This window comes from Henckelia pumila, chromosome 3 (assembly GCF_033568475.1).
Source record: "Henckelia pumila isolate YLH828 chromosome 3, ASM3356847v2, whole genome shotgun sequence".
Lineage (NCBI taxonomy): Eukaryota > Viridiplantae > Streptophyta > Magnoliopsida > Lamiales > Gesneriaceae > Henckelia > Henckelia pumila.
Genome location: NC_133122.1, coordinates 74,586,922 through 74,659,010, shown reverse-complemented (window position 1 = coordinate 74,659,010; position 72,089 = coordinate 74,586,922). Strand labels below are relative to the sequence as shown.

General features: G+C 35.1%; 2 protein-coding genes and 1 long non-coding RNA gene across 3 annotated transcripts; 1 reads left to right on the top strand and 2 right to left on the bottom strand.

The window, feature by feature from the left end:
• Positions 1 to 37,704: 37,704 nt before the first annotated feature.
• Positions 37,705 to 40,253, top strand: LOC140889039 (uncharacterized). Its single transcript, XM_073296740.1, has 3 exons — positions 37,705 to 38,027; positions 38,126 to 38,550; positions 39,130 to 40,253. The coding sequence occupies exons 1-3, from the start codon at positions 37,705 to 37,707 to the stop codon at positions 40,251 to 40,253; spliced, it is 1,872 nt and encodes a 623-aa protein (XP_073152841.1).
• Positions 40,254 to 57,182: 16,929 nt separating this feature from the next.
• LOC140886829 (uncharacterized) lies at positions 57,183 to 58,858 on the bottom strand. The gene is made up of 3 exons (XR_012151705.1): positions 58,750 to 58,858; positions 58,015 to 58,191; positions 57,183 to 57,249 (listed from the first exon to the last, which is right to left on the bottom strand). It is a non-coding gene; the product is annotated as an uncharacterized lncRNA (long non-coding RNA).
• Positions 58,859 to 68,536: 9,678 nt separating this feature from the next.
• Positions 68,537 to 69,703, bottom strand: LOC140889038 (uncharacterized). Its single transcript, XM_073296739.1, has one exon. The coding sequence runs from the start codon at positions 69,701 to 69,703 to the stop codon at positions 68,537 to 68,539; it is 1,167 nt and encodes a 388-aa protein (XP_073152840.1).
• Between the last annotated feature and the right edge of the window lie 2,386 nt (positions 69,704 to 72,089).

Below are 72,089 nucleotides of genomic sequence, written 5' to 3'. Positions count from 1 at the left end.
AACGATCGGAGCTTCCGATCTCACCTGCTTCCGAACGCAACATATCTTCCAAACTCAATACAGTTCGGACCCTCCGAACTATGGTTTGGTGCTTTCGAACTATCCTTAAACTAGGGACTCTCCGGGCTATTTCAAACGTTCTGGATCCATTTTTCAACTCTATTAATCCAATAGAAATTTTATTAATCATGTTTTTAACCTTTTTAATCTCTTAATATTTTAAAATAGAACTAGACTACAACATAATATGTACAACTCATATCAAGAAGGTGAATCTTTTTTTCAGGAGCTCATCACATAAGAACTCCAAAGTTAAGCGTGCTTGACTTGGGGCAATTTTAAGATGGGTGACCCCCTGAGAAATTTCCCATCGTGCGTGTGAATGAGGACATAAGCATGCTGACAAATTGTATCAGAGCATGGCCTTTCCTAGTACGGTATGGTTCAAGGACGAACCAGACAAAAGTTGGTGGGCATGTGAAATCCGGAGACAAAATGTCCTAGGGCGGTACATGATCCGCAATATGGGTGGTTAATACCTGAATGATGGAAACAACACCAAAAAGAATGGGCGACAGGTGACATAAATGAACTGATCCCATACCGGAATGAGAGGTACAAATTAAAGAGTTGATATGTACAACTCATATCAAGAAGGTGCATCTTCTTTTCAGGAGCTCATCACATAAAAACTCCAAAGTTAAGCATCCTTGACTTAGGGAAATTTTAGGATGAGTGACATCCTGGGAAGTTTCCCAAGGTGTGTGTGAGTGAGAAAATAAGTACGCTGAAAAGACTCGTCTTGATACAGAGGGAAGTTACAAATTGTATCACAGCTTGACCTCTCCTAGTACTGTGTGGTTCGAGGATGAACCAGGCGAAAGCTATTGGGAATGTGACATCCGGAGCCAAAAAGTTCTAGGGTGGTACATGGTCATTAATATGGGTGGTTAATACTTGAAAGATGGAAACCACACCAAAAAGAATGGGCGACGAGTGACATGAATGAACCGATCCCACACCGAAATGAGAGGTACAAAAGATTTGATATGTAAAACTCATATCAAGAAGGTGCATCTTCTTTTCGGGAGTTCATCACATAATAACTCTAAAGTTAAGCGTTCTTGACTTGGGAAAATTTGAGACTTTGCAAATTGTATCAGAGCTTGGCCTCTCCTAGTACGTTGTGGTTCGGGAACGAACCAGACGAAAGCTGGTGGGCATGTGACATTCGGAGCCAAAAAGTCCTAGGGCGTTACATGGTCCGCATATGGGTGGTTAATATCTAAAAGATAGAAACCCCACCAAAAAGAATGGGCAACTGGTGACATGAATGAACCGATCCCACACCGGAATTATAGGTACAAAAGAGTTGATATGTACAACTCATATCAAGAAGGTGCATCTTCTTTTCGAGGGGTCAACATATAAAAACTCCAAAGTTAAGCGTGGTTGATTTGGGACAATTTTAGGATGGGTGACCCCCTGGGAAGTTTCTCAGAGTGCATGTGAGTGAGGACATAATCTCTCTGAAAAGACTCGTCTTGATACAGTGGAATGTTACACTGTAATAAGTTGAACTTGAACCTCAATTTGTTTTGTAACAACCATTGATTCAGGAATCACAACCTCAGTTTGTTATCCAACTAGATAAACCAAATCTTATATAATCTTAAGCAATCAACTGTTCTTTTGTAACAAACATTCCATAGACCCCAACTGATTGAGTGGTGGCTGCCTCAGTCACAACATTTTCAATTTCTGCTAATATATCTTCATCCATAAAATCTTTTGAGATCTCATGCAATTCAACTTATTCAATATCTTCATCCATAAAATCTTTTGAGATCTCAAGCAATTCAACTTATTCAATCTCTGGTTGGACTATCTCTTCTTCATGTTCCTTTCTGATGTTTTGAGCAAAGTTCTGTATAATAAAAATGTGGAAAAAATTTTGGCTAACCAACTCCAACCCACAAACCCAAACATTTGGCACATCTAGACCTCACCTTCGAACAAACCATAAATATAACAAGGGTAAATTTGCTTTAAATCCCCAAACATAAAATTAAATTTCTCTCAGTCACTGTCATATATAATATGTGTTTGCACTTCCTGATCTACAAAAATGTTAGTGCACTCACTGGGTCCATATATTTTTACGAATGAAAATAGGTACAAAAATTGAAAATATGATACTAATATATGATATTTGAGCACTAATTAGCTTAGATTGTGTACAAAGATATAAATTTAAAGAATGTTATTAATATCAACACTTATAACACGAGCCCATTTTGGCACAGTAGATAGTTTAGGAAAAACATTTATTTTTTAAAAAATGTGTTTTTCTTAAAAAAATTTGTGTTTGGTTACAATAGTCGTTTTTAAAAAAGTACTTATTTAAGATCAAATAAGTGATTTTTTAGAAGCCAAAAATTTTGGATTTTTTGGCTTCTGCTTATGTTTTAATTTAAAAAATCACCTTTTTAACATTAATCCAAACACTAAAATTGCTTCTGCTTTTTTAATAAAAACACTTTAAAAAGCTGTACGTATTTAAGTGCTTTTTTAAGCCAATAAATTTTTTTATCCAAACGGGCTCTGAGTACTGAAAATGTATATATTAGTAACAAATCTAAAATTAGTACTCAAATATCATATGTGAGTACCATATTTTTCAATTTTCTATATCGATTTTCATCCAAAAAAAAATAAATGTGTTATTAATTTCAATATTTTCATCATGTTTAAGTGCTAAAAAAAATCTTATATTAGTCTCAAATATCATATATGAGTACCATATTTTCAATTTTTTGTTCCGACATTAATCCGAGAAAAAACATGTTTGCTTAAGGAGTGCAGAAACATTTTTTTTGTGAATCAGAGAGTTAAACCAAAAATTTTTTCTAATAAATACTGAATGAAAAGTTAAATTTGGAGTTATGAATTTAAGAAAAATTCACTCATATAACAACCCAACAAATCAATTTTTTTTAATTTTTTTAATAGTAGGACAAGTTAGCCTAACAAACCAACTCCGTTTTTTACGCCTCCTATCCCCATTTAATTGGATTCTATCGTTCAGGATATCAAATCATAGATTCATAAACTATTTAATTAAATTAATTAAATATGTTAGAACAATATCTTATGGTTGTGTATAAATTGATAAATTATCATAATGCAATGCATCTCACACATTATGACTGCAACGAACCCTTGAACACTTGAATTTACCCTATATGTCCTTCCATTGGTCACCTTAGTGTATAAGATTTTCGTGAGCGACACTAAAATCCATCAGTGGATTTTAGTGATTTCTAAAAAAATGGAATACTAAAACCTACTAGTGAGTTTTAGTTGTCCTTCATGAAATCTTCCACACCAGGATTCGTTGTATCATATATATATATATATATATATATATATATATATATATATATATATATATATATATTATAGTTTTTTTGTTAGGATCGGTGCGGAACACTCCTAAATTTTCTTCACTACGAGGGCCTGGAATTGGTTTTAGCAGCTTTGCAGGCAAATCTCATTCTAGATGGAAATGCAGTAGTCTACTAGTATTGCACGAAAACAAGCTACTGAAGTTGCTGAAGCTCAAAGATAAGTAAAGCAGTAGAGACGGATTTGTTTCTGAAAGTTCGAAGGATAAAACCTTCTACGTTTCCCTTTCTTTTGTTTCCAGAAGATGTCACTAGAAGCTTTGATTGGTACACTTACTGGTACAAACCTATTTTAGTAGGACTTATCTACTGCATACTGAAACTCCTATTGTACACAACACTTTTAACTCACACACTTTTGAAGGAACTTCTTCCAAAAGTTTACAAAGCATATACTCTTAAAATTTTTACAATGAATCAGGTGCACATATGATATATGGATCTATGTATATTTGTTGAGTGTGCAAGAGTATTCTTTCGAGTGTATTCGAGACTGGCATGTACATGAGAATGGTGGGCTACTAAAATTTTAAATTTTGATGTTAATGCTACAAATGCGGAGCGGATGTTGCAACTAAATGAGCTAGAGGAGTTGACACTGGATGCATATGAGAACGCCAAAATTCACAAAGAAAAAACAAAAAGATGGCATGATCAGAACATCGTCTCCCGTAAGTTCAAAAAAGGCCAACAAGTATTATTATTTAACTCACGTTTGAAGCTCATGTCAGGTAAGCTGCGATCAAGATGGTCAGGCCATTCACTATTACTCAAGTGCTACCATATGGTACGGTGGAAATTTCCAGTCCCAAATTTATCGAGATGGACATGTGGATAAAACCTAGATTACGATCGAGTTGCAGGACCCGAATAAGTGAAAGGGAAGTATAGTCGGGCTATAGACTATAAATTTAGCATTGACTGTGAGGCAACCCAGTGTTCTTTCCCTTACTGTTTATTTTATTATAATTTCCATTATTTTCGTTTATTTATTTCAAAAAAAATTTTGAAAAAGAAAAAAGAAAAATTTTTGATCTCGCTCGAGCGGAACATTCCTGCCGCTCGAGCAAGAATCTTTCTGGATTTTTGGAAAATTTAACCTCGCTCGAGCGGCAACTTTTTACCACCCGAGTGAGATGCTCTCTTGAAGTTGAACAATATTAACCTCGCTCGAGCAGAGTATTGTTACCGCCCAAGCGAGATTACTTCGGGGCCCATTTATTTTTGATAATTCCCTTACCCTCTCTCACTTTTACTCCTCCTTCTCCAGAACCCTAGCCCCCAAATCACAAATTTCACTATATTCACATCTTTCTCCTACAATTTGCAGGGCACATCCGCCATTTCTCCACCTCATCACTGATCCTCGTCATCATCTCGTCCGTCCACCCCAGGTTTTTCCTTCCACCAGTCCACCAACCATCACCTTCCTCAGCCGGACGTTGTTGTCCTTGTTGTTGCTCCATAAGCTTTGACCGCCCCTTCTGTTGTTTCAAGCCGCCGAACGGCTCCTGTTTATATTTTCCCAACAGCAGCCCCGAGTGCAGCATCATCTTCACCTTCACGAACGCCGCATCATCAGCTCTCATCCCTGTCGTTGCTCCGCTCTATATAATTGTTCTCAGTCCACCAGTAACACCTGAAATTGTTTCCATTGCGTTTCATAGTCACCTTTGGCCACCTCTGAATCTTCGGCCTCCCCTGCTTCTTGTATCCGCTCAAACATGGCAATCTCCAACTTAGCTCCATATATCTCCGATCACAATGCCTCTGAACCGAGTCCGTCTCACCGAAAAATCCTCTATCCAACAAGCCGCGGCACCCGCTTTGTCAAGGGGTCTTTCCAAAAAATTCGTTAATCAAGCGGCTAAAGAGAGGTACGATAACGCTAAACTTTATCGATCCCCCATACTCGAGCGTGGTGTCGAACTTACTTTCCGAGATAATGGAGTAGAAATTTCTATAGGGCATAGGAATTGGATGACTTCTTGCAAACAACCAAAGGCTGAAATTGTCCCTCTCGTCCGAGAAATTTATGCTAATGCTGCGGAGCATGAGGATGGGAAGGCATTTGTTGGGGCAAGATTGTATCGTTTGATGAGATTGTGATTAATGCATTGCTTGAAACTCTGGTCAACGATGATAGTCTTTATCAGAGTGTTAAGGATGATCCGGACCTTCACGAAGTTATTGCCCAATTGTGCTATGACGGGGCAACATGGCACTATCCATTCACTTATCAGCACTTCCCAGAGCGCTAACTTCCCTTGGAACCGGATACTTGGTATGCTTTCATTGCAAAACTTCTGATGCCCATTTATCATATCAGTGACATCACCATTGATCGAGTCTTTCTTTTATACGCGTTGGATTTGGATTGGCCAAACAATGTCAGCCGGGTGATACATAGCGAGATACGGAGATCTATATACACTCTGTCGTTGGTCCTATTCTTTCCTACCATTTTCTCTGAGCTGTGTATCCAAGCCAGTGTCCAAGTTCGAGGGGATGAATAGTGGCTGCAACCAAAGTGACCTGTGGATAGGGCCATCGTCAACAATAAGAAATCCAAGAGGGCCAAATATTTTCCTCCCGTGAGTGGAGCAACTTCTCGCACTACTCCTTCTTGACCATCTCAGCCCGCTTGTCGCCCCACCGTGGATTCTATCCAGGATCTTACTGCTTTTTCTCATTACCAAAATGAGTATTTAGCCGCTAATACTGCCCATATTTAGGTCATGGATGCAATGATCCAAGGAATGACCACACAGCTTGGTCTCGATGTTTCATCTTTTCCCGCCACTCCACAGTACCCACCGTCATTCTAGTTCTCGTATGCTGCCCTAGTGCTACCGCCCAAAGTTGAAGAGGAAGTCGACGCCGACGAATAAACCAGGGGAGTATTTGTTTTGAATTTTCATTTTGTTGTCGTTATTTTGCACGTGTTTATATGTTTCTATGTTTATGTGTTTGTATTTCTAAAGCATTGAGGGCAATGCTTTGGATAAGTATGGGTGGGTAGACTAGTTTATTACATTGTTTGTTATGTTTTGTGTTGCATTCATATTGTTGCTAGTTAAATGCATATCGTTCATTTCATATGTCATTGTGTTTCATTCGTTTAGTGTTTGTTTTATCTTGCATGAGTAAGATGAGGAATGGTAGATGAAGTTGATGTTAAAAATGATTTTTGAATTGAACATAAGAAACCGTAGGTTGAGAAGTGAATATTTTTAAGCACACATGTTAGACTAGTTAAGTGTAGCGATATTATTGATGATGTTTGTGTCTGTTTGACCATTGCATGACAATAGGTGTTTGTTGATCTTGATTGTGTATTTTGAGTTCCAATGATTTTATGACATTCCACTTATGATCTTGGGCGCACCTAATAAAAATTTTAAGAACAAATTTTTATGAAAAATTTTGGCAAACAGTTTAACTCCATCCGGGTCATGACGAGGAATTGAAATCCTAATTACCTTGTTCTTGACTAAGTATGCGGATTAAATGGGGTTACAAACTTAAAAAAACTTAATTTTTGAAATAAAATCAATAGCAATTCTATCCGGTCCTGGAAAGGGATTGAAATCCTAATCACCGATCCGAGGCTAAGTTTGCGGGTTCAATGGGATTGTAGCTCCATCCGGGCTATAGACGAGGGGATTGAAATTCGAATCCTATCGGGTAATTATTGGGGCTTAAGAAAATCGGGTGTAAAATCCGGAGGTGTATAATTAATTATCTCAAGGGAGGTGTGCTTGTGTTAGAAGTTGTTGGGAGGAATGGATACTTGATTGTGAAGCTTGCACTGATTTGTCATAGGTCGCTAAGCAGTCGTGGAATAGTTTTTTTTTTTTTGCATGTAGTTGGAATAACATGGCACACACACACGTGCACGCTAAACTGATGGTGTATTATGGAAAATCGAGAGCATTTGTGATTTTTTTTGTTAGGTGTTGAAACTTCTCTGAGGCTGTGCATTTCCGTGACTCATCCTTCTGTTTGTGTTTGCATGATTGTTTTTGTTAGTCTTGCTCGAGGGCAAACAAGGTTCAAGTATGGGGGAATTGATAACTGTGTTTTTTTTTGCATATTTTTGTGTCGTTTTATTGTCGTAATGCATTCATTCATGTTTTATTATTTATGGTATTTATTAGTTTTTTATCATATATCTTGCATTGTGTCTGCATAACATGTTCCTTAGTTTCTGTGTAGGAATTTTGGAAAAAGCTTAAAAGCTTGGAACAGAATGTGACTCGCTCGAGCTGCATGTTTTTACCGCTCGAGCGAGTAAGGAAGAAAATATCAAGCAGAAGTATTCTCACTAGAGCGATAACTTTCTACCGCTCGAGCGAGACGAGTGTGCAGAGTCCATATTTTTGAAAACTCTTATTCGTGAAGGATGCAATATTTTGAAGATTTGGAGTGTATAAATAAGTCTTTTACCATCAGAATAAGAGTTCCACACGCGTTTTAGCATAGAAGAGGCGGCTACATCATTCGGAGTGAAGATTTTCTTCATTCTTCTTCTTCTTTTTTTCTTATTTTTGATTTTTGATTCATGTTTTGGATTAAAGAACTTGAGTTTTAGACTATGTTTGATTTAGAATATTCGTTTTCTTTCGATTAAGGTCACGTGATTGGGCCGAATAAATTTATGTTGAAGACTTGAATGGTTGTTTGAGATTTTTCAGATTTTATTTTAATATTATTGATTGTTGGATTTAAATTTGTCTTGTGAATGATCTGGCCAATTGTTTTCTTGCAAGTTAATTTATTTCGAGTCGACAGGTTAGAAATTTATTTTGATCACTCCAATAATCAACACAAGGTTAAATTGACTAGAAATAGTATTCGATTTTATTGTGCAACGTTAGGTGAAAACTGAATTTTCACAATTCCTTAAAGCATTTGAATTTTATTAGAATTAATTAATAAAAATAATTATTCCGTCAATATTTGAATAAGTTTAACTGTTCTATAAATATACTGTTAAATAATTTTGGAGAATTCGCTGTAAGTTAAGATTTAATTTGTATCCTGAATTTGCTACTTGTTGCATGAATTATTCAGTACCTACATGAGTCCTTGATCGAATTTCTCATAATTGAATCAAACCTTAAAATTATTGTCGTGTTTTATTTTAATTCACTTTATTTATAAATTTTAATTGTTAGTTAATCTTCAAAAAAATCACTTTTATTGCTTAGTTCTGATTAAGTTAAAATAATTATATCTTGGTAGTTACAACGTATTAGTCTCTGAGGGTTCGACACTTGGACTTAAATCCACTTACTATTACTGGACCTGGTACACTTGCCAGTAATTTATTTAATACCGATTTAAGCGGTCAACTGGTTACCATCCGGAGATCGGTGGTCAGTCAAAGAGGACGATTCGCACTCTTGAGGATATGTTCAAAGCTTCTGTGATTGATTTTGGGCTAGCGTGGTGAGACCACTTTCCCTTACTGGAGTTTGCGTATAATAACTGTTACCATCTTAGTATCGACATGACACCTTTTGAGGCTTTGTATGAATGTCGTTGTCATACTCCTCTATTTTGGGACAAGGTTGGCGATAGTCAGGTTGAGGGACTAGTGCTAGTCCAGCAGATCATCGATAAAGTGGATTTGATCACATAGAGAGTTAAATCTGCACAGGATCGGCTGGCTAGCTATGCCAACACGCAGTGCAGGTGTAGTACCTAAAATCCAATCTATTAAATTGCATGCATCAAATTAAATAAATATTATATTATTATTTATAAGTTTAATCGATTTAAAATTTTTTATCATAATTATTTGTTAATAAAATATTAATTATTTATTTAAATGCTTTTATTGTTCTAACTATTTAATTAATACTTTTAATTGCTTAGGTTTTATTGCCAAAATGATTTTTATTGTGCAACTTATTTTTTTTAAATATTTAAATATTTTAAAATTTAAGTTTTCTTAATTAAATTATTTTTATTATTTAGTTTATTTGTTTAAATGATCGTAACTGTTCCACTTATTTATTTAAAATTATTTAGGTTTATTGGATAGTTATTTAAATGATTTTATCTGTTATGATTATTTATTGAAATATTTTTTTGGATTGTCCAACTTATTTATTTTAAATAACTTAAGTTTAACGGTTAGTTATTTTAAATCATTTTAAATGTCTAGCTTATTTATTTAGATTCTTTCAATTGTTCAAGTCGTTTTAAAGATTTTTTACTCTGCTTGTGTATTTATTTAGGTGTTTTTTAAGCAATATTTTAGTTTATTTAAAATACTTTAATCGCTCTGTTTATTATTTAAATATTTTATTTAAATTTGTGACATCAAAATAACTAAATGATTGATTTTAATTTCAATGTTAGTGTTTAAATTCATTCAAATGTTTATTTATTTTTGTGACGGCTAAATACCATAAATTAAATTCCATGTCTAAATTAGCTTTAATATTTAAATTTACAAAATTCATGGTGATTTAAATGATTTAAATTTTCTTAGAATTTAATTTCGCCAATATTTAAATTTAATTGCTTGAGATGCTTGTTATTGGTGATCTTCGGCTTCGGCACGCGGCAAAGGCGAACATGGCGGGAAAACCTCTTATTTTAAATTTAGATGGCCTAAAATTTATAAGGGATTAAGAAAATAAAAATAAAATCTTTATTTTAAAATTTTCTTGTAAAGAAAAATCGTGTAAGCGCATTTTCGCTCGTAATTCTTTAAATTTTCCAAATTCATCTTTTTGGACCCGGACAAGTGAAATTTCATTCTTGACATTTAAATTTAAAGATTCTTGACTTAAAAATTTAAAATGGGGGCAATTCTACAAGATAAAGTTGTAATACATATACTAGCACTTTATTTAGTGAAATAACAATTTTTGGACTTTCCCTACTCTCACACACTCACACCTATACATACATACACTTAATATATCATACCACAAATTAAACTTTAGCACTAAAATTCCTCAACAGTTGCCCCTCATCCTCGTCATCCATCCCTCACACCATCTTTCATCCTCCCCCATTTTTCTTCAATCGGCTCCTCCATTCTCCTCCCCCATCTTGCCGGCCGACCTCCTCTAGCCACCTGCCGCCATGCTGCCACCTCGGAGACCACCTTAGGAAGCTAAAGCAGCTGCTGGTCGTGACCTTCAGAAGCAGCCGTACCTCTCCTCTTCTTGGTTTTGCAAGATTGAGGCAAGAACATTTCTTCTTGTTTAAAACCCAAGTATAGAATATATAATTCTTTGCCCTTCTTCCTTAGTTCAAATTTTACTGATTTTTCATGGATAAATGTGTGTGTAAGCATCGGTCCTTGCAGGGGCTGAGCATGGGGTGGCCTTTTTTGAGTAAATGCATTTTCTAGCTTACATATTGAAGTATTTGATCAATTTCTTGCATCTAAATGTAAACTTGTATGGCTTAAATGAAAAATCAGAAGTTGCCCTGTTGTTCTCGGCTCTTGTTCATGTGTTTTTGTTGGATTTTAAGTCTCACAAGATGGTGGACAAGTTATTTAATGCATATGCTTTGAAATGATGTAAATTGAATTGAGTTGTAGTGTTTGAATCGAAATTTTGGATGTTATGGATGAAAGGAGTGGAGGGGCTGCCCATGAGATATTCATGGGTTAAACATGTGTTTTTAAATGAGTATTAAGTGGGCTATAGGGCTGGAGCTTGTGGTATTTTGGATTAGAATGTTGTTTGTGAATAGAGGATGCTTGGGTGAGTTCTTGAGGTGTTAGGTTATAAGGAGCGAGTTCGGCCAGCCTTAGCGTTAAGGGCGCCAAAACTGAAATTTTTCACCTATGCAGTTAACCATTAAGATTCTGTTCTGATGGATTCCTTAGCAAGGCCTGGGCAGGGGCTACCCCTGATTTTTACAATGTGTGTGATATTAGGGCCGGGTCGGTGCGAATTGGACTTATTTCGGATAAGAATCGATTAAGATAGGTGTGTTTTAAGTTAGGCGTGCGTGAGCAGATTTTTCTAACAACTATAAGCTGTCCGGGAATTTAAATCGTTTAGGTTGTTCGTGATTCCATTAAAGGTTGACTACTGATCCTAGGAGTATTTTAAGATATGTTTGAGGTGCCGGTTTGAACGGAAAGCCTTTTGAATTAAAATAGATAAGTTATGGATCATACGGGTTAACCGCTCGAGATAGATCCTTTTGGGCGTAAACTTAAGTGTAAGTAGAAAGCCCTTAAGCTGTGGTTGCTCACCTACACTCCAATCATCCATATATTATATTTTCACACTATCTTTTGAGTTTCATGTCATCTAAATTATTCAACGCCATTTATTCGTGTGTGTGTGACTTCAAGGTTAATTAAAGATCTAGTCCCGAAGTCTTATATTAAATAATGCTTATGAAGGTAAAAGTTGAAATGAGAAAATGTTAAATGAATGAAAAGATAAGGAATGAAGTGAGTTGGTTGTGACTTATACGTGCATTGTCGGTTGGGGGATGCCCCGGCTCACTTGCCAAAATGAGACGTGTAGTAAGCGGCTGGGAGACATCCCAGCTCCCCTACCAAATGAGACGTGTAGTAAGCGGTCGGGATTCATCTTGGCTCCACTACCAAAAGAATGAAAAATGTGCAATGTGGCGACGAGAATGATCTTGGCGTCCTTGCCGGCATAGTATACTGCAGCCATTGATCGATCAAAATCATAGTCACATTCGAGGATCTAATTTCAAAAGTAAATGTAAAGGATAACTGACTCATGAATGTTGTTTTTCATCACATATTGCTATTGTTCCTACTTTAGGCATGTTATGACGCTCTCCCTTCGTGTGAATTTCATTTTACACTTAGTACTACTTTTAGTACGATGCATTATTTTGAACCCTTGCTGTATTATTTAAATCTTGCTGGCCTTTTAGGCTCACTACTATGCTTGGTGCGGGTTGTACTTTGTGGAGATCGAGGGGCATGACTCTTGAGTGGACTGCGATGCGGGCACGACATATCCCTCGGACCTATGCTATTCTTCCGCATAAGTTTATTCAAACTTAAACGTTATGAAATATTTATTTTGTTTATTTGGCAAATGTAAATGAAATGATTTTTAAGATTTGTTTCATGGTCTGTAAGGATTAAATTGTAATATTTTGATGATTGTGATGTTGAACATTATCCCTTAGTTTCTCTTTCATCTATTCTGGTCAAGTTTATCTGTATTGTCGGTTGCTTTTGTTGTTTGTTGTTTGTGTCAGGTGGGTTTTAAAATAAACAGATGGATCATGCCGAAATTTTTGAAAAATCCGTATTTTTATTTTTATTTATTTAATGTAGAAGTTTAGGGCGTTTCAGTAGGCCCATACAGTTTCAACCGAGAGAGCATGTTTTTTTTTTAAAGTTTCACCTTTTCGGAAGGTGATGAGTTTTGGGCTGAATGGTAAGTTATCACCGAGGTTCATCAGACCATTTGAGATTCTCAAGAAAGTTGGGGATGTAGCTTACCATTTAGCTTTGCCACCCTATCCCGCCAGCATTCACTATGTGTTCCACGTATCTCTGTTGCGATAATATATAGATGATGAGTCACATGTTTTGAAACTGACTGAGGTTCAGCTAGAGCAGGATCTTTCATACGTGTAGATGACGCTCAGAATCATCGGCAGGAAAGAGAAGGTGCTACGGATCGGAGCAAGCGCATACCATTAGTCATGGGGTAGTGGCAGTGTAGAGGCACCGAGGAGGCGACTTGGGAGTTAGAGAGTCGTATGAGTTCAGAGCATCCTGAGTTGTTTTGAGTATAGTATTTCTTTTGAATTTAGTACTTGTATCTTTTAAATGTTCAGATGTAATAAAAGAACATTTCATTCTTTTGATTATCAATTTTCTCATGAGGCTGGATTTCGGAGATGAAATCTTTTAAAGTGGAGAGAATGTAGTAACCCGCATCCCGTTTTATGAGATTCAATGGTAAAACATGATTAAGAAATCACATTCCTGATTAGAAAGATGTTGAATTGGATCATAAATGTGGACTATGGCCTTCGGAACCACCGATGAGTTCGAAACATCCAAAGTGGGTTCGGAATTACCAAACTAGAGATGTACAGATCAAAAGTAGAGGGTCAGTTCGGATTTTTTTGAATTGGAGATCGGAATCAAAAGTTTAGGCCATGCAAACTTAGTGACATGTCACCAGCATTTGGGCACACAATCGCATGCATGAGTTCGGAGCTTCTGAGGTGAAGAACAGAGCTTCCGATCAAAACAGTTCGGCACGTGTACATCATGCGCACTTCGGAGCTTCTGAACTCCGCCTATAAATAGGGCATCCTAGACTCATTTCAAAGTGGAAATTCACAAGTTTCTTCTCTCAATCTTGGTGTGTTCTTGGGCAATTCTGTAAGAAATAACAAACGGGTCGCCCATGAGGGCTGACCCGACCTGACCCAAGTCATTCAAATAAATAGTTTGAATTTCTTGGAGGGAGTGGTTATTTTTCCTCTATGAAATAACCATCATAACTCCCATTCGGTGAAGGATATAATATCATCCAAATACATCCAAGCAAAACAAAAAGAAAAGGGCCGAGACATTTCTGGATGAATTGCATTCGAAATCATACCACATTGATTTAGCATTTGGATTGTGAACTCGATTCCTTTCCGTTCGTGATCGGTATCGGACCATTGCATTGCTAATTTCGTCAGAAGAAAGGTTGGTAAATCCAACTACATTAACGATCCTATCTCGAATTAAGTGTTATTCGATTCGAGATATTTGAATTTGACTCGAAAGATTCGAGTTTAAATTTTCCGTCATTGGTATCAGAGCCTGCGTTAGTTGAATTTCTAACTTGTGTTTTGATGCATTTCGATAATTGTTTTTTGGTCCAGACATTGGATTACGTTTTCTGTTGGTTCAATAAGGATTATAAAATTGCATATGAGTTTTCGATGAAGAAGATATGCAGTGGTGAACGAACTTGAAGAAAACAAATTTATTTTCATGCTCCAGCTGGATATGTGTCTAATGATTATGTACCATATCAGATATTCATGCATTTTTTTAAGCGGTGCATTCTTTATTAGACACTAGCGTCTTTGCACATGAGTTGCGTGTGTAAGACTTGTTTATTTTAAGAAAAAGTTTCATGTAATTATCATACAATTGGATTTTTAAAGGAAAAGTACATCTGAAAAACCTAAAATACTATTTTCTCATAATTATGTAAGTAGACATTTCATCCATCCAATTACATAGTGCCTTTGGATGAAAGACCTTATAAAATTCTAAATTCAAATATAAAATATACAACATGTTAATTACTTTTAAAATAACCAAAACACATATACAGGCACGCACAAATGATATACATCATTGAAAAGGTTTTAGAAAAGTGAAGATCAAAAAACAACTCTTGATTCATAATAGTATGTTATAAATTCTAGGACTCAATGATAAAGATGTTAGATCAACACTTGAACTAAAATTTCTGAAGCTTTAAATGTTAATATTGTAATATGTACAAAACTTAGAAGTTTTGCATCAATTCTATTTATGAAATGGCATCCGAATTAAAGATGAACATTTCAATTTTAAAGTGTACGACTGTATGCGTAAAAAAATGTGTCTCTCTATGTATAAATGCAAACTCTACTCACGGTCACACCTCTAAACAGACAAAAAAGCCTCCAAAATGTACAAATATTGAGATGTCAAATAATTGATTTTATTAATAGGTTAAATCGATCTAACGATTTGTTGCTTGCTCCTTCTGAATATTTGATCTCTTGTCTTACTCTGTCTCAACAGTCATCAATTTATCTATGATGTTGTCTTGAAATAATATGGCAATTAATGGAAGTACAATTAAGACAAAATTCCAAGTTATACATGATTCATTTAATTCTATTTAAAATGAAATAATAAATTAATAACTACTATAAAAAAATGATTGAGAATGAAAATTGTTTTTTGGTTATCGAATTTTTAGATAGTTTAGAACAACATAATTCGTTTTTCAGGTTTTAATTTTTTCTTCAAAATCTAATCAATAAAGGTGATTTACACCTATTGAAGAAAATAATAGGTAATTTAGATGCCTCAAAGTGAATGAGCATTAAAATACAAATTTATAACAACAAATACTAACCAAGCAATAACTACGTACAAGTTTAATTGTTTACTGCTTTGATCTGATCTCCTGTTCTTCCCAGCCACTTCTTAGAACTTTATCTGCAATTTTTGAATAAAAATTAATCCCTCAATTCATACGTATTCATTCAAAATTCATCAGACTTTTTGCGAATATTGACATGTTCTTCTAAGGTATTTGAGCATCCAATTTCGTGGGAGGAAAAAAAAGGGTTTGTAACAAATAGAATTTGTCGGAGGTAAAAAAACGATTATGGTTTCCTTCCATCTCGTCCACGATGAATGAAGAGAAAATTGACAGTTTCTTTTCTCTCAATTTGGTCGCAGCAAACTTACAAATACATTTTTTTGATAGCCTAATTTTAAATTTTAAATCTCAAAGAAGATAATATTATGAGGGGTAAAGGTGGTAAAAAAAAATTGGTGTATCACTAACCAACCAAAGCAGTTTGTATGTAGTGCTCAAACTTTATAAGATTGTATAGATGTATAGATTGTATAGATATTGAGTAAAATGATAGATCCCAATATTTCATAATTACGAACATGAAGAGTTTTACGATTTCTTATGAGAATGATACATGGTTCGGTCCAGTAATATTTTTTGAGAAAATTGAAGTCTCGGAAATTTTTTTTTTGTTGGACTGATGATTCGTGTTTTTAAATGAGTATATGGATTTTTAGCATGATTATGGAAATCATATTTTAAAATAGTTGGGAAAATTATTTTTTTTGTTATATTGCTAATGTGATCAATAACAAAAGTTTTTTGTGTTTAATATAAAAGAATCTTGTCCATAATATTGAGAATGAGAAATCATGAATTTTTTTTTTGAATGTTAAATATTATGGTTGGCTTTGTGTCAAATATAATATTTATTCTCATCTTATATAGATATAGCAAGAATTAAACATACTCTTAGCATCCTTCGTAGAGCAGCTAAACTTTAAAGAGCCCGGAACGAATATCAAAGTTGCACATATTTAAGCAATATAAAATGGATCACATGCATAGCATGCCTCAACATATTAAAGTTTGGGACGACATGCGTATGGATCTTGTGCATTTGGGTCATTAGTATTTTGAATAGTGAGAGATTCCTTTCCTGGATGTTGGAAGATCATGTTCGATGAAATATTTAATGAAAAAGAATATTCGTCGATCTTCCTTAAAGATTTACAGTCATCACTGATTAAAAGATTGAGAAAAGAGGTAGAACTCGAGATGAAGAAGTCATTATCTTTAAGGATAAATACTGGTGCTCGTCTATTAAAGTTCGCTCCATCTGATAGGCTCTAGAAAGGAATGACCAAAATGATAACTCGCATGTGCAATAAGAAGAAATTAGATTTTATTTAGGGAAATCACTTATTATAATCTATGTTTCTATGTTTAGCTGTGAATGTTTTATAAGAACATGCTATGTGACATATGTAATGTAGTTTATGTTTTATTTATGTTTAAATATAAGCATGTACTATAAACTTTGATGTTAGTTTATTTTAATAAATGCTTGTCTACATATGTCTATTTGGAATTTATTGAAATATTCCAAGTTAAGTGGGAGTTTTAGGCTGGAAGAATTTGAGTGATTCTCACCTAAAATCATTGATATAATTTTTTGTAACTTTGAAATTAAATTTATGATGATGCAACATTAGGATTGTAGATGATGATTGAGAACTTAGTGAACTTTCGAATCTATGTCTTATGTTAAATCATCATATATGTTAATTACAAGTGAAAAACTAATGTGTACATTTAATGAGCATTAACATGTGTTATCACCTCTAAAATGGCATCCAATTAAATCTATCATTGCTGATCTTAACAAAGGTGACAAACTGAATGGTGACAACTATGATACATGGCGCCATAAGATTTGGTATGTGCTTGATGAGCAAGATGCCTTAGATGGTATCAACCATATCATGTAGGATCCCGGTGTGGGAAACACTGTTCAGCAAAGGAGAGATCAAGAAGCTTACCAAGCATGGAAAAAGAAAGATTTCACTGCTCGTGCTATTTTGGTTAGCTCTGTGATTGATGATCTTATCCATGAATGTGAACAACATCCTACTGCTCATGACATTTGGATGTAACTGAGGGAGAAATATGGAGGTACCACTGTCACCCACCTGAGGAATTGACTATCAAGTTTGAAACTTAAAAAAACAAGCTGATCACAACATCAAACAACATTTGAGAACTATGTCAAACATGATACGTGAATTGACATCGGCTGGTCATATTCTCTCTGATGAGCAACAAGTTCAAGCTTTGATCCGATCTCTTCCTGACAAGTGGGAGCATCTGAAAGTCAATCTGACTCACAATGATAGCATTAAGACTTTCTCTGATGCTGCTCGCCATGTTGAACTTGAGGATGAGCGGCTTGGTGCTGCTAAGTCCATAGCAAGTGCTTTTGTGGCTGAATCTAGGTCCAAGAAAGCTTCGGGATTTAAAATATAGTAACCCAGATTCCATTTTAAGATAATAATATGTTAAACATGATTAAGGGTTATTAATTAACCAATTTCAGGGCTTAATCGAACTTCACAATTAAGAATTGGGCTTTCATTATTTGGGCCAGTTCAAACGGTCCGAAGAGGACTTCAGACGATCCGAACTCTGCAGTCCAGGAGCTCCTAAGAGAGTTTGTTGACTTCGGAGTTAAGGCACGTTCGGACGGTTCGAACCTGGATCGGACGGCTCGAACTCCCTTATGCCAAGCAGGCAGGATTACTCAACCATGGTTTTTGACAAGTGTCAAGCATAGGACACTACGGACGATCCGAAGTGAAGATCGGACGGTCCGAACTCGACGTGTTTCACATTCAAGTATGAGTTGGATCGAACGATCCAAACAAAGTTCGGAGGGTTCGAACTTGACCGACTTTGGGGTCTATAAATAGGGCTCATTCGAATTCATTTTGAATTACGAATTTCAGAGTTTCCTTATTCAGTTGTATAGTGTGAGATATACACTTGAGGGACCTATTAGTTATTATAGAAGTTCTGGAATAACCAAGGTGTGGTTATAGTCGTCCGGGACTAGCGACTCCAAAGGGCTTACTACGGACGAAGGTATGGTCCGAGAATCTATTTAAGTTTTGGGAGTATTCATTAGCTTAGTTAAGGCTTATAGAACTTGTGTAGTGATACAATGAACTTTTGAATATAGTCTTGGAACCTAGGATCCTACTGACTTGAACTAGCCTAGAGGTACGTACACATTGACTAAGATTGCCAGCGAGTATACATATTTATGTGTTGCATTTATTTGGAATTATTATATGGCATGATATATGATTTACCGCTTTTTATATTCATATGCCATGTGCATATACACGTTGAGCTTATACCTTGTTATACTTGATTGTAGAGTCTCTCAGCTCTATACTTGTTAGTCTGTCACTGAGAGTACTGTGATGGCGGGGACATGTATTTCTGACTACTCTAGTGTACTAGACGAGTGTGGTTGTACCCAGAGGTTGATCTGTGAGGTTACAGCACTCATTTGGCGCTTGTACTAAGCATGACTTATCAGATGACCCTTTACCAGTCATCACGATTGCATGCATCATATACATATATTTACTCATGTTTATGTAATGGGAGTTAGCGCTCACGTCCTAGTTGTTATCTTGGACACCCTATTCCACCGGGCAGGTCGCAGGATGGACGGAGTCGGTAGTTCGAGGCAGGACTAAGGAGCCCGAGATTTTCTAGGGATTTTATACAGCAGGATTTGTTTAGCTGTATAAATGGTTTAGACAGTTTACTTTCGAGTTGTTCGATATGGTTGTATCACTACAGTATTAAGTCTTGAGCTTTTGTACTAAGCTGATATGTAAATTATGAGATATGTTTCCGCACGTTTTACTCTGTTAAGCATTTTTTCCATATTAAGTTTAATGCATGTTATTAGTTTTCAGTTAATAGGTGATTCATTGTAGGGTCACTACATAAACGTTATAAGAACTGGAATAAAACCAGGAAGGGAAAGAATATTGTGGCAGGATTCAAGAAGAACAACTTCAAGCCAAACCACAAGAATAAGCGTAAGAGGTTTGGGAAGAAGAAAGACAAGAGCAAAATGAAATGCTACAATTGACAAATATTTGGTCATTTCGCTCTTGAGTGACCTGAGCCTAAAAAGGTAGCACTTACTAACGCTTTTGTGAGTACTATATGTGTCTCTAGTACTGTTTTATTAACTGAATCTTATCCTGTGTGGATTGTAGACTCAGGAGCAAAAGACCATGAAACTAGAGATCATGAAGCGTTTGTAGATTTTCGTCGAGTTCCTAGTGGTACAAGATGAATATATGTTGGAAATAATGCAAGAGTTGAAGTCAAAGGAATCCGTACTTGCAAACTTGAGTTGCATGGTGGCCGAACTCTTATCCTACATGATGTTCTCTATGCACCGGAAATTCGACGAAATCTAGTATCTGTTGTTGTTCTTCTAGGATTAGGATTCTGTTTGAACTTTAGTAATACTCTTGTTCATATCTACTATGAAAATATGTATTATGGTTGTTGACATCTTAGGAATGGTATTATTGTGTTGGATTGTGACAGAAAAATATTTAACTATTATGTTGATCGTTGTGTTTCGTTAAATGTTTATTCATCTAGTCATGAAAATGTGGATGCTTATACTAGGCATGCCAGATTAAGTCACATTGGGCAAGATAGGATGAATCGACTTATAAAAGTAGGACTATTGGGTTCTATATCTAAAGTTGATTTCCGAATTGTGAACACTGTATTGTTGGTAAAATGACACGGAAACCATTCGGAAAAGCGATTAGGGCAGAATTTCCACTACATTTGATTCATTCGGATATATGTGGTACAATGAATGTGAAGGCTAGACATGGAGCCTCTTACTTCATTACGTTTATAGATGATTTCACTCGTTAAGGTCATGTCTATTACATAAATCTGAAGCATTAGAATGTTTTAGAAGTTATTCAAATGAAGTGGAAAATCAAATGGACAAAACCATAAAGGCCTTGAGAACTGACAGAGGTCTTTAATATCTATCAGATCAATTTAAGGATCTATGTAATGAAAAGGGAATAATTAGACAATTGACTGCTCTTTACACACCTCAGCAAAATGGTGTTGCTGAGAGAAGGAATAGAACATTGTTGGATATGACGAGGTCCATGATGGCGCAAGCTAATTTGCCTATTTCTTTTTGGGGCGATGCTTTATTAGTTGCGGCCTATATCCTGAACAAGGTACCTTCAAAGTCAGTTACTTCCACGCCATATGAACTTTGGACTGGTAGACAACCGGATCTCAGTAACCTTAGACCTTGGGGATCAGCTGCTTATATTTATGATTCTACAAATAAATATGGAAAGTTGGGTCCTTGAGGAAAGAAATGTATTTTTATTAGATACTCTGAGCATTCTAAGGGTTACGTGTTCATTGGTGAACAAGATGATAGAAGCATTACTGAGATTAAATCACGAGATGCAAAATTTCTGGAGAATGACTTTCCTAAGCGAGGTAAAATAAAGGGGAATGAACCTTTATTTGAATTATCTGATTCAGATAACGGGTTGTTGTCAAACGAGTCATCAAAATCTCAAGTGGATGAGTTGTTGTTTGATCCCACTGGGAGAAATCTTGATCATAATGATTCATCTGATCAGAGTGGGAGAAATCCTAATGCTTCTGCTCACGATGATTTATTCAATCCTAGTGGGATCACTCCTGATCCGAGTCGGAGCAATCATGACCACGATGATTCATCTGATCTCCAACTTCGAAATAGTAATAGGAAATATATGACTAAACGTCATTATGAGATTGAGGGGCACACATATATCATATCTTCAGTTGATAAAAAAGAGCCTAAAAACATAGATGAGGCTCTATCTTGTCCTTCGAGGGACAAATGGATGAATGCAATGGAAGAAGAAATGGGTTCAATGAAATCGAACAAAGTTTGGGAACAAATGGGTTCTCAAAATTAAGCGAAAGGCTGATGGAACAAAAGAGAGGTATAAGGCTCGAGTAGTGGCAAAGGGTTATACTCAACAAGAGGGTATTGATTATGAAGAAACGTTTTCGCCAGTAGTGAGATTTACTTCTATTCGTCTGTTGTTAGCCATAGTTGCTAATTTGGATTTAGAATTATATCAAAAGGATGTTAAGACTGCTTTTCTCAATGGAAAACTTGAGGAAGAAATATACATTGAACACCAGTAGGTTTTGTTGTCAAAGGTCAAGAAAACAAAGTTTGTAAATTGAACAGATCAATTTATGGCCTTAAGCAGTCTTCTAGACAATGGTATTTGAGATTTCACAGAGCGATAATCTCATATGATTTCATTTTGATTGATGAATACCATTGTGTTTATGTGAAGAGATCCAATAGAAATTTTGTAATTCTATCTCTTTATGTCGATGATATATTGTTAGCTGGAAATGACAAAGAGTATATAGAAACCATTAAGAAGTGGTTGTCCTCGAAGGTGAAGGGTGATGAATCACAAATTGCACAAGACTATTAGGGATGCATCCGATGAAATAAGGACTCCATCGGGACTGAGATTATCCAATGCAAAGGTTAGTTCTTGGACATCATTTCAAGAAACTGAAAAAACCCAAACATTTCTGAACTCTGCTTGAATTGCTTGCATCATACCTTGAAATATGGCATTGAGTTCTGCTGTGCCACCATATATCTTGTATTACGAATACACATGGCAGAAGCTACACAAAATTTGACCTTGATGATCCCGTATCACGACTCCCACATGACCGGCTAAATCGGTGTGATATAAATCTACTGGCAAGCGTACCAGGTCAAGTAATAGTAAAGTGGATTGAGAGTCAAAGTATCGATCCCACAGGGACTGCAGTCAATTCTCAAGAATTAATTATTTTACTTAATCTAGACAAAATCAAACAGAGCAATTTGATTTAAATAAAATAAGAATAAAAAATAAAAACTGCTTAAGAAATAAGAATTAAAATAACTGAATATAAAAATAATTAAAACGAGACAACCAAGACATACGTAGGTACCGAACAAATCATGTAACATGTAGTCGGTTTAGGACTCAGATTTAATCTTAAATTATGGGAATTCTCCTATCTTGTTCAAAGGACTATTTCTAGAACAATCAAAACTATTCAAATATTGATGAACTAATCTTTCGTAATTCTAATCAAATTTGAATGCATTAAATATTTGTGAAAATTCAGTTTACACCCAAACCGCACATTGAAACCGAATTCTATTTCTAGTCGGTTTTACAATATGTTGATTATCAAAGTGATCGAAATCAATCCCTCCTCTGTCGACTTGGAACCGATTAACATGCGAGCAAACAGTTGATCAGACTATCCACAAGACAAATATAAATCTAACAATCAATAAAATAAAATCAAGTCTTAAAAATTCCAAACAAACATACAAGTTTTCTACATAAATTTGTTCGGCCCAATCACGCCGTCTTGGTTGAAAAATAACTACTCAATAATTGAAACTAGAATTAAACAAAAATAAAATAAAAAAGAAAGAACAGAAGAAAGAAATAGCGAAGAAATCTTCTCTGCTCCCAGCCGCCGCCTTGCATCTGTGTTAAGACTTAAGCCTGTTGGAACCCCCCTTTCTCACGTCTGAATAAGTCCATTAAATATGAGTTTAAAAAGCCCATGAAAAATAGCCCGTAAAATAAGACTTTTTAATTTTCAAAATTCTGATTTTTTCTGATTCCCGACATCTGTTCCGAGGATTTCTGCTCCCGTCTTGCTTGCTCGAGCGAGCATGTTTCTGCCCAAAAAACTCACGCACAGACTTCCTTGCGCCCTTCCTTAGCGCGTTAGCACTTTTTCTAGCGCCAAAATTATTCTTCTAAGCGCGATAGCGCCTCCACCATTTCTTGTTAGCGCCAAACACAAGGGCAAACGCGCTACACACTCACCATCAGCGCAACTTTCAACCTGCTCCGAGCGACAAATTTGAAAAATTCATATCTTGAGTTCTAGCCGTCGGATTGACTTGAAATTTGGACAGCAGCTTCAAAACATCTTGAATTTATTCTGATCGGTGGAGATCGGATTTGGATCTCTTTAAATTAAATATGATTTTTCGATCAAGGCTGCTCCGTAATTAACTCTTCAAAAATCCATTTTCCTACAAAATTAACCGGGAGAGTGAAATACACACACATGAACTTAAAACACATAAAAACACATAAAAACAATATTGATGCACACAAAAATATATATAAAATTTCACAAACTAATGCATACAAAATGCACTTATCAATACCCTCATACTTAACTCTTGCTCGCCCTCGAGCAAGACATGCAAAAACAAAATGCAAACAAAAACATAAGTAAGGACAAGTCATGAATGTGCACAGCCTCTGAGAAGTTCAATCACCAACAAAAAAATCACAGACATGCTCTCAACTTTTCATAATACACCTTCGATTTAACGTGAACGTGTGTGTGTGAAATGTCATTCCAGTTTCATGTAACTTAGACCGAATTCGTCTCAAAACTGCTTAGCAACCTATGACAAATCAGTGCAAGTTTCACTCTTCAAGTGCTCATTCCTTCCAATGACCTCTAGAAAATAAACCCACCTCCCTTGAGATAATGTATTACACACCTCTGGATTTTGCACCCGGTATTTCTTTTGCCCCAATAATTACCCGCTGACTTATCTATAACTGGCTAGGATACGAAAAATCATTCTATTTTTTCTTTCTAATCCCCTCGTCTATAGCCCGGATGGAGCATCAATCCCATTTAATCCGCATACTTAGCCTTAAATTTAATTTTTTTTATAGGATTTTAATCCTTTCAAAGCCTGGATGGAATTGAATAATTTTTTTTTCTAGGTGCGCCCAAGATCATAAGTGTCTTACTAGAGCCTCATCAAAATTCATAGAACACAATTAAGATCCACAAACCACTTATTGTCGTGCAATGGTCAAACAGACAGAAACTTCATCAAATCTTTCGTTACAATTCACTGGTCTAACATTAGTGCTTAAAAATATTCACGGTTCAACCTACAGTTTTTCATGTCCAGTCAAGAGCAAAATTTTTCAAAAAACCATTTTTTTTTTTCAAATAAACTTCATCATCATTGGCTATTATGACTCATCCTACTCATAATAATGCAAACAACAACAAACACAAACTGTATGAAAACAAATACGTAACACGACAGATGCATCACAAACACATAGACAATGCAATATACTAGTCTACCCCCCCATACTTATCCAAAGCATTGCCCTCAATGCTTCAGAACAATGAACATAATGAATAACAAACATGCAAATGCAAAGATGAACAAAAACACAATGAGAACAAAAGTAATACTCCTCTGGTTTTCGATTCATCCTCTTCCTTCTTGACAGTATCAGTTGGGACAGCAGCAGCAGACTGTGTATATCGGCAGGCTCGGCAAACTGGAATGGGAAAGAAGTAAAAATTAAATAAAACAAAACAAAAACCAAAAATAAAATAAAAAACAAGGGAAAGAACACTGGGTTGTCTCCCAGTCAACGCTAAATTTATAGTCTAATGCCCGACTATGCAGAAGAAACCATTAAAGAGCGGTTGTCACCCATATTATGAATCATACGACTCTACGTATGGGTTTTGATTTCCATCGCCCTCAAGTTTGGCGTGATATATACTTTGTAAGCTCGTCGGTCCAACACCACTTGGTCTGCAATTTTTCTTTTGGAAGGAGACTCCGAATCTAGGCTGAAGGTCATAGAGGATGGAATATGCTGGAGGTGGCGTCAATGGCAAGAAAGAATCTTCTAACGGTGTACATGGAACGACCATTGACGAGGTAAAATATGTAGCCTTGTATGTTTCTTTCCCCTCCATTGTCACTTTTGATTCATCCTCACAAGAAGATTCCTCAAAAATTATTTTCTCGTGCTCTGGCTCAATTACTTCACTCTCTTGGCAAATCTCAGAGACTGGTTCTCTATGAAGCGCAATCTGTTAATCCAAAAGACTCAAAAATTTGATACGGCTTTCTAAGAATTGATTTGTCTCTATCTGTTGCCGCAAAAGATTCTCCAACTGAGCTACATAATCTTCAGAAAACCCTACACACTCTTCTTGACTCTCCGGTGGTTGGTTTGCAAAATTTTTAGAGTTGATATCTGGAGGATATTTGTGACTCCAACCTTGCAATGAAGGATCACAATGCCAATGGTAGTCGAAATCTGCCATATCATTTAACAAGTGCATCGCACTGTCTTCATCTCTTCTAAACAATTGACTGCCCGTGGCCAAAGCTCCAGAATCTACCCAAATTCTTGTAATCTCATCCAAACCACCATAAAAAATTTTACTGAGGGTGTAAGTCGAAAACTGATGGCATTGAAATTTGTTCGCCAAATCATTGAATCTTCCCCAAGCAGCATAGAAAGGCTCCAAGTATTGCTGGGCAAATCTTGTGAACACATGTCGATGGTCCATCTTCAAGTACCTCACAAGTAGAAATAAAATTAAAAATTAAAAATTAAAAAAAAATTATGCAAGAAAAAAAATGTTTAGTCTCAAGCAAATAATCTATCCTAATATTAACTAAACAGTCCACGGCAACGGCGCCAAAAACTTGACCGTCTAAATCGGTGTGATATAAATCTACTGGCAAGCATACCAGGTCAAGTAATAGTAAAGTGGACTGAGAATCCAAGTATCGATCCCACAGGGACTGCAGTCAATTCTCAAGAATTAAATATTATTTTACTTAATCTAGACAAAATCAAACAGAGCAATTTGATTTAAATAAAATAAGAATAAAAAATAAAAACTGCTTAAGAAATAAGAATTAAAATAACTGAATATAAAAATAATTAAAACGAGACAACCAAGACATACGTAGGTACCGAACAAATCATGTAACATGTAGTCGATTCAGGACTCAGATTTAATCTTAAATTACGGAAATTCTCCTATCTTGTTCAAAGGACTATTTCTAGAACAATCAAACCTATTCAAATATTGATGAAGTAATCTTTCGTAATTCTAATCAAATTTGAATGCATTAAATATTTGTGAAAATTCAGTTTACACCCAAACCGCACATTGAAACCGAATTCTATTTTTAGTCGGTTTTACAATATGTTGATTATCAAAGTGATCGAAATCAATCCCTCCTCTGTCGACTTGGAACCGATTAACATGCGAGCAAACAGTTGATCAGACTATCCACAAGACAAATATAAATCTAACAATCAATAAAATAAAATCAAGTCTGAAAAATCCCAAACAAGCATAGAAGTTTTTTACATAAATTTGTTCGGCCCAATCACGCCGTCTTGGTTGAAAATATCTACTTAATAATTGAAACTAGAATTAAACAAAAATAAAATAAAAAGAAAGAACAGAAGAAAGAAATAGAGAAGAAATCTTCTCTGCTCCCAGCCGCCACCTTGCGTCTGCGTTATGCCTGTTGGAACCCCCCTTTCTCACGTCTGAATAAGTCCCTTAAATATGAGTTTAAAAAGCCCATGAAAAATAGCCCGTAAAATAAGACTTTTTAATTTCCAAAATTCTAATTTTTTCTGATTCCCGACATCTCGTTCGAGCAAGCACCACCTCTCGCTCGAGCGAGAGACTCTCTGTTCCGAGGATTTCTGCTCCCGTCTCGCTCGCTCGAGCGAGCACAAGCTCTCGCTCGAGCGAGCATGTTTCTGCCCAAAAAACTCACGCACAGACTTCCTTGCGCCCTTCCTTAGCGCGTTAGCACTCTTTCTAGCACCAAACTCCTTCTTCTAAGCGCGATAGCGCCTCCACCATTTCTTGTTAGCGCCAAACACAAGGGCAAACGCGCTACACACTCACCATCAGCGCAACTTTCAACCTACTCCGAGCGACAAATTTGAAAAATTTATATCTTCAGTTCTAACTGTCGGATTGACTTGAAATTTGGACAGCAGCTTCAAAACATCTTGAACTTCATTCTGATTGGTGGAGATCGGATTTTGATCTTTCTAAAATTAAATATGATTTTTCGATCAAGGCTGCTTCGTAATTAACTTTTCAAAAATCCATTTTCCTACAAAATTAACCGGAAGAGTAAAATACACACACATGAACTTAAAACACATAAAAACAATATTTATGCACACAAAAATATATATAAAAATATCACAAACTAATGCATACAAAATGCACTTATCACCACACTAACTCGAACACTTAGCTCAATGTATCCAGCATCGACAAGAAGTCAAAATTTCCCAACCAGAGGTTTCTTCCACTTATTTTCATTGTTTTGCAATGTAAAACCAGTTCTGCTTAAGGTGGCCCTCTAAATATGAGCGCACCCAGTCCACCTTGATCGTAGAAGGATGCATATGAGCAATATATTTTAACCGACATATCTCTTTCCAAATTCCTTGACACACATCACAACAAAAATGTGTGATGAGAGAAATCTGATTTGAAATATACAATTTTCTTAAAAAAATTTCTAAATTTTATATTCGATAAATTAATAATCTTTCTAAAATAATATTTTTTCCAGTTTTGTTTTGGTCCAGTTAATTAAATCAATAATCTTAATAAATTTTTAAGATAATAAATTTTTGAAAAACCCTTATATAAATATATATGGTCCCGTCAATATCAAAACTTAATAATCCTCTAGAATTAAAAAATATAACAAAGACAATGTAGTAAAATACGAGTCTATTGTTGGTTTTTTTTCCTTGAAATTCAATTTAATTGAATTTCATCCTTAAATTTCTCATTGATTTCAAAATATATGGTGTTGCATTCTCGAACTGTAACAAAAAAAATGTTAAAAGTTGTTGCTACGAGTGTTTCCTTTCACGTAACTGATTATAAAGATATTGTATCATCATTAACAAAGATGTAATCGAGGTGAGATGAACGTTTGAATGTTTGAGTTTGACTCGTTTCTAATCGAGATAAACTCGAATTTTATTTAACGAATATATTAATGACTCACGAGCTTATTCGATTTTTATCGAACCTAAACAAGTTTAATAAATATTATTGTCGATGACACACAATGCATATGCAACATAATAAAAAAAACTACGTAAAAAAAATTGAGGAGGGGTTAGAAATAAAGAAATATTGAGGAAGGTTAGAAATAAAAAAATATATATCAAGTGTAAAGAAGTTGAAAATTTGTTCATTTAAATTTTAAATTAGAGATAATAATAGATTTATCAGATAACATAAGGAGTGTAATTTTGATATCGAACATTTTGTCTTTTATCAATAGGAGTGAATGACTATTTTTTAAGGCTAGCTAGATAGGTAGTTTGATATTGGTGTCATCTTGACGTACCAAGTCGGTTAATATAAATGTCGCAATATCTATATATAGTTAGATAAGTTATAAATTTAAACATTCATTTAATTCATTAAAAACTAAATTTTATATTTAGATAGAATATAATATTTTTATTAAAATTTTTAATATTATTCTAATAAATAAATTTATTAGATTTTTATATATTTATCATAAATAAAAGTGTAAAATTTATAAATCAAATAGAAAATTATTAATTTTCCCTTAAGAGTTGACTCATAAACTTACTAACGAGCATGCGTGTTTACGATCCAAGGAGCCGAATATTGCAAAGTTTGATTTAGGTTCGTTAATCTTAACTTCATTAAACAAACTCAAATGATCTTTTATTCGAATGAAGATTCGAATAGCTCACGAGTGGCTTGGTTCATTACATTCTTGATCATCAACTTCATCATCAACATGATTTTCAATTACGCTAACTACGATTTCTTTTATGCTTGAGACTTGTGACCATGCATCATTTTAGTCTGGATAATATGAAAAAGAAAATTTAATAAATAATACGGAAAATTCTAGTACTGCTACATAAATTTAATTATTATATATTAGACGTTGGATTGAAAATGCACTTGTAAAAAAATAAATTATTAATTTATGGATTAATTAATATCTCTTAGTTTAATAAAATTTTATAATTTCAATATTATTGATTTATAGAAATTTTATTGTATCAAAGTGTAATGTAGTAATTAAACTTACCAAATATACTTTTCGAACATGGAATTTTCTCCATTTTCAGGAGTATTTATCATTAAATTTCTTTACAATTTGTGTAAAATATCAATTACGTACTAAATCTACTCTTCAATCAACAAATCGTGCATTTACCTAAACATTTTATAGGAAAAAAAATGTATAGCTTCGCTTCAATATTATTTGGTAGAACTTCACAAACACACAAAAATACATTTGAGTTCATGTATTGTGTTACACATAAAGTGTGCGCTTTGGGTTTTGGCGGCATATTTATAATAAAAATTAATATTTTTGACATAAATAATAATATTTTTCACGAGTCTGGTCTAATAGGAGATTCGTCTCTCAAAAATAACCTGCAAGACCGTCTCGTAGAAGCTTTTATGTTTAAAAATAGGTTTCTGTAGTTTATGTTTTATTTATGTTTAAATATAAGCATGTACTGTAAACTTTGATGTTAGTTTATTTTAATACATGTTTTTCTACATATGTTTATTTGGAATTTATTGAAATATTTCAAGTTAAGTGGGAGTTTTAGGTTGGAAGAATTTGAGTGATTCTCACCTAAAATCATTGATATAATTTTTTGTAACTTTTGAAATTAAATTTATGATGTTGCAACATTAGGATTGTAGATGATGATTGGGAACTTAGTGAACTTTCGAATCTATGCCTTATGTTAAATCATCATATATGTTAATTACAAGTAAAAAACTAATGTGTACATTTAATGAGCATTAACATGTGTTATCACATCTAAAATAAACAGACCATGGCATCCAAATCTATCATTGCTGATCTTAACAAAGCTGACAAACTGAATGGTGACAACTATGATACATGGCGCCATAAGATTTGGTATGTGCTTGATGAGCAAGATGCCTTAGATGGTATCAATCAAATCATGCAGGATCCCGGTGTGGGGAAACACTGTTCAGCAAAGGAGAGATCAAGAAGCTTACCAAGCATGGAAAAAGAAAGATTCCAGTGCTCGTCCTATTCTGGTTAGCTCTGTTATTGATGATATCATCCATGAATGTGAACAACATCCTACTGCTCATGACATTTGGGTGTAACTGAGGGAGAAATATGGAGGTACCACTGTCATCCGCCTGAGGCAATTGACTATCAAGTTTGACACTTAAAAAAACAAGTTGATCACAACATCAAACAACATTTGAGAACTATGTCAAACATGATACGTGAATTGACATCGGCTGGTCATATTCTCTCTGATGAGCAACAAGTTAAAGATTTGATCCGATCTCTTCCTGACAAGTGGGAGCATCTGAAATTCAATCTGACTCACAATGATAGCATTAAGGCTTTCTCTGATGCTGCTCGCCATGTTGAACTTGAGGATGAGCGGCTTGGTTCTGCTAAGTCCATATCAAGTACTTTTGTGGCTGAATCTAGTTCCAAGAAAGATTTGGGATTTAAAATGTAGTAACCCAGATTCCATTTTAAGATAATAATATGTTAAATATTATTAAGGGTTATTAATTAACCAATTCCAGGGGTTAATCAAACTTCAGAATTAAGAATTGAGCTTCCATTATTTGGGCCAGTTCAAACGGTCCAAGGAGGACTTCAGACAATCCGAACAAAGTAGCCCAGGGGCTCCAAAGAGAGTTTGTTGACTTCGGAGTTAAGGCACATTCGGACGGTTCGAACCAGGATCGGACGGCCCGAACTCCCTTATGCCAAGCAGACAGGATTACTCAACCATGTTTTTTGACAAGTGTCAAGCATAGGACACTTTGGACGATCCGAAGTGAATATCGGACGGTCCGAACTCGACGTGTTTCACATGCAAGTATGAGTTGGATCGGACGATCCGAACAAAGTTCGGAGGGTCCGAACTTGACCGAATTTGGGGTCTATAAATAAGACTCATTCGAATTCATTTTGAATTACGAATTTTAGAGTTTCCTTATTCAGTTGTATAGTGTGAGATATATACTTGAGGGCCCTATTAGCTATTATAGAAGTTCTGAAATAACCAAGGTGTGGTTATAGTCATCCGGGACTAGAGACTCCAAAGGGCTTACTACGGACGAAGTTATGGTCCGGAAATCTATTTAAGTTTTGGGAGTATTCATTAGCTTAGTTAAGGCTTATAGAACTTGTGTAGTGATATGGTGAACTTTTGAATATAGGCTTGGAACCTAGGATCCTACTGACTTGAACTAGCCTAGAGGTACGTACACATTGACTGAGATTGCCAAAGAGTATACATGTTTATGTGTTGCATTTATTTGGAATTATTATATGGCATGATATATGATTTATCGCTTTTCATATACATATGTCATGTGCATATACACGTTGAGCCTATACCTTGTATACCTGATTATAGAGCCGCTCAGCTCTATACTTGTTAGTCTGTCACTGAGAGTACCGCGACGGCGGGGACATGTATTTCTTACTACTGTAGTGTACTAGACGAGTGTGGTTGTACACAGAGGTTGATCTGTGAGGTTACAACACTCATTTGGCGCTTGTACTGAGCATGACTTATCAGATGACCCTTTACCAGTCATCACGGTTTCATGCATCATATACATATGTTTACTCATGTTTATGTACTGGGAGTTAGCGCTCACGTCCTAGTTGTTATCTTGGACACCCTCTTCCATGGGGTAGGTCGCAAGATGGACAGAGCCGGTAGTTCGAGGCAAGACTAGGGAGCCAGCGCTTTCAGGGTATTTTATACATCAGGATTTGTTTAGCTGTATAAATGGTTTAGACAGTTTACTTTACAGAAGTGTTCGATATGGTTGTATCACTACAATATTAAGTCTTGAGCTTTTGTACTAAGCTGATATGTAAATTATGAGATATGTTTCCGCACGTTTTACTCTATTAAGCATTTTTTTTATTAAGTTTAATGCATGCTATTAGTTGCCAGTTAGTAGGTGATTCATTGTAGGATCACTACATAAACATTATAAGAACTGGATTAAAACCAGGAAGGGAAAGAATATTGTGGCAGGATTCAAGAAGAACAACTTCAAGCCAAACCACAAGAATAAGCGTAAGAGGTTTGGAAGAAGAAAGACAAGAGAAAAATGAAATGCTACAATTGTCAAGAGTTTGGTCATTTTGCTCGTGAGTGCCCTGAGCCTAAAAAGGTAGCACTTAATAACGATTTTGTGAGTATTATATGTGTCTCTAGTACTGTTTTATTAATTTAATCTTATCCTGTGTGGATTGTAGACTCAGGAGCAACAGACCATGTAACTAGAGATCGTGAAGGAATTGTAGATTTTCGTCGAGTTCCTAGTGGTACAAGATGGATATATGTAGGAAATAATGCAAGAGTTGAAATCAAAGGAATCAGTACTTGCAAACTTGAGTTGAATGGTGGCCGAACTCTTATCCTACATGATGTTCTCTATGCACCGGAAATTCGACGAAATCTAGTATCTATTGTTGTTCTTCTAGTATTAGGATTCTGTTTGAACTTTAGTAATACTCTTGTTCGTATCTACTATAGAAATATGTATTACGATTGTGGACATCTTAGGAATGGTATTATTGTGTTGGATTGTGACAGAAAAATATTTAACTATTATGTTGATCATTGTGTTTTGTTAAATGTTTATTCATCTATTCATGCAAATGTGGATTCTTATACTAGGCATGCTAGATTAGGTTACATTGGGTAAAACAGGATGAATCGACTTATGAAAGTAGGACTATTGGGTTCTATATCTAAAGTTGATTTTCAAATTGTGAACACTATATTGTTGGTAAAATGACATGTAAACCATTCGAAAAAGCAATTAGGGTAGAATTTCCATTGCATTTGATTCATTCAGATATATGTGGTCCAATGAGTGTGAAGGCTAGACATGGCCTCTTACTTCATTACGTTTATAGATGATTTCACTCGTTAAGGTCATGTCTATTTGATTTCACATAAATCTGAAGCATTAGAATGTTTTAGACGTTATTCAAATGAAGTGGAAGATCAAATGGACAAAACCATAAAGGCCTTGAGAACTGACAGAGGTCGTGAATATCTATCAGATCAATTTAAGGATTTATGTAATGAAAAGGGAATAATTAGACAATTGACTACTCCTTACACACCTCAGCAAAATAGTGTTGCTGAGAGAATGAATAGAACATTGTTGGATATGACGAGGTCCATGATGGCGCAAGCTAATTTGCCTATTTCGTTTTGGGGCGATGCTTTATTAGTTACGGCCTATATCCTGAACAAGGTACCTTCAAAGTCAGTTACTTCCACGCCATATGAACTTTGGACTGGTAGACAACCGGATCTCAGTAACCTTAGACCTTGGGGATCAACTTCTTATATTTATGATTCTACAAGTAAATATGGAAAGTTGGGTCCTTGAGGAAAGAAATGTATTTTTATTAGATACTCTGAGCATTCTAAGGGTTACGTGTTCATTGGTGAACAAGATGATGGAAGCATTACTGAGATTGAATCATGAAATGTAAAATTTCTGGAGAATGACTTTCCTAAGCGAGGTAAAATAAAGGAGAATGAACCTTTATTATCTGATTCAGATAAGGGGTTTTTGTCAAATGAGTCATCAAAATCTCAAGTGGATGAGTTGTTGTTTGATCCGACTGGGAGAAATCTTGATCATAATGATTCATCTGATCAGAGTGGGAGAAATCCTAATGCTTCTTCTCACGATGATTCATTCGATCCTAGTGGGATCACTTCTGATCCGAGTGGGAGCAATCATGACCACGATGATTCATCTGATCTCCAACTTCGAAAGAGTATTAGGAAATATATGCCTAAATGCCATTATGAGATTGATGGGCACACATATATCATATCCTCAGTTGATAAAGAAGAGCCTAAAAACATAGATGAGGCTCTATCTTGTCCTTCGAGGCACAAATGGATGAATGCAATGGAAGAAGAAATGGATTCAATGAAATCGAACAAAGTTTGGGAACAAATGGGTTCTCAAAATTAAGCGAAAGGCTAATGGAACAATAGAGAGGTATAAGGCTCGACTAGTGGCAAAGGGTTATAATCAAAAAGAGGGTATTGATTATGAAGAAACTTTTTCGCCAGTAGTGAGATTTACTTCTATTCGTCTGTTCACTAGTAGAAAATTTTTTACTTTGTCAGTTTTTACTTCGCCAATTAGTAAATACGAAGTAAAAGGTAACGATCTACTTCGGTACTAACCCGGATGAAGTAAAAACACACCTTTTACTTTGGTACTTAAAAAACGCGGGCTTCACTAATTATTTCGGACATTATTTTACTTCGGCACACTATTATTGCTGAAGTAAAAAGTAAAAAAATTAATATTTTTTATTATAATTGATGAAGTAAAAATTAACTGGATATTTTGACCTCAACACTTGTGAAAAAACAAAACACTATCCAATCCCCTTTCTTCTTCGTTTTGGGAAAGAAAACCTAGCTAGCTGCTCGATCCCTTTCTTCTTCAGCCGCCCCCCATCAACCACTGCCGGGAACCGACGCCAACACCCTATTTTGAAAGCAAAAGGTCTGAATCTCTCTTTTTTTGTTTCAATTTAGGTTTTACATGTTTTGGAAGATTTCAGTGCAGAAAGTATGTTTCCTTTTCTATCTCTGAACCTTCTTTGCCAAAAAAATCCTTCTCTATTGATTCATTCAACTTAAATATTAGCCATCATTAATTTCGTCTTGATTAAAATATTTTAGAGATTGAACGACATGCATTATAAATTTGTGCCTAATTAGTATAAATGTTCGACGATCGGGTGAGTAGTGTGTGTCTCCAGGGGGCATAATTCACGTTGCTCTGTTTCATATTCTTGCGCATTTGTGTTCATGGACTCTTAAAATCTACTGTAAGTATTACCTTGATTGTGACGAGTGATAGGTGCCTCACCTGGGAGATTATGATGAATGAAAGTAATTCTTACGACCCAACTGCTTTTCCACCATATGAGAAACAACCATTTAGTTAAATCTTTGAAGAATCATCATACATTATCCTATTTAGTTTTTCTAGTCAAAGGACGAACCCTATATATCTCTGTGTTTAGGTTCGCGAGCAAATGTGTTCTTTAAGCTTTGTTCCCGTTAAAAAAAATTCTTTAGTAATTCTGCTTTTGATATGTGTGGTGGTGTGTGTGTGTGTGTAAATATAGTTTATCTGTGGAGGAATTTGGTTTTTTAAACATTCTGTATGCTAGATTTTGTTTCGGTTTGGGTTTTACTTTAAAATGCTGGTATTTTTTTCTTGAGTGGTTGCCACAAATATGTACCTTGAACATTGAAAATTATAAAGCATATTGTGGTACTAGAGCTTTAGGTGTTTTGAAAATAGAGAAATGTCAAATGTTAGCCTTTTTTCTTAAAGGAAATGACTGTGAGTTAGTCGCCACATCATAGTTTTCATAATTCTACTATTTCTTAAAGCGCTTAGCTTCAGTTGTTCAGAATGCATGAGTTTCTGTGTCACACAGTAGCTTGGGCATGGTGTCAAATAATTTGTGCGAGTTGCTATTTCAAGTAACAACCATTTTTACGTGAGTATATTCTATGCCATTGTGGTTAGAAGCAGCTTTGCTCTTTGATTAGAGAATTTTTCATGTAGGGGCTTGGGGACAAGTTAAGTAACATGTAAGGGTTTGATGCAAAATAGAATGGGAAAGTGATACTGAGTAGATGACAGTCTGAATGGAGGAAACACTGAAAAAAATTTACCTATCAATTCGTTTGGTCTTTGGAGTGTTGGATCCCAACACTGGACATGCCTGAATCATTCCACAATATAATGCTAGTAAGTTATTTTATGTTGCTTTCTTTGCTAAACAATCTATTGTTCTGATAGTTACCACTCCATCTGGTTTTTTTTTTTTTTGGTTTTCCAGCACTATAGTCGCTCGCACCTCAATCTAACAACTCTAAACATGGATTCTTGCACTACACATTGGACAAGTTTTTTATGGAATCTGATTTTTACTTTCTGGATGTTTCTGTAGTGGAGCATTAAGTGCTCAAGAGAGAAGTTAAAAGACTACGAAACTTGTATAAGCAGCAAACTTCACTGCCGCAACAAAAGAAGGTATTTTTAGAACTTTTTCTACTTCGGTGGACTTTTAATGTGCTTTGAAATTAAACCTGGTCGCATATTTTCTCCATGTGCTTACAATATTTTGATTATATGATGATTCATTGTTCGCGTTGGGAATTTCGTTTCTTATGCTTGTAATTGTGCTCGATACGACTGTTAAATTAATTTCCTAGCTTTTGTGCTTGAAAAAGTAAGTTTATTGTCATAGTGGTTATAAGTTTCGTTGTGGTGAATATCTTCTTGTAGCAATCATGTTTTAGTGGTCCTTCCCTGTTAATCTTAGTGGCAGTACATTTTCTGAATTAGATTAGATAAAATCTTCCTCACTCATTTTTTGTTTAAATAAATTAATATTTCACATATTCTATTTTTTATTTCTGCTCACTAGTAAAATTAATTTCCAGTTTTGACTTTGAAACCAAAAGTATTCATTCTTGATTTTGAAAACAGTTTCCTGTATTTGAGCTTGGCTCGGTCATATTTGAATTTAAAATTTTTTTCTAGAACTATTCCTAAAATTAGCATTGATTTTTGGAGTCACGTTGATGTTTTGCGCTATAGAGGTGGTTGTAAGCCATCCATTTTTTAAACAATCCATTTGGTTTTGAAAAACCAAGTAACTAGTGCTTGAAGTGGAAATCATTCATGATTCTTGTATATTAATCTTTTAGTATTTGTTATTATATATAAATTTCATAAATTTAATTGTTTGTTGAAGATAAGTTGTGAATTATGGATAAATCTTGGATTCGCTCGGATAGAAGATCTAAATAGTATCAGGAGGGTGTTGAACAGTTCATCAGCAGTTGTTTGCAAAATCTCCACGTTGACCCCAATTTAATTCATTGTCCTTGTTGCAAATGTATAAATCTGAAAAAAGGACCGGTTACGTCGATTCGAGAGCATCTTTTTTTTTCATGGTTTTAGTCAAAATTATGTCAATTGGATTTGGCATGGCGAGTCTGCCGAGAAATGATAGAGTAAATTGGAGTACCAACCAGGATCCAACTGATGATTATCACAAAGACTTTGAAACAACTAATATGTATGAGGCAGCATACGAGAACTACACAGAAAATCCAGAAGAATTAGTGAAGTTTTTGGAGGACGCAGAGAAACCATTGTACAATGGATGTAAGCGTTACACAAAGTTGAGTGCACTAGTGAAACTGTACAATACCAAAGCAAGGCATGGGACGAGTGATGCTCTATTTTCAGATCTATTAATAGATTTTGGGGATATGCTACCGGATAATCACAATCTGCCATCCTCAACGTATGATGCAAAAAAGACATTGAGTTGTTTATCGTTGAGTCATGAAAAGATCCATGCTTGTGCATCCTTTATAGAAAACAATATAAATACTGTGTAAGCTGCCCTAAATGTGGCTTGTCGCGTTGGAAGCTAACCAAGAAGAACATTGAGAAGAAAGGTGTTCCTGCCAAGGTGATGTGGTATTTTCCCCCAATACCAAGATTCAAACGTATGTATAAATCTTTAGAGACCTCAAAAAATTTAACTTGGCATAAAGAAACCACAAGAGTTGCTGGTCAGTTACGTCATCCATCTGATTCACCATCTTGGAGGTTGGTTGATCATATGTGGCTCGACTTTGAAAGTGAGCCAAGAAATCTTCGCTTAGCACTTGCAGCTGATGGCATTAATCCTCATAGCAACCTTAGTAGTCGGTACAGCTGCTGGCCAGTCATGTTGGCCACATATAATCTACCTCCAAACATGTGCATCAAGAGGAAATTCATCATGTTAACTATGCTCATTTCTGGACCTAAACAGCCAGGTAACGATATAGATGTATAACTTGATGTGCTAGTTGAAGATTTGCAACGATTGTGGGAAGGAGTTGATGGTGTCTATTGTAACAACCCACTATATCAAGACGGGTCTTTTCAGCGTGCTTATGTCCTCACTCACACGCACCTTGAGAAACTTTCCAGGAGGTCACCCATCCTAAAATTTCCCCAAGTCAAGCACGCTTAACTTTGAAGTTCTTATATGATGAGCTCCCGAAAAGAAGATGCATTTTCTTGATATGAATAGTACATATGAAATCTTTTAAGCCCTCCTCAACCATGTAGTCCCATACCTACACAGTCTCAGAATCCCTCTCATTCCGGCACGGGATCGGTTCATTCATGTCTCCCTCCGCCTAGAAGCCTACCAGGAGCCGCTCATTGTCCGTGCAACCTCTTGGCACCGGCGATCACTCCCTGCCTCTTCAGCCCTGGGCGTCACATCTATGATGCTTATCAAAAACAGTTTTTCACTCTTAAAGCAGTTTTATTATGGACCATCAATGACTTTCCTGCCTATGGTAACCTTAGTGGATGTACTACACATGGTTATTTTGCATGTCCAGTATGCGGAGAAAATACTTATGCAAAGCATTTGGAAAATGGGAGGAAAATTTCATTTTTTGGTCATAGACGATTCTTACCACGGTTTCATCCCTATCGAAGGCAAACTAAGGAGTTCAATGGCGTAGAAGAACATGGAGAAACACCTACACCATTATCTAGGGTTACCTTATATGACAAGCTTTCGAACATAAAGTGTGAGTTTGGAAAGAAGATCAGTGTGAAAGGTAAAAAGAGAAAGAAAGAGAAGGAGAATAATGTGGAAGGCAGTATAGAGGAAAAGGATTTAGGAGCAATAGATTTCAGAAAATGTTGGAAGAAGAAGTCAATTTTTTTCAATCTTCCTTATTGGAAACACCTGCATGTTAGACATTGTCTCGATGTGATGCACATCGAGAAGAATGTTTTTGAATCCCTCATTAATACTTTGATGAATGTTAAAGGAAAAACTAAGGACAATGTGGCAGCTAGGTTGGACATGCTTCAAATGGGAGTTAGGCCTGAATTGAGACCTGAATTTGGTGAGAAAAAAACATATCTTCCTCCTAGTACATGCTCATTCACAAAAAAAGAGAAGTTACAAGTGTGCCAGTCGTTAATGGATATAAAAGTTCCAGAAGGTTACTCATCGAACATGACGAATCTTGTGTTCATGTCTGAGCTGAAGTTGTTTGGCTTGAAATCTCATGATTTTCATGTTCTAATGCAGCATTTCCTGCCAATACTCATACGTGATGCGGCGCCAAAACATGTTAGATACGCCATCATAAGATTATGCTTCTTCTTCAAAGATATTTGTAGTAAGGTTATAGATGTAGCCAAGTTAGATAAGCTGCAATCTGACTTGGTTGTTACGCTCTGCTTATTGGAGCAGTATTTTCCCCCTTCTTTCTTTGATGTTATGGTGCACTTAACAGTCCATCTTGTTCGAGAAGTCCGATTATGTGGACCTGTTTGCTTCCGATGGATGTATCCATTCGAAAGATGCATGAAAGTGTTTAAGAGTTATGTAGGCAGTCGAAAACATCATGAAGGTTTCATTGTTCAGAGATATTCTGTAGAAGAAGCAATTGCATTTTGTTCTGAATACATCAATGGAGTTGATCCTGTTGGGATCCCTCAATAAATCCGAGACCCCAATTCAAACGTTCCTGGCTTCTTAGCATGTAACACACCAATGACAGTGCGACAAAGTGATATGCTACAAGAACATTTGATTGTGCTGGAAAATACTGGAGAAGTATTTTCCTACATAATGTAAGTTATTGCATTAATACTTAGTTCTGCACTTCTTTGATCTGTCAATATCTGCTGTCTTTTAAAAATTTATGGAAAAATATTTCCACAGTGAACACAAGACCTTTCTGAAATCAATATTTCCGAAAAAAGAGAAAGATGAAAGATGGATACAAGATGCCCACAATAAGAGGTTCATTGACTGGTTTCGTTCAAAGGTTGGGTGGATGAATAAATATTTTTTGAAGCATTTTGCGGTAAGTTGCATCTACTATTTTAATCACTTTTTCAAATTAAATAAATTTCAGGTGGCTGCTGAAATAGACAGCCTCAATGGTGGAACGACATCGACATTGACATGGTTGGCTCATGGACCACGCTCCCAAGTCATCAAGTATAGTAGTTATGTGGTAAATAACAATTTATACCAGACAAAGGCGCGAGATGATGAGAGAGTTTGCCAAAACAGTGGGGTTTCTCTAGTTGCAAACACCATGCTTGTTAGTAGTGCCAAAGATAAAAATCCTTTGATGGCTGATGTGTCTTTCTATGGAGTGATTGAAGAAATATGGGAGTTGTACTATCATCAATTTCAAGTTCCACTTTTCAAGTGCGCTTGGGTTGCGAATGACAAAGGATTAATAAACAACGACGAATGTGGCTTCACCTTGGTCAATTTGAACAAAAGAGGGCACAGGAATGATGAATTTGTCCTTGCAAGTCAAGTCAATCAAGTCTTTTATATTGATGACCCAGCAAGAAAAGGATGGTCTATTGTGCTCCCAGTGCCAAATAGGTGTTATGAGGGGGAGGATGATTGTTTGACTAATATTCCCGAGACCCGACCAATTGACAATGTTGTTACTCATGAGATTCCCGTTCATGGAAGATACTTTAGAACAGAACACGAGGGTGTCTGGGAATCGATCAGAAAAAAATGATGTTTTGCACTTTTATATCATTTTTTGTTATGTATGAGTGAAGACACTCTTTTTACTTCAAAAATTTATGTTATGAACTTTTATTAGTTTTATTATTGTTATTCTTAATGTTTATGTTATGAACTCTCCTGTCCCTTCCTTATGTTTATGTATATGTTCTTATGTCTTTTGTTATTATTTATCATGTTTATTTTTATATTTATGTTATCATTATATGTTAATAGTGGTTTGAAAATTCTTATGCAGTGGACAACACATATAACGAGTAAGAGAAGGCAGAAAAATAAAGCTGAAGTTGAGGAGATGCATGGATTAAGTGTTGGTAAGACTCGTGGAGATGCAGAGCCACATGCACTTACTAATGGAGAAGAACATGTAGATGTGCAAAAGAACAAGCGAGGTCGTACAATGATGGCTAAGCAAAATGCAGCTGCAAGATGGGGAAAAAAAGCAAAGATTGACTATGATGACTTGGGGCGGCCAACATACAACTCAAATGGGAGGGCACTTCAATCATACATTGGCTCCATTGCTAGATCCATGGTGCCAATCAATATAAAGTTTTGGCCTGATGTTCCAGAAAACATAAAACAGAAGGTTTGGGAAGAGATATCGGTAAGTTTATCTTCCAAACATAATAAATATGAACATTAATTGGTTCATTGTTGTATTACTCTCTAGATTGACTTCTTTCTTGTCTATACACATAAATTTTCTTTATGGGATTGAATCCATTCGATTCAATCATTCAACTAACATATTTTGTTTTAGAATGTCTTTGAAGTAGCGCCACAAAGCCAGTCAGCTGTGATGAGTTCAGCAGCTCAAAAATGGAGAGATTTCAAAAACAAATTGACTAGTAGATATGTCTGGCCCAACAGAGATAATCCTGAAACGTTGATTTCTCCACCAAGTCAATATCAGCTACCAGTAGTAGATTGGAAGGCATTTGTGGATGCACGACTAGATCCATCATGGGAGGGTACTTTAAGTATTTCCATGTTTATTTTAAGAATTACTAATTTCCGTACTTAACTGAAGTAAATTCTGATATAGATTACTCATGAAAAGAAAAAGGACCGGACCATGCATTGTAAATATCACCATAGATTGTCTCGTAAAGGTTACACTGGCTTGGAGGCTGAGCTGGTAAGCTTTTGATCATTCGTTTAACATTTTTTTCGATTATAATACACTGTCTTCTTTTGTTGAATTTACGTACTTGTATATATTTATCTGTTAATCATATTTGGTGTCCATAATTCTCCTCTATGTTGTTTTTGAAAATATTTTGATATCCCTTCAGTTAAGATTCTGAATTTTTGAATTGCAGAAGGAGAAAAATATAATTGCCAAAGATGAAGAAGTTGACAGATCAATTCTTTGGCGCAAAGCTCGGGAAGACAAAGCTGGAAAAATTTCAAATACAGAGACATCAGAAATCGCTGCAAAAATTGTAAATTTTTAACTTTATCGATTTCCATAATGCCTTTATATATATATATTTCTTGGATTGATTTGTTATGTTTATAAATGTAGGATGACTTGATGGAAAAGAAGGAGAGTGGAGAGTTCAAAGTTTCTGGAATGAATGATGTCCTAACCATTGCATTAGGCAGCCAGGAACACTATGGGAGGGTTCGAGGTGTCGGCGGATTTGTAACACCTCAAGTTTTCTTTAAAACTCCTAGAAAGAAAAGGGAATCAGTCCCTACAACTACGATGGAAATCTCCCAAAAACAGTTTGAAGAGACTAAACTTTTGAAGGAGGAGTTGGAGAAAATGAAGGCACAACTTGCTGCTGTTATGCCAATAATCACCGATCGAGCTTCTGAGATGGTAGCATCAAACAAGTCATCCGAAATTTAGGGCCCAAATGCATCCAAAAATCTAAACCCAAAGTTGTCTGATGATTTTGAAGGTTTTTATGAATGCGGCCCTCCAGACATGAAGGTTATTTATTACTCGAAGGCCTGCATAGCCAGCCTGTTTTATTTCCCTTGGCTTAAATAATTGAAGTCAGTTTCAATAATAAGTGCATGCCATATATATCACTATATAAGGCCTGCATCATCCCTAACTCCCTCAACCATAATCTGCATGTTGTCCATGGCTTACTTGGTAGCTGTTAGTGCAGTACCAGTTGAATCAGTCGACCACTTTGGTTGGCCAAAACTGTGGGTGTACCAAGTTTTTCGGTTCTTGAATTATATATGTATATATGATAATTTATTGTTCTTGAAGGGGAAAAAATGCCACCTTGTCTTGAAAACACGTGGAGATGTGGTGGCATATGGCACAATAGTATCAAGTGGAGGTCCAAATGTTACGATTCAAGATCTTCCACTTGGGGAAGAGAACTTCAAGGTGTTGATTGACGTTGTCCTAGATGAACCAGCAGATCTTCCAATCCCAATGAATTGTGGACCAATAGTCATGAAGGATTCACTTGGAGCCATCGTTGGTTGGCCAAAAGTGTTGGTAATTTTTCCAAGTACAAAGATATTTTAAAAGCTTTACTGTATTATATGTTTGCAATTGTCATATATGTTTCTTGGATAATTTTTTACTTTATTCTAAATTGTATGAATATTCTAAATTGTAGAAAGAGAAACCTCAACCATTTGCAATTATGGATGTTGCTGGACAGCGTGAAAAGTTCATGGAAATTGAAAAAAAGTTACCCATGGCTTCCAAGTATATCTACTCATATGTTGTTAGATTGATGGGCGAAGATGACAGCATTCACATAGAGTTTGAGGAATCTATGTTTGGACGTTCTCAAAGCCTACGGTTGATTAGAGATGATATCATTCCATTTATGGAGATGAGGGAGATAGGTGCGAGACAGATTTTGGTTTACATGGGGTATGTTATGTTGCACTTAATTTTTTTGTTTGCATATTTAATATTTTGTTTGGTTTGTGTCCATTCTATGATAAATTTTTCACCTATGTATGTAATATTGAGTGCAGTCACCTCTACAAATATTTGAAGGAAGAAGACCGAACAGATTGCATTTCATTTGTGGATCCTGGCCACTTACCTACATGCCTACTTGACAGCGATGACAGTCACTTGTGACAACATATCTCGAACCAGTTGGAAGCAGTTTGTAGAGACAGCGTATGCCTCATCCCATACAACACTGGGTATGATTTTAGTTCTTTATAAATATATAATGGATACTAGTCAATTATTTTATGTTGTTTCTAAACTCACAACTTATTCTTTCAACATCACATTTTTTAGGTACCATTGGATCTTGACCATTGTCAATGTAGCTGAAAATATGATATATTTGTTGGACTCTACTACAAACAGATGCCGAGACGATGCATGGAAAAAGATAGTGATGAAGTAGGTAGTATATTATATATGCAGTCACTTATATATATGAAAAAAAATAACTTGTTACTTTTAAAATGTAGTGGGGTAAAGCTGTACAATGCATCGAGGGGTATTCCTAAATGGCCAGGTTTTAAACAACTGGCGGTATATGGTGTGCTTACGTATGAATGACATTAATTGATAGGGAAATATTATTTGGATTGTGATTGATGCAATTGAGTTTCAATTTTATTATAAGGAAATCTGAAACAAAGTGGTGGTGTTGAATGTGGATATTATGTGATGAGATATATGAAGGAAATAGTTGAATATGAAGTTCTACGGGTGGAAACGATGGTGAGTTTCAAATTTTATTTTATGCTCTGCTTTATTTCAAAATATGCTTGCCAATTAAGCATAACGCTAGCAATCTGTTAGTGATGGTTTTTATTACCATATGACAAAAGGAATCACATGTGCTTCTGTTAGTGCTTCTGTTAGTGATGGTTTTTCAGCACTATAGCTTCTGTTAGTGATGGTTTCAGCACTATAGCTTCTGAATCACATGTGCTAAAGGATCGAGCGGTAGTTTGCTTTGTCTCAAGCCCTCCCTTGCCTGGTCTCTTGAGCCTAGGCTTCAATGCACTTGCATGCTTTTACTTGCTATGAGAATAAATTAGGAGTGTGTGTGAGTTTTAGCTAGTTTCTCATGAACTGAAGAATTAACTGCTACATGGTTTCGATGTTTGAGAATCCTTGGCTATGATGAGGTTCTTATTTTTCATTTTTAGTTTTTAGATTGTATGTAAGTTTTGCATTTGAAATTTTTTGCAATTTAGATTGTCAGTTGATTTTAATGTAATAGACTCATATACCATGTCCATTACCGACTCAAATCAAGTATGGTCATGAGTAGCTGCAGATTTCTCTAGGTTTTGCATTTTATTTTTGGCTTGGCTTGATAAATTGGGCATCATATGCTAACACAATCTGCTAAGAATCGATCTTGGCAGCAAAGAGGATCTTGAACAACAGTGTCAGCATGCATATGGATTGAACAAATCTATTTTAAAGTGTCAGCATGCTAACACAATCTGCTAAGAATCTGTTTATATTTTGAACAAATCTATTTTAAAGTGTCAATATAATCAATTAATTTCAACGGTGTATGGATTGTATTTGGCTTGGCTTGGCTTGGCTTGACTTGATAAATTGGGCATCAAATGCTAAGACAAGTTTTCTAAATTCTGGTATCCCCAAAATTTTAATTGTTGAGAACTGATTTTGGCAGAAAAGGTATTATTGAACAACATTTTTTGTGGCAAGTTTTAAAACCCATAACAATTAAGCTGATCATACATGTCAGCATGCATACCGAATAGGTTGCTTATTCTTTGTTTTGGATTTCAGTTTGCAACTAGTTGCCTTGTTGGTTTACCGTGAAATTCCTATTTTTTTTTTGAATTTCAGTTTGCAGGATGCGTCAAGAAAAAGACGTACAGTCAAGAACAATTTGATGAAGTTAGAAGTGAATGGAGTGAATTTGTCTACTCGCATGTAGGTGGTTGAATATGTTATTTCAAATTGGGATAATACTTTTTTTTGAGGAAATACGTGTGGATGTGTACATATTTAGGTGGTTGAATATGTCATTTGAAATTGGGATAATACTTCTTTTTGAGGAAATACGTGTGGATGTGTAGACGTATAGTTTTGATAAAATATGTGTGGATATGTGCATATAATTTCGGGTTATTTCGGTGGATAGAGTACTTGTTGATTTATGTATGTGTCATTTTGGGATGGATTTATTAATTATTAGTGTATTTTTAAGTTTCAAAAATATATTTATGGCATTATTGTATCTAAATTTTAATTTATAAAATGTGTTCTATTGCTTCGGCAATTTTAGAATAAACGAAGTAAATTATTATCTTCTACTTCGTATTTTAATCAAAATACCGAGGTAAAACATATTCTATTACTTCAACAATTTTATTAATAGACGAAGTAGAATAAAGAATTTTACTACGGTAATATATGAAATTAACGAAGTAAAAGATATTATATCACTTCGTCTGTTAACGAAATTAATGAAGTAAAAGCTATTCTATGGCTTCAGTAATTCATTAATAAGCAAAGTAAAAGATTGAATTTTACTTCGGTAATAAATAAAATTATAGAAGTAAAACATAATCTTTCACTTCGTATAAACACCGAAGTATAATCATAGTTTTTACTTCATTAAAATCATTAACTACCGAAGTATAAGTATATATTTGACTTCGTAAATTATGAAATGAGCGAAGTAAAATATATGTTTTTACTTCGGCATCGGTCCAATTCTGCCTCCAAAAAATGACCAAAGACTTCGGTAATTTTTCGTATAAGACTTCGGCGATTCAACGAAGTAAAAACATACTCTATTACTTCACGTGACACTACTTCGGTAAATAAAGGTTCTACGACTTCGGTTATTAACCGAAGTCATACGCCATTTTTCTACTAGTGGTTGTTGGCCATAGTTGCTAATTTGGATTTAGAGTTATATCAAATGGATGTTAAAGACTGTTTTTCTCAATGGAAAACTTGAGGAAGAAATCTACATTGAACAACCAGTAGGTTTTGTTGTTAAAGGTCAAGAAAACAAAGTTTGTAAATTGAACAGATCAATTTATGGTCTTAAGCAGTCTTCTAGACAATGGTATTTGAGATTTCACAGAGCGATAATCTCATATGATTTCATTTTGATTGATGAAGACCATTGTGTTTATGTGAAGAGATCCAATAGAAATTTTGTAATTCTATCTCTTTTATGTCGATGACATATTGTTAGCTGGAAATGACAAAGAGTATATAGAAACCATTAAGAAGTGGTTGTCCTCGAAGGTGAAGGGTGATGAATCACAAATTGCACAAGGCTATTAGGGATGCATCCGATGAAATAAGGATTCCACCGGGACTGAGATTATCCAATGCAAAGGTTAGTTCATGGACAACATTTCAAGAATCTGAAAAAACCCAAACATTTCTGAACTCTGCTTGAATTGCTTGCATCATACCTTGAAATATGGCATTGAGTTCCGCTTCCACCATCGATCTTGTATTACGAATACACATGGCAGAAGCTGCACAAAATTTGACCTTGATGATCCCGTATCACGACTCCCACACTAACTCGAACACTTATCTCAATGTATCCAGCATCGACAAGAAGTCAAAATTTCCCAACCAGAGGTTTCTTCCACTTATTTTCATTGTTTTGCAATGTAAAACCAGTTCTGCTTAAGGTGGCCCTCTAAATATGAGCGCACCCAGTCCACCTTGATCGTAGAAGGATGCATATGAGCAATATATTTTAACCGACATATCTCTTTCGAAATTCCTAGACACACATCACAACAAAAATGTGTGATTAGAGAAATCTGATTTGAAATATACAATTTTCTTAAAAAAAATTCTAAATTTTATATTCGATAAATTAATAATCTTTCTAAAATAATATTTTTTCCAGTTTCGTCTCGGTCCAGTTTATTAAATCAATAATCTTAATAAATTTTTAAGATAATAAATTTTTGAAAAACCCTTGTATAAATATATATGGTCCCGTCAATGTCATAACTTAATAATCCTCTAAAATTAAAAAATATAACAAAGACAATGTAGTAAAATACGAGTCTATTGTTGGTTTTTTTTCCTTGAAATTCAATTTAACAAAATTAATGTTAAAAGTTGTTGCTACGAGGTCTTCCTTTTCACATAACTGATTATAAAGATATTGTATCATCATTAACAAAGATGTAATTGACGCGAGATGAACGTTTGAATGTTTGAGTTTGACTCGTTTATAATCGAGGTAAACTCGAATTTTATTTAACGAATATATTAATGACTCGCGAGCTTATTCGATCTTTTATTGAACCTAAACAAGGTTAATAAATATAATTGTTGATGACACACAATGCATATGCAACATAATAAAAAAAATACGTAAAAAATTGAGGAGGGGTTAGAAATAAAGAAACATTGAGGAAGGTTAGAAATAAAAAAAATATATCAAGTGTAAAGATGTTGATAAGTTGTTCATTTAAATTTTAAATTAGAGATAATAATAGATTTATCAGATAACATAAGGAGTGTAATTTTGATATCGATCATTTTGTCTTTTATCAATAGGAGTGAATGACTATTTTTTAAGGCTAGCTAGATAGGTAATTTGATATTGGTGTCATCTTGACCTACCAAGTCGGTTAATATAAATGTCGCAATATCTATATATAGTTAGATAAGTTATAAATTTAAACATTCATTTAATTCATTAAAAACTAAATTTTATATTTAGAGAGAATATAATATTTTTATTAAAATTTTTAATATTATTCTAATAAATAAATTTATTAGATTTTTATATATTTATCATAAATAAAAGTGTAAAATTTATAAATCAAATAGAAAAACTATTAATTTTTATATAAGAGTTGACTCATAAATTTACCAACGAACATGCGTGTTTACGATCCAAGGAGCCCAATATTGCAAAGTTTGATTTTGGTTCATTAATCTTAACTTCATTAAACAAACTCAAATGATCTTTTATTCGAATGAAGATTCGAATAGCTCACGAGTGGCTTGGTTCATTACATTCTTGATCATCAACTTCATCATCAACATGATTTTCAATTACGCTAACTACGATTTCTTTTATGCTTGGGACTTGTGAACATGCATCATTTTAATCTGGATAATATGAAAAAGAAAATTTAATAAATAATACGGAAAATTCTAGTACTGCAACATAAATTTAATTATTATATATTAGACGTTGGATTGAAAATGCACTTGTAAAAATTAAAAAAATTTAATTTATGGATTAATTAATATCTCTTAGTTTAATAAAATTTTATAATTTCAATATTATTGATTTATAGAAATTTTATTCTATGAAAGTGTAATGTAGTAATTAAACCTACCAAATATACTTTTCGAACATGGAATTTTCTCCATTTTCAGGAGTATTTATCATTAAATTTCTTTACAATTTGTGTAAAATATCAATTACGTACTAAATCTACTCTTCAATCAACAAATCGCATTTGCCTAAACATTTTATAGGAAAAAAATGTATAGCTTCACTTCAATATTATTTGGTAGAACTTCACAAACACACAAAAATACATTTGAGTTCATGTATTGTATAATTTGTGTTACACGTAGAGCGTGCGCTTTGGGTTTTGACGGCATATTTATAATGAAAATTAATATTTTTCACGAGTCTGGTTTAATAGGAGATTCGTCTCTCAAAAATGACCTGCAAGACCGTCTCGTAGGAGATTTTATGTTTAAAAAATAGGTTTCTTTTTTTAGAATTTTCCATATAATATAAGAGTGAGTACTAATATGGATTGATACAAATTGCATCGATCCATCAATTGTTATATCCAAAATATCAAACAAACAATATGAAATGATTTTCTTACCAAATAGTGACGCTGAGTGAGTTGGTTCATAGCAAAATCCACAAATATTGCAATCCATGGAGTGGATTTTCTAGTGAATGCATGTGGATTCTGGTTACTATATGAGCGGGGGCGGAGAGTAAGGTTATGAAATGACCAAAATACCCTTCTCCGCCACGCGGAATCCATCAACCACGTTTTAGTTGATATTAATTAATTAAAATTAAGTATAACCATATATTACGAATATAAATCCATGATGAATAACAGTCGCATACACGTACACGTTTCGCTTAGAATCACAGGAAATATTAAACCCTTGCAAATAGAGGCTCCATTCCATGCTCACACATGCATGATTATTGTGAGAGAGGGTGTAACTGACCAAAAGCCCCAACAACCCGCATGCCATAATTTATATTCCTCCACCTTTTACCCCTATAAATACCCACTTTATCTCTCACTCCCAATGCAAGAACAATTCAACAAACCAAATTCTTTTATTTGGTTTAGAACGAACAGCCATCTCTTTCGGATTCAGCCGTGTGATTAATCTTTAGGTCGTGAGGTGCATTTGAATCCATGGATTTGAAGAAAAATTCCATTTAATTTGTTTGGATAAGTTCATGTTTTATATAGGATTTCAAATATCATTTAAAGCTAATTTTTGTCATTTAGAAATCCCCTTTTTGATTCCAGATCTTTCAATCCAACCCTTGGATTTATTTTTGTATGGGATTTCTAATGCAACCATATATATATTTGTGTTGACAGCAATGGAGAGGCTGAATTCGAAGCTGTACTTGGAGAACTGCTACTTCATGGAGCAGAACGCGAAGTTGCGGAAGACAGCAGAGTTTCTGGAGAAACAGAATAAGGATCTGCTCAACGAGCTCAAGCAGAGGACCACCACCTCCTCCACCTCCACCATCACTGCAGACACCACATCCGAATGTTTCATTCGTGGGGCCGACCAATTGTCCACCACCTCAGCCTCCGAAGCTTCCACCTCTACACGCACCACGGCGCCCAAGTACCGCAGGAAATCCAAGAAATAAAACTGCAAATTTAAATATATCCATGTCTTAGGCCTCACCCGCCCCCCATTATTAAGACTCGATCAACTTGTTGTTTCATTTGTTGTTTCTTTTACATGGGATATTGAGATTTCTGTTCTCATTTTAATATTTTTGTACATTATTTTTCATATTTAGTACGATTTTCCTGATATGCGACATGACGTCAGATATTACTAACACGCTTCAGATATACACTCTTTGTTTACTTTGTGTTCATATGCTGATCCCTTTCTCGAGCAGGGTTAGCAGGAACAACAGTATTATATATTCGATGGATGATTCCATCCTAATATCACGCAAGAACCATTACGTTTCATATGTATTTCGCGCTAATAGAATATATCTGGGCCTATGACATCATAAAATTAATTGCGGGTAAATTGGATATCAATTCTGATTTTATATGCTGAATATGCTAAAATTTCCATGTAATTGATTAAAGTTCCCCAAACGACGTCGAAAATAGTTCATACAGTTTACTTTTATCCTTTACTCTGTATATAATAATATGTTGCCGAATTATCCATGCAAACTAAGCTTCAGTTTAGAATGGTACAGTTCAATACTTTTAGGTACTGAGCTGTTGAAAACAGGGACATGCCATTGTAGTAACAAAGCTGTGCTCAAGTCTGCCAAAAGTGATGAGATAAATTTCCAACGTATTTTATTGATACATTATATTGTATTACATGAATCAGAAATATATAGATTTTTTTCCTCGAAATGTGGCAGACGACAGCTGGGAGATATTGTGTACGTGAAGGAGAATTTGATGTGAGATTCAAGAACTAATCAAGGACAAATTTTAGCTGATTTGTGCGGAGAAAAAAAAAATCTGTATTTTTTTATGAATGACAATCTTTGTTGAATGCTAAATGACATATATGAAAGGGAACTAGCTAGGCAGTACCACCAAATAACTGAAAGAGAACCGCGAAAGGCTTGTTCTATGCTTGCTACTCCTTGTTTACTTTTGTACAAGATGATCATGTGATCGTCTGAATACAAAGCAAGATGTATTAATTTAAATGATTAACTTATACAAAAATACAGCAACTACTCAGTACCACTTCTGGTGTAGCATAAAATTCGCCAAAGAAGATGACTATGCGCATTAAAATAGAATACAAACACAAATCACAAATTGATAGCACCAGAATAAATACACAAGTATGGACACCTAATTTGATTGAGTCTGCAAATAACATAACTTCAACTTGATTGTTAAACTTCTCTAATGAGAATTATAAACGAAAATGTCTTTCTTTAAAATACATTTTTAGTTGTTTATGAGTTCATGCAAAGTGAAAACATGTAACTGATGGAAATTATAGATTCTTCAGAACAATTCCGGTTATAAAAATTTTACATATATATTCGATTAAACCGAATTACAGTAGTAAGCGATTACACAATTGCATAAATCATAATCGAATATAGGAATATAAACCAATGATGAAATTAAATTTACAAAAAAAATATTTATAGAAAACTAATCTATTGTAGTTTTCTTCTCCTTGTTTCACTACAAAAAAAACACGGCGTTTGCCACGGTTCTACCGTGAAAAAAACCGTGGCAAAATTGACTTTGCCACGGTTAAAATAAACCGTCCGGATAGGTTTCGTGGTAAACGTTTGCCACGATTTTTTAAGCCGTGGCAAATATTGCCACGGTTTATTTTAAACCGTGCCAATATATTGCAACGTTATAGATTTAAACCGTGGCAATATATTGCCACGGTTAATTAAACCGTTGTAATATATAGCCACAGTTTAACTAAACCGTTGCAATATATAGCCATGGTATATAATCGTGGCAATATTTTGTCATGCTTTTTAAACCGTGGCAATATATTGCCACGCTTCATTTAACCGTGGCAATATATTGCCACGGTTTAAAAAAGCGTGGCAATATATTGTCACGGACCGTGACAAAATATTTCCACCGTTTATACAATATATTTCCAATAATTTTGTTATATGTTATTATTAATAATTAAAAATAATTTTGAAATATTAATAAAATCTTAAAATTCACCCAAATTATCCAAATTTACACAAATGCATATATTAGACCAAAATACACACAAAATATCCAAAGTTCAATACATTCAGTAGTAGTCTACTGAAGGAACTATGACCAATCCAAAGCCGGCTGGGTATCATCGTCGCCGTCCTCGTGGTCGGGCTGAGTGGGCTCTTGAATGCGCAGCGAGTAAGATGGAACGGAAGATGTAGCAGCACGTGTGCCTTCTGTGGGTTGTTTCTTCTTCATGTTGATCGCAGAGCAAATACTAGCCATCATCTTCTCCATCTTACTCAGTCGTACCTGAGTGTTACTCATTCGTGCCTGAGTGTTATCCAGTCGTGCCTGAGTCTGCTCATGCGCTGCGCGAAGCTGCTGCGTCTCCTCTCTCGCAACCTGGGTCTCCTCTCTCGCAGCCCCCGCATCAGATCTAGCAGCCTGTATCGCCTCGTTCTGTGATGCCATCGTCATCTTCATCTAACTACACCCGCGAGGACGAGGTGTCATCTCATCCGAGAATATGGTCTGGGCGGTAGACCCAATACCATATACCCGTCGATGACTAATGCCACCGATGACATCAAAATAAATTGCATTCACCTCGTTAGCCGTCGGGCAATGCTGCTCCTCTCCAGTATGGCTCAATGGAAAGCTCTCGGTGATTCGACGCTCGACCTCCTCCTGTTTTCACAAACGATAAAGATACATGAACAAATAGTATTCAAATGTTATTTTTAATTAACTAATCTCAATTGACATAGAGACATGAATAAATAGTATTGTTGTTCAAATTAGTAAAATAACAAAACTCAATTGAATTAGAACGTACACTGATTTGTTGGGACTTGCCATCAACAAAGGTCCCGTTCTGCCGCTTGTGCGTCTTTAGATGCAGCTCGTAACTGTTCGGATCTCTATTCAGCTCCTGACGTTGCATTGCGCGCACGTGTATAGATAATTACTATTAACAAAGAGTTAATATGAAAGTCATATGTTCACGAAATTTTAGTTACCAGGCTCACAGCGTGAACCGCATAGGGTCGTGAGCCGGCAATGTGCTTCGCTGGACCCGTCCTGGGACCAGCAGGCTCGCTCCGTCTGTTGTTCCTGTATGCCCTCGACAGCTTCTGCCACTCTTCCGTCTCCCAATGAACAAGATAAGTAGTCCAAATCGTCTGATCTATAGTACGAGGTACGCTGCCTCGCTGCCTCCAATGACAAAGTGTGCTGCGGTACGTATCAGCACACATTTGATTCCAAATTTGCTTAATTGTATGTTGGTGGTTCAGATCCCACCTGTACACAGCCTGTTATTGCAACACAACAAGAAATTAATTTAAACATGTTTCATGTTAAAGAACTAAGAACAAATATAAAATATTGTTATCAACTTTGTCAAAGTACACAAATAGCGTACCACAAACTGATCCCAATAAAAGTCACGGTGAGGCTCCGTCACGTACCTCCACGAGTAGCCACCGGGAAATATTTGTCGCCTAAACGATTTTTGGATGAACGTACTTGCGCCGTTCTTAGCTGGAAGAAATCTGCAAAACATATTCGATAACATTTATTAAATATTAATTTATATTAATTGAATATCTTCTAATAGTCAATTGACAAATCACTTACCCTCCAAACTCAGGCCAAATCAAAATACGACCATCTGGTGGGGGAGGGCTACGACTGAAACAATATATTTATTTACTAATATATTTATATATTAAGTAAAACATAAAGTTATAATGAGAATTAAATAAAACATTTATATTCATTATAAACATTGATATTAAACTGCTAATTATAATAATGGTAATTAATGATAACATGAAGATAAAAAAATTATTTGATATTATTAATATTAATATTACTAATTTATAATTAAACCATGAGAGAAATTTTTAAAAGAGCTTCTATAAATGACTATAATGAAATTTGGCCTTAAGTTTATTTAATTTTTAAAATTATCCTTTAATTATGTTGAAGTCCAATTATATCCTTTAGACCATTTTTAAAATAACCTTCTATAAATACATGTAAATTGTAATTAGTAAATACTTGTATTGTACGGAATATATAATTATTAATCTATTTTTAATTTTCTGCATAAATACAACTATTTTTACATCCATAATCAATAATGTTATTAATTTATTTATCATTATTTGAATAATAATATCATATCATTATAATCAAATATTTATTAATAAAAGAAATAATGTGTAATCATATTATTAACAATACTAAACAATTATAACCAAATGCTGTAAATTTAATTCAATACTTGAGATGGAGGCGGGGGAGCAGCAAGTCGGCGGCAGAAGGTCGGCGGCGGCAGCAGGTCGGCGGCTTTCTCCATTCCAAGACAAAAAAATAGTACGAGAACTTAAATCACCAAACACAAAGTTTATAAGGACCAGAAGGAAAAAAAATCAATTACCTACGTACGGCGGCTAATCGGCTACGTGTCAGGTCGGCGGCGGCAGACGGTGGATTTTTGGAGGTCGGCGGTAGCTAGGGTTCGTACGAGAAGCAAGGGGATCGGAAGAGAAGAAAATGGAGGAGGGAGAAGAAAAGGGGATCGGGGAGAGAGAATATAATATTTTTTGCCACGGTTTTATTAAAACCGTGGCAATATTGTCACGGTTGAAAAACCGTGGCAATATTGCAACGGTTTAAAGTCAACCGTGGCATATTGTCACGGTTTAATGTCAACCGTGGAACTATTGTCACGGTTTAAATAAAACCGTGACAACATTAAAATTAAATAATATAATTTTTACACGGTTTTGGCAAAATTGTCATGCTTTTTTACCCTATGACACAATTTAATGCGGGAAATTGTAGTTAGTATTATTGATCTATAAAAATTTAATTTTATTTGTCACGTTTTATTGATAAACCGTGAACATATTAAATTATTTTAGTTCATGAATATAATGTTATTTTATTAGATACCAAAAATTAAATACATATATTATGATGATAAAATAAAAGTACATTTAATTAAGTTATTTATAATTGTAATTTGTGTGCACTACAATATTATTCGCAAACTTCAGTTAATGCAATAAATTAATTTAATGTGGCAATATTGTCACGATTTTGTTTTTTAACCATGGAAATAGTACAAATTTTTTTTTTTAATTACATAAACAATATATATATATGGTACATTACGATTGTGAGGACTCGGGCACTAATCTCTCAAATCATAACAATTTATACAAGATGAAATACTAAACATTTAATCCAATACATGAATAAAGATCAAGCAATCGAAGGCCTAAAAAAAAAAATTTTTTTTTTTTTTAAAAAAAACAAGGCCTCGCTCGATCGGTAAAAGTTCACCGATCGAGCGAGCACAAATTCAGCAACTTTCTGCCCGAAGAAAACATGGTCTCGCTCGATCGGTTGAAGTTCACCGATCGAGCGAGAATGTTCTATTCAGAAAATTCAGAAACTGCTGTTGCTGTCTTATGCAAAATTTAAAGAGCTTGAAACATTCTAAGCATCTCAAATTCATAATAGAATGATCTAAAGGCAAGCTACAAGGTATAACCAAGCTAACATGAATCTCATGCATGCTACTAGTTCCATGTATAAATCACATAATAGCATGCTAATAATTCTTAACACCTATCCAAGGGAATAAAAACATGTACATGCCAACTCCCCAAAAATAACATCAAGACTAGAAGCATAATTATACAAGAAACTTCAAAGCTCCATCATAAGATGCTACAAGAAGTAGAGTTCCAACTCTTTACATAAACAATCTCAAGTTTACATGTAGAACCTACAAAAAGTAACTCAACTAGATTTCAAGGTAGCAACATTATTTACTTCTAGATTAAAAGCTAGTCTCAAGCTTTAATACAAATATCAAAACATGAAAAACTATTAAAGTCTCAACCAATGTTTTAACATCTAAACATTGGAATCCAAATCTAACATGTTTGACAAAACATAAACTTCTTCTAACACCCGAGTCTCCACTCTAATCTCTCAATCTCTCGATTCCTTGCCAAGTTCGACTCGCTTACTCTTCAACCTGATGCAATGCACACATACAAGCAAAACAACAGCCGGATAACTCCGGTGAGAATAAATCTCAGTATGAAAGACATCTATATAAATCAAATAGAAATAACTCAATCAAGTAATTTACTATTACAATCAACAATTTCCTTATACCTTACCTGCCAGATATCTTTCAAATAAACTCATTCATTATCATAAAGGCTCGAATACGATTGAAGGTTAAAGGATTCAAGTCTTACAGAATCGATAATTTAAAAATTCATATCGTTGGGATCCCGGGAATATAATCAGGCCATAAAAATATCAAGCCTTCCACCTACGCTCCCGCTCGGGGTGGTAAAATCTGATATTCCCTGGACTGTGAACACTATATTGAGAACCGTGGAAAAAGAAATCAAATCAGATCCCTAGCCTTTCGCATATAAGTTCACCACGTCCAATATTTTCTTTTCGATTCTATTTTCAAGGTTTCGAAAGAATTGTGGCTCAAAGGGTTTACTCTCAACTCTATAACCAATCTACCACAACTCAATAATTCAAAGTAATCTATACTCATTAATTTCAAATAAGTATCAAGCATCAATCTCAATAATAAAATCATGTTTGAATCAAACATCTCATATATCAATCAACTAAATCAATTAAGGCAAGTAATTCATATAGATCACATAAGATTAAGTAAAACAACTAATCATGCATGTATGTGATTTAATAAACTCGAAAACCACCACGTTCTCGAGTTATTCTACCTGTCGAATTTAATGTCGAATCATACCTTGATCTTGATCTTTACCTCTCAAAACTCTTGTAACTTCTAAACAACAACAACAAGCTTCTCAAAATTCTGCTCAAACTTTCTTGCTATTCCAAAATCTAGTTGTGTCCAACTTGTAGCTCATTTCAAGTCAATTCCGGTCTCGTCGACTCGACTTCGATACCTTTCAACTCAAATCTGAATTGAAGTGTTTACAAGTAACATATTAGCATTCAAATTTCATCTAATCTCTCAAGTGCTTAAACACTTCAAAACTTGCCAATAAAACCGACATTCAAACCGGTATCGTATCGGTTACAAACCGGCACCGAGAAGTTCTATCTATTCATTCTAACAACTTACACATCCTACAAACATTGATATCCACTTCATATCAATATCATTTCACCACTACACATTCAAATTCAGTACTTGCATTTTTCAGAAATTCAACAAACAAAAATCGACGGCGTAACGGATCGAATTCGGTAATTCCAAAAGCATAAACACTATCAATAATATACTTCAAACTCATTTCCATACTCATTCCAATCTAAGGTACACGAAATCAGCAGCCTGGAATTTCAAGAAATTCAGAAAATATTCGATAAATGAAAAACATGTCCAAACGACGATCTTTTTGCGAACCGTCTTAAATATACTATCGTCGTATATACTAGAACACGTTTATACAATCAAATCTTAATTATAACAACATCTCAAAATTAAAACATGGTAGAATTTAGCCAAACTTACGTCAAAGTGTAGCACCCGAAGCCGTGATCGAAAATATACGATCAATTTAAAATTCTATCGGCCGGATCGAATTCTATGAATTTTTGAAATCAAGAATCGACCATGGTTCTTCTTTTCTCCTCTCTCTCGATCTTGACTGGAAATTCTGATGAATTCCATGCCTTATACACGTTTTCATGTATACAAGTACCATGTGTCATCCACTTGCATAAGGAATTGCACTTTGGCCCTTAAGCTTTTGGACAATTGCAAATCAATCCTTGGAACCTTCATTAATCTCTCTCTCGTTCTTGATGCTGCTGAAGGGAACATATACATGTGGAAAGTGTAATATAAATCGTGTGTTGACAAGTCAAATCCCATTTTTGAAGTTTAGCCCCTGAAACTTTGATATTTGCAATTCAGTCCCTGCTCGAGTTTCTTCTTCAAATTAAATCCTCTTTATATCCAAACTCATAATAAAAATATTCAATCTCATAAATATTCAACCCAAATATTTTATTCTTTTAATTTAAGAATCCCGAAATTTAGTTCCCACATATCCGTAAATTCTCAAATTAAATATTTTCGGCTCGAAAATTACATCTCTAATTTCCATAAATTCCAAATTGAATATTTTCCAAATACAAAATTTAAATCTCTAATTTCATAATTAATATTCATATTTTCAAGGCCTTACAATTCCTCCCTTCTAAGGAATGATTTCGTCCTCGAAATCGCATTCAATCGTACTACTGAATCTCGTAGACTGTAAAGCTGACTGAAGTAATTCTTACTTCAATTCTAAGAGCTTTAGATATCTGTTCTGATATCTTATCTTCTTCTTCTTTCTGACTAAAATCTGTATTGATTATTCATTAGATCATAATGAAATTTCTTTCTGAATCAGATATTACTCCGGAAAGAACATTTCTCACTGAACATTCTGTTCAATTTTCAAACTCTGACTCTGTCTAATCTACTCTGTTCAAATTCGGTACGAATCAATCTTCATATTCTCTGTCTTTTATTAAGCCATATCTGATCTGATCACGGATATTTTTGCAATACCGTTTCATCACAAAGAAACTTCTGCTTTTTCTTCTCATTTCGTAATCAAAAACACGATCTCTATATCAATAGAATCACTGTTACAGGAATTGCAATAAATATGTGACAAAAATCTATCAGTTAGTATCGAATCAGATACCTTAGTTCTGAGAATTTCCTCAAATTTGGATAGTCACCTCAGATAATCCATCGATCAAAGGGTGGCATAAGGAAATCAAACACTCAGAACTTCTGAAAATCGATGCCACAATCTACCAACTAAATTTAAAGTTTCTGTCTCGACAATAAATTTTAACAATTCCTGTAATTTCATCATATCACCAACTTCTTAACAGCTAGCAACTCATATCGATGTTACAGCTAAAACAACGTATTCTTGAATCTGACAAATCTATTTCAATACAAATCGCAATCTCATGACGATTTGAGTAATTTCGAACTAAAATTTGTCGCAAAATTATTCTTGTTTCGACTTTAGAGTTGCTAAACTGATTCATAGATCACTCAGTCTCTTCTTTTCTGCTTCTATTACTGGAAACATAGGTATTGGTAACTCAATTCTGTCATATTGTCTTCCATTTTCTGTTGTCAATACTGATTTCAAAGTAATTCATACAACATTTCCAAACAACTGAATGGATATATAATCTGTTGTAGTGTGCCTCTTCCAAAATGTGATATCTCATGTCCAGATTATCTGGCACAATCAAACGAAGATTCATCTCAAAGTCCAGTATCTCTGATCTGCTATCTTGTCTCATATATCAAGTTCAAAACAAAATCTTGAATCAGTTGATCAAGAATTCTTCTAATTTTTTTCTTCTTTCTATCTATTTCTCAAGTTCTAGAAAAATCAATCAGTCAGTCTAAAATTCTTACTGATACTCTGAATCAAATTTTCTATCAGTTACGAGCCAACAAAATCAAAATATACTGAATACATATATCAATTGATCAACAACTCTGGAAATTCATAATCAAAGAAACTCACTCAAGTCAAGGCCATCCAAAGAGCAAATATTCTGAATGACAAAATCTGCTAAGTGAAAACAACTCACTTGCATCTCGACTTTCAGCGAGTGAATAAAATAAGACTCTATCAAGGAATAAGAGCCAATCAAAATCAATCGAGGTTGAAAACAAAACCTCATAATCGATATCAAGAAATTCAAGAGTCATGATCCTATGATATAATAGATTCAGCAACATCAAAGAGAAGGCTCAACTGTAACTGATTTTCATAATTATCTTATCAGATCTCTAAATTCTTCCCAAATAATCATGATTGATCCATAAACTTATTCAATACCCAAAAGAAAGCGGAACCTGAATTTGGGAACTCGTACTATAGTTCGAGTAACACAATCAACTTCAATTCGATCTTATTTCTTTCAAACTATAATTCAGCTTTTCAGACTCAATTTGCTGATATCATCTTTTATAGCCGTTCACCCAGATTAGCACATAGCAACTACTTCAGATAAAGGTTCAACATACAGTTAATGTAACATAATAAATTATGCAACTATATTTGTATGCAATGCACCCAGATTCATAAATATGCAGGCAGATTAATCAAATCTTATAATTACCTGCAGTCTCGTCATCTGGTGCAATTTGAGCTCAATCATCTGTAGATGCTTGTTGCCTAAGGGTTGGATATTCATTTAAGTTTCTCCTTGTTCTCTCTGGATTAGGACACACTCTCGAAAAATGTCCCACTTGATAGCAACGATGACATTTTCCTAAAGTTCCTCGGCATTCATTGCTAGCATGCTTTCCTCCACAATGAGTACAGTATTCGCCAGCATATTCTGCTTTCTGACTCATACGAAGTTGCTTCAGTCCGCTAGAGCTAGAAGAGCTACTTCCAGACTTCTTGAACTGTTGCCTCAAATGCGGTAACTGCTTTTCACTTCCACTAACACTACCTCCTGCCTCATAACTGCTCTGTGATGGCAATTGTGACTGAAAGTGTGGTTGTTCGAAATGCTGAGGCACGATTGAACTATCTTTCTGTCTCATAAAACCGTCTTCAGCTCTTTTAGCCCTGTCAATAGCATCAACCAATCTATTCGGTCGCCCAACATCTATCCAAGCATAAATTTCCGGATTCAGTCCATTGATAAACAAATTCGTTTGGACTTCTTCATCCCGAATTACGTGAGGAACAAATCGGAGCAAGTTGGAGAATTTAGCAACATACTCATCAATCGTCATATTTCATTGTTGCAAGTTAACAAATTCTCCTGCTCTATCTTCTCTATAAGATCTCGGAAGAAATTGATGACAAAATTCAGTCTTAAATACCTGCCAAGAAATTACTATACCTCTGTTTTCCAGACATTGCTTCGTCGCAAACCACCAGCTTCTTGCTAAATCTTGCAGTTGGTATACAACAAGCTTGATTCTTTGTTCATCAGAGTATTCTAAAGATTCAAACAATTGATCAAGCTCTTCTAACCAAACTTCACAAACATTAGTATCTTCGGTACCTTTCAGAATTGGCGGATTATAAGTCTGAAATCGTTCAAATAGCACTTCCATCGGTGTGAGTGTAGCATCCATCGATTCTGATAGTTTACTACAATACTGATCTGTTCAGTCGAAGGTACTGACTTCACTTGCGGAGTACTGTTCGATTCAATCTGGGGTGCTTACATCACCCAAAGAACCTGATTTACTTTAAAATAAGATTCATAAGCAACATAGAGATTATACTATTCAAATCATTAAAATACATATAATCTCATGCTTTGCCAAATAACACATGCTTACATTTCTTCATGCTATTCAAAGAAACATATTTACAAGGAATTCAAAAATTCATGTGAATTCACATAATCAGGTAAACACGTAAGCATATAAGCATATAATTCCTTCAATCAGTAAATCATGTTCGCATACATTATCTCAAAGAAAGTAAAGCATAAATCAAGCAATACTAAAAAAAATGCATGCGACTCGATCTACCCCGCTCAACTTCTATCTTATTCCAAAAACTTACGCTCTGATACCACCTGTTGTGGGGACTCGGGCACTAATCTCTCAAATCATATTGATTTATACAAGATGAAATACTAAACATTTAATCCAATACATGAATTAAGATCAAGCAATCAAAGGCCTAAAAAAAAAAATTTTTTTAGGTTAAATTTTTTTTTTAAAAAAAAACAAGGCCTCGCTCGATCGGTAAAAGTTCACCGATCGAGCGAGCACAAATTCAGCAACTTTCTGCCCGAAGAAAACATGGCCTCGCTCGATCGATTGAAGTTCACCGATCGAGCGAGAATGTTCTATGCAGAAAATTCAGAAACTGATGTTGCTGTCTTATGCAAAATTTAAAGAGTTTGAAACATTCTAAGCATCTCAAATTCATAATAGAATAATCTAAAGGCAAGCTACAAGGTATAACCAAGCTAACATGAATCTCATACATGCTACTAGTTCCATGTACAAATCACATAATAGCATGCTAATAATTCTTAACACCTATCCAAGGGAATAAAAACATGTACATGCCAACTCCCCAAAAATAACATCAAGACTAGAAGCATAATTATACAAGAAACTTCAAAGCCCCATCATAAGATGCTACAACAAGTAGAGTTCCAACTCTTCACATAAACAATCTCAAGTTTACATGTAGAACCTACAAAAAGTAACTCAACTAGATTTCAAGGTAGCAACATTATATACTTCTAGATTAAAAGCTAGTCTCAAGCTTTAATAAAAATATCAAAACATGAAAAACTATTAAAGTCTCAACCAATGTTTTAACATCTAAACATTGGAATCCAAATCTAACATGTTTGACAAAACATAAACTTCTTCTAACACCCGAGTCTCCACTCTAATCTCTCAATCTCTCGATTCCTTGCCAAGTCCGACTCGCTTACTCTTCAACCTGATGCAATGCACACATACAAGCAAAACAACAGCCGGATAACTCCGGTGAGAATAAATCTCAGTATGAAAGACAACTATATAAATCAAATAGAAATAACTCAATCAAGTAATTTACTATTACAATCAACAATTTCCTTATACCTTACCTGCCAGATATCTTTCAAATAAACTCATTCATTATCATAAAGGCTCGAATACGGTTGAAGGTTAAAGGATTCAAGTCTTACAGAATCGATAATTTAAAAATTCATATCGTTGGGATCCCGGGAATATAATCAGGCCATAAAAATATCAAGCCTTCCACCTACGCTCCCGCTCGGGGTGGTAAAATATGATATTCCCTGGACTGTGAACACTATATTGAGAACCGTGGCAAAAGAAATCAAATCAGATCCCTAGCCTCTCGCATATAAGTTCACCACGTCCAATATTTTCATTTCGATTCTGTTTTCAAGGTTTCGAAAGAATTGTGGCTCAAAGGGTTTACTCTCAACTCTATAACCAATCTACCACAACTCAATAATTCAAAGTAATCTATACTCATTAATTTCAAATAAGTATCAAGCATCAATCTCAATAAGAAAATCATGTTTGAATCAAACATCTCATATATCAATCAACTAAATCAATTAAGGCAAGTAATTCATATAGATCACATAAGATTTAGTAAAACAACTAATCATGCGTGTATGTGATTTAATAAACTCGAAAACCACCACGTTCTTGAGTTATTCTACCTGTCGAATTTAATGTCGAATCATACCTTAATCTTGATCTTTACTTCTCAAAACTCTTGTAACTTCTAAACAACAACAACAAGCTTCTCAAAATTCTGCTCTAACTTTCTTGCTATTCCAAAATCTAGTTGTGTCCAACTTGTAGCTCATTTCAAGTCAATTCCGGTCTCGTCGACTCGACTTCGATACCTTTCAACTCAAATCTGAATTGAAGTGTTTACAAGTAACATATTAGCATTCAGATTTCATCTAATCTCGCAAGTGCTTAAACACTTCAAAACTTGCCAATAAAACCGACATTCAAACCGATATCGTATCGGTTACAAACCGGCACCGAGAAGTTCTATCTATTCATTCTAACAACTTACACATCCTACAAACATTGATATCCACTTCATATCAATATCATTTTACCACTACACATTCAAATTCAGTACTTGCATTTTTCAGAAATTCAACAAACAAAAATCGATGGCGTAACGGATCGAATTCGGTAATTCCAAAACCATAAACACTATCAATACTATACTTAAAACTCATTTCCATACTCATTCCAATCTAAGGTACACGAAATCAGCAGCCTAGAATTTCAAGAAATTCAGAAAATATTCGATAAATGAAAACATGTCCAAACGACGATCTTTTTGCGAACCGTCTTAAATATACTATCGTCGTATATACTAGAACACGTTTATACAATCAAATCTTAATTCTAAAAACATCTCAAAATTAAAACATGGTAGAATTTAGCCAAACTTACGTCAAAGTGTAGCACTCGAAGCTGTGATCGCAAATATACGATCAATTTAAAATTTTACCGGCCGGATCGAATTCTATGAATTTTTGAAATCAAGAATCGACCATGGTTCTTCTTTTCTTCTCTCTCTCGATCTTGACTGGAAATTCTGATGAATTCCATGCCTTATACACGTTTTCATGTATACAAGTACCATGTGTCATCCACTTGCATAAGGAATTGCACTTTGGCCCTTAAGCTTTTGGACAATTGCAAAAAATCAATCCTTGGAACCTTCATTAATCTCTCTCTCGTTCTTGATGCTGCTGAAGGGAACATATACACGTGAAAAGTGTAATATAAATCTTGTGTTGACAAGTAAAATCCCATTTTTGCAGTTTAGCCCCTGAAACTTCGATATTTGCAATTCAGTCCCTGCTCGAGTTTCTTCTTCAAATTAAATCCTCTTTATATCCAAACTCATAATAAAAATATTCAATCTCATAAATATTCAACCCAAATATTTTATTCTTTTAATTTAAGAATCCCGAAATTTAGTTCCCACATATCCGTAAATTCTCAAATTAAATATTTTGGGCTCGGAAATTACATCTCTAATTTCGATAAATTCCAAATTGAATATTTTCCAAATACGAAATTTAAATCTCTAATTCCGTAATTAATATTCATATTTTCATGGTCTTACAATGATACTTATATAATGATCATAAAATACAAGTAAATATATTTAACTAAATATTAGCACAATACACATGTTGTTTGGATCATTCACTATCTTCAGACCGGTTGTTTGAACCCTCATCTGTGGATGCCTGCACATCGTCTGTATCACTATTTTGAGTTCCGACGTCGATGTCGTTGTCGTACATCACAGTTACGTCAACGAGGTTTTGTGTGTTCAACAATAGTTGTGTTTCCAACCCATGAATTTGACTCTCGTGGTTCTGAAATTCTTCGTTCGCGACGTTACCATCGACCTGGTCGGTGTCACTTCTGATTTGTTGAATGTACTCGCGTTTTTTAAGCCCACTCACGTAGACCCAATCAGAGATTGCTTTCTTCGTTGAAGGATACGTTAAGTACACAACTTGTGAAGCTTGGGTGCAGAAAACAAATGGGTCGTAGTACCGTAGACTTCTCTTTCGATTGATTTCAACTAATTTATACTTTGGATGAATACGCGTACCCAATCTTGGATGCGTATCAAACCACGTGCATTTGAAAAGTATAGTCTTGCTTTGTGAATAGTTACTAGCGTACTTTACCTCGAGTATTTCATCTATGATGCCGTAATAGTCCGTCGACGTCCCATCACCAGCCACACCTCGAACATGGACACCTGAATTATCTGTGGCTTTGTGAGTACTATCTTCTTCCGTATGAAATTTGAAACCATTAACACAATAACCCCGAAGACATTTAACTTTGGATTGCGGCCCAAGAGCAAGTTGAGTTATATCCGATGAGATGTTATAATCTTGATTTGAAGTTGCCTGCATGTGAATTCCAAGTTAAATAAAACAATTATTTAGAATAAACGAGAAATAACGATGTAACAACATTGAGTTGCATAGTGCGTTTGTATTACATAGTTTTTGAACCATTGGAAAAAATGTTGTTGTAATTGTGCATCTACGTCAGCGTTATTAATGCCCGGATCACTTGATCTCAAATGGTTTTCGTACATTCTGCAACAGTTAAATAGTACAAAAATCAACATTAATGGGAAAATTTTCTATTAATAAACATTTTCTAATATGGTACTTACCGAACAAAGGATCTCGTCTCAGCACAATTTAACAACATGTGCGTCGCAATAGCATGATATTCATTGTTCTGAAGATGCCTAGATTTTGATGCACCAATAGACCTGCCCACAACTTTGAACACCGATAAAGTATCTTTCAATACATCATTCACCTCAGATGTTGTGTTTTGCAACGTCCTCATGTCCCTCGTTTTGATTGACTCACTAAAAAAATGCTGACAAAATATGGAGGCTTCTTTGACCAGATAAGCATTGCAAATCGAACCTTCTACGCGTGCCTTGTTTCGAACTGTTTTCTTCAACTGCCGTAAATATCTTTCGAATGGATACATCCATCTGTATTGAACTGGCCCAAAAACAAGGGCTTCGTACGGGAGATGTACGCATAGATGTTCCATCGAGTCGAAGAAACTTGGTGGAAATATCTTCTCCAACTTGCACAAAATCAATGGAATTTGCTCGTTCAATCTTAGAACGTCACTTACTTTTATATTGCGTGCAGTCAAGTCCGCAAAGAATAAACTCATTTCTGTCAAAACTTCCCACACCTCTTTCGGTAACAGCTCTTTGAAGACGACAGGTATTAGTCGTTGCATAAACACATGACAATCATGGCTTTTCATACCAAACACTCGTAACTTATTCATGTCCACACATCTAGACATTTTAGAAACATAACCGTCCTAGAATCGAACATCTTTCAACCATCTACATAGAGCTCGTCTTTCTTATTTTTCGATGGAATATATTGCCTTTGGATATCTGCCGCTGCCAATATCGAAATGCAACTCTGGTCTTATGGACATCTCAACAAGGTCTGCCCTAGATTTTGCGTTATCTTTAGTCTTTCCCGGGACATTGATTAACGTATTGAAGATGTTATCAAACACGTTTTTCTCGATGTGCATCACGTCCAAATTATGTCTGACCATGTTCGAGCTCCAGTAAGGCAACTCCCAAAAAATACTTCTCCTCCTCCATCCGCAAGCCATCATTTTGTATAATTCTTTGTTATGCTCTTCAGCGTCAACTTCGTACGATGGTAGAAAACCGTATGAGTCCAACTCGTCGAGTAACTCAAATTCGGATCTCGTACGCCTAGCAGTGTGCGACACCATGCGACCACTTCTGAAAAAGGTTCCTGCTACGACGCAATGGATGCTCGACGGGAAGAAACTTTCTATGATTATCAAACCAACAAGTCTTCCTGCTATGTGGTAGTGTAAACGCCTCTGAGTCTGTCATACAGTGTGGGCAAGCTTGTTTACCAGCTGTACTCCAACCGAATAACATTGCGTATGCGGGAAAATCACTGATCGTCCACATGAGAGCTGCTCTCAAAGTGAAGTTCGTGCGAGAATGAATGTCGTACGTAACAGCACCATCGACCCAGAGTGACTGTAGTTCTGCGATGAGTGGTTGCAAAAAAACATCAAGTTTGTCCTTGGGGTTCTTCGGACCAGGAGCAAGCACAGTGAGGAACATGTACTAATCTTTCATGCACATCAAAGGTGGCAAATTGTATGGAGTCAAAATCACGGGCCACGATGAGTACTGCTGACCAGTCTACCCAAATGGTTGGAAACCGTCAGCTGAAATTGCTAGTCTCACATTCCTGATCTCGCTTGCAAAATGAGGGTGTGTTTCTGTGAAATTACGCCAAGTAGGTGAGTCCGATGGGTGAGTCATCGTTTCCCCATCATACACATGGTCGTGGTGCCACCGCATGTGTGGCGTCGTTGCTTCAGAGGCATACAAACGTTGGAGACGAGGGGTGAGTGGGAAATAGTACATCCGCTTATACGGGGTTTGCTTCTTATTATTCCTAGATCCACGGGAGCGACTTTGTTTATACCGCGGATGCTCGCAAAATCTGCATGTGGTCAACTCGTTGTTCGGACCCCAATAGATCATGCAGTTGTTGTTGCAACAATCAATTTTCTCGACTGGAAGCCCCATATCCTTAATTAGTTTCTTGGTTGCATTGAAATTTTTGGGAAAATTGTGATCGGTAGGACATAACTCTGTCATCAATTGACACATGTCATTGTAATTCCTTTCAGACATGCTATGCTCATATTTCATCTTCAACAGTTTTGCGAGGACAGACAACAAGGTATGTCCATGTGGATTCTCTTTCCAAATCTCCTTTTCAGTTGATTTGATCATATCATATAGAGCCCTGGCAATGATGTTCGGCTCTTCCTCGATTATGTTGACGTTGGGATCTTCCACAACATTTGAATCCTCGACAAAATTGGCGTTAAGATCCTCGTTCACCACTGCCTCCTCATTCACAGTTTGAAAATCTTGATAAGGTTTTTCTAATTCGAATTGGTATTCACTGTGATAGTATGTGTTTGGATCCGTTACGGTGGCAGAATGAGTTGGCAAATCCTCTGTGATCGTCTGTCTACTACTTCGAGACGAAGATGGCGCATCCATATTAACTCCTGACAATGATGGACGAATATATTGTTCCCCATGATAAAACCAGTTGTAGTAGTTAGGAACAAACCCATATCTGGACAAGTGTTCTTTCACCGTGACACCATCAAAGTAAGTTAGATTCTGATATTTATTTCGGTTGCATGGACACCTTATAGTTCCGTCAGGTAAACATGTCGAATTACTCTTTGCAAAAGCAACAAAAACCTCTACACCATGCATGAATTCATGATTCAAATATCCATTAACAAATCGACGATCAATCCAACTTCTGTCGTAAGACATATATATTCGTTCCTACATGCAATAGTATATATATATATATATATATATATATATATATATATATATTTGAAAGTTGGTTACAAAACATATTCAAATCGTAAATTTAAAAGATTTATTCCAATAACATATATAATAAAATAATATTTATTATTTAATTAAACAAAATTTCTCAGAAAAAATCAACTTAACAACAAATTTTTTTTAAAAAAATAGTATTGCAAATAACGTACCTCTTATGCTAGCTTGTGGATTTGAAACATCAAATAGAAGATAAACTTTTATTATGACATGATTCTATCAACAAAACAAAAAATTTTGTTGCAAGATTTGATTTTGGCGATGAGGCAAATTTATATAGGCCAATTGTTGCTACGATTTTTATAAAATAATGTCAATGTAAATAATAAATTAATGAGACGTGAAATCATCGCGTATATAAATATATATATATATATATATATTTAATATATACATATATAAAAGTTGGTTAAAAAAATATTCAAATCGTAGATTTAAAAAAATGTATTCTAGGTTATAAAATAAAATTTGTACGTTATGCAATTAAACACATGAAATTTATCATAAAAAAAATATACGAAATATTTAAAAAATAAAAAAACAATTCTTATTGCAAATAACGTACCTCTTATGCTAGCTTGTGGAGTTTGAAACAACGAAAGTATGCGTTGCAAGATTTGATTCTGACAAGGAGCTCATGAATTGTAGTGTTTGTGAATCTGAGATGCATAGAAACCACAACCTTTCAGTATGATCATTCCTATCGACGGCACTATGTGAGCCCTTGGGTTAGTGATCTATCATTTCTCTCTTCATTTTTTTTCTCTTGTATTTTGATATTAAAATGTATCTTTAATTCATACATAGAATTCAAAACTCTAATTTGTTTCAGTTGGAATGAGATTTTCCATCCTAATCTTTCAAAAATTTGATACTCATTAGATCTCATATTTTAGATATTGAATAATATAAAAACTTTGGAATGACGTCGATGATCCAGCAAGTGTCCATATATGCTTAGCAGCCGATCTGCTCCATCAACAATCGGCAAACGTTAATGCATAAAATCTTAAATTGGGAAAGACCACCATCCGAAGTAATGAAATGTAACGCGCGCGGACGCAACCACTTTCAAGGAGATGGGGATGATCGCTGGTGCAGCAATTATTAGAGATTCCGATGGTGAATTTATTATGTGCCGGATTATCAAATACCAAGGGCTGATCGAGGTTCGAGAATGTGAGGCAAGGGCACTATTTGAAGCTCTACTTTGGGCTGTATCAATAGAGTTGTTGTTGGAACACGTTCTCGGATCTGTCAGATCTGATACTTATGACAGCGGAAGTTTAAAAATTTTGTTTTAGTTCTGGAACGATTCCAGATCATAGGAAGCCAGATCCTTACGATTAAAACAATTATGTAAAATAAAATAGAATTGAATTTTACCTCTCAAGTCTCAACTTGAGGTTATGGACTCCAACAGATAAATCTTCTCTTCTTGTATATCCCAGGAACCGATGCCTCGATCAACTCCTGAATCAGGTCCACGAACAGAATTCTAATCCCTCTGACAAACTACACTAGAAAGTCTATCAGAAGTTTCTACGAAGAGATTAACAGATTTGATCTGCTAAAACAGACTGCAATTTTTGAAAATTGCAGACTGGATTTTCGAAAAAGGGAGACTGAATTTTCGGCCAACCCTAGGGAGACTGCTCTCTAGGTTTCGAAAATTATGAGTTTTTATGTTATAATTTCTGTACTGCAATAACTTATTTATAACATGGGCTGCTAACAGCTTAGGGCCCGTTAGTCATAATTTCAAGTCTAACAAGCAAAGCCCGTATGTTCAGAAATTAATATAAAATTCATCGTGACTCTAATTGATAAACCAAATTTACCAATGTGTACATAAACCTTTTCTGCATATTTTAAAGTCAAGATAAATTTTCTGAATCCGAATTCAGTGGTTTCCAAAAATGGCATCCTCATGTCATTTTAGGAAATTTCCCTCCCTCTATTCATCAATAAGAAGTCCTACTTATCGTTCGTTAAATTTAACTCATTAAATTTAACTATCTCAATGGGGATTAGAAATCCATTACTTGTGTGACCCTCAATGGTTCAGGGATATAGCTAGCCGTGGACTCACAACTCCTTGTGACTAGAAACAACAATTTCCGAATTGCCCATCGAATCATGGTAAAAGCGCTTAGCAACATCGCCCAATGATTCCCTAGGTATCACTGATAGTTTCTGCAAGAACCAGTGGGTTTTGATTAGCATACAGTACGGTCCCTTCATCCATATATCTCGATAAAATCAACAACCATTGGTATATCGAGAGTCGTTCAAGATTCGATAACTA

Bases quoted from the DNA above. Each gene is read 5' to 3' on its own strand.
- LOC140889039 (XM_073296740.1), top strand. From the start codon at position 37,705: ATGGCGAGTCTGCCGAGAAATGATAGAGTAAATTGGAGTACCAACCAG. The intron at 38,028-38,125 runs GTATGATGCAAA...ATACTGTGTAAG, and splicing joins CACAATCTGCCATCCTCAAC to CTGCCCTAAATGTGGCTTGT. The intron at 38,551-39,129 runs GTAACGATATAG...TTGCATGTCCAG, and splicing joins TTCTGGACCTAAACAGCCAG to TATGCGGAGAAAATACTTAT.
- LOC140889038 (XM_073296739.1), bottom strand. From the start codon at position 69,703: ATGTCTTACGACAGAAGTTGGATTGATCGTCGATTTGTTAATGGATAT.